Consider the following 72,089-nt stretch of genomic DNA (forward strand, 5'->3'; position numbering starts at 1 on the left):
AGAGCCAGAAACATCGATGAGAGAGAGTCATCGATCAGTTGCCTCTTGCACACCCCCGACTGGGGATATGCCCGCAACCAAGGTACATGCCCTGGACCAGAATTGAACCCAGGACCCTTCAGTCCGCAGGCCGACGCTCTATCCACTGAGCTAAACCGGTTTTGGCCCTACTCTTGCATTTTAACTGACATTCAAATAATGATAGCAGCATGCAAGCAAATGTGTGCATTTGAATGAATGTGCACTGGAGACAATTTCATGTTGTAAATAACCGCTAATGGTAGAAACTGTGTGTTTTGTGCTAGAGATTTTCTTTCCTTATCAGCGGTTATGCTCTCTCTAACTGGCTGCAGTAGGAATACACCCCCTCTCCTTCTATCTTGAGGCTGGAAATCTCAGACCTAAACTCAGTGTCCCAGAAAAGCTCGGGCCCCTCGTCTCCCCTCCACAGCTCTTCATATTCAACTGAGTCAGACTATACCACTGGTTTACTTAGACTGTCGCAAACCCATCTGGGAAGCTGGCATACACTATACCCAGTTGTCTTGTCCTGTCCCCTCTCCCCCTATATTTTGAGCTATTTCACTGCTATTACTCATTCAACAAAGACCTGCTCAAATTTCGCCTCAAAATTTCGCCAATTAAGACAATTGTGGAAAGCAACCGCCTTTATTACTTTTTCCAAAAGATGAAGTAGGAGGAAACAGAATCTGCAAGGTGGAGGGGTAAGAAGGTTTAAAGCAAAAACAGTGGTAAACTGAGCCTAGTACTTCTCAAGGGCATCACTCTGTTAGAGGGCACCCATCAGGCTAAATAGTTACATTAGATAAGACTACACTCTACCCCTCTGCCTGCTGTTGGCTCTGGCACACGTTTACTACCCCCATTATAATCATTAGGACCAACCTTAGGACCTTACCCTGAGAAACTGTATGAGTGGCCTCTGGTGTCAGGCATGGTTCCAAAACCCAACTCCAGCACCAACTGGCTGTGCAACCTTAAATTATTCCGGGTTAATCATGTAAATCGGGCACTACCTCACCAGGTTGTTGACGACATAACCCAAAGAACCAGAGTGCCACAGCACCTCGCGAGCTTCTAGTAGGAAAGTCTTTCCCCTTCACATACTCCCTTGAATTTTAACCCTGGGTTGCCCTCTGCCATCATTTTAGATGGGTCCTACTTAAATCTGTGTAACTTCCTATGTGATCTCTAGAACCCTTCAGTTTCTCTTCCAACCCATCTAGACTTTTCCTCACACGTGCTGCTCTTGCCCCTCTGAAGTCATCACAGGTCTCCCACCCCCCATCACACTATCCAGCTAGACTTCTGCTTTCTCACATACCCTTGTGACTGATTTACCGCCTTACCCTTAGCCAACCAACATCTAGAACTAAGAACCAATTCATGTCCCTCCTCCCCCAAAAGCCATCCCAACTAGTCTTGCTGTTTATTCTTTCAACTGCTCTTGCCCAACTCAGCTTGCTCTTCCGTACCACAGTGCTGAAGAGCTGATCCCAACTGTTTGGCTCTTGTATGTGCTTAGCTGATAAACTGCTTTTGCTTCCTAAAAAGTAATCATACATTTAAGGGGAGCCCTAGCCAGTTTGCTCAGTGGATAGAGCGTAGACCTGTGGGCCGAAGGGTCCGGGGTTTGTCTCAGTTAAGGGCACATGCCCTGGTTGCAGGCTGGATCCCAGATGGGGGGACGTGCAGGAGGCAGCCAATCAATGATTTTTTTTTTTTCATCATTGATGTTTCTCTCTGAAATATGTCCATATCTATATATAGAGACTATGTTCTATTTTCCTATACCAATCTAAAAAAACAGAATCGTAGGCCCCACCTAGAAACACAAAACAGAGATGTTGGAGGGAGCTGAAATGGTGAAGCATTTAAAACATTCTAGGCGATTCTTATAAACACTGCAGTATGAGAAAACGTCTACATTATCACCCATCCAGCACAGACAATCCTGTCAACAAATATTTCTCTTTGCTTATTAAGGACTAATAATGCCTTAATATAGAATTAAACATTTCCTTACACACACACACACACTATATATATATATATATAATTTTTCACCCTGAAAGGGTGGCTTAGTTGATTAGAGCATTATTTCAAAAGGTTGTGGGTTTGATTCCCAGTGAGCCCGCTTACATGGGTTTTGGGTTCTATCCTGGTTGGGGCACACATGGGAGTTAACCAATTCTTGTTTCTCACTTAAAAAAAACAACCAGTGGATCCCTAGTCCGTGTGCTCAATGGTTAGAGCATCAGCCCACACACCAAGGTGTTTTGGGTTTGATTCCCAGTCAAGGGCATATACCCGGGTTGTGGGTTCGCTCCCAGCCCCCCAAGTTGGGATGCATACAGGAGGCAACCAATGTCTCTCACATCAATGTTTCTCTCTCTTCCCTCCCTCCCTTTTAGTCTCTGAAAAGCAATGTAAAAAATGTCCTTGGGTGAGGATCAACAACAATCCATGGAAAATATTCTCAGGTGAGGATTTAAAAAAATGTTTCACACTATAGTTCACACACACACACACACACACACACACACACACACAAAAGAAACACCTTTGTTTTTCAGGTAAGGAGTCAACGCTAAGAGGGTTCATCTTCCAGGATACCAAGCCTGCCTTAGTGCCCATGGGTAACCAGCTGACTTCAGCAGTAGTTGGCCTTTGGTACATTCTAGTATTGCTAGCTGTAAAGGGACAGGAATTGTGGTATCTCTTTTGACACCAGAATTTTTTTTAGTGTCCTACAGATAAGTCTATTTTTTTAATGTATTTTTTTTTAACCAAAGATAGTTCTTGAAATTGCCTTCCCAGTTTTCTCTAGGTTTAGAAAGTTATCTCCCTCCTTCTTGTCCTCTAATAATCATTTTGCATTATTTTCGAAGTAATTCTCCATCTTCAATTCTATAAATAAATGAAAACCAAGCCACACATTTGGAAATCAAGTTTTGTTTTTATATGAACAGAAGAAGACCATCTAGAAATATTTCAGTTTATTTAAATTGTTAAGTAGAATATGAAACCGAATTTGTAGCTAGTACCAGAGAATGGACTTAACTGTTTGGTATTTAATGAGAACAGCTTCTACACAGGATCCCAAGAGACTTACAGAAAAAGGGGCAACGCCCTAATATTAAGCAAATAAAACTCAAACAGATACAAAAATTGACTTACACTCCATTTCCCTTTTTTTTGATATTTAGAAAGTGCAGAGTTAACAAAAGGTAGCCATATCCTTTCTATGTACAATGCCGATTATAATTATGCAAACAACAAAACTGTTAGTCTGTTACCCAAAAATCCCAGTGTTGAGCTCTCAAACCTTAAGTCACTGACTGAATTGAATAAGGATTAAAGGTCAAAAATAAAAAAAGCTACTGCCACATTCTAGATAAAGGAAAGCAACAAACACATCAAAATTAATCTGACAACAGGTTTACCCAAAGCTTTTCAAGAAGCTTAACATCATTTCATTATTCTTAGTGGAAAATTAGGGATTATTTGGCAATGCTGCTTTTACATTAGTAGTAAACAATGATAAAATTCAAGTGAGGGGGGGAAATAACTAAGAACCACCATCAGGTGAGGCATAGAAAATTGTTTTGAGGGCACTCTCTGGAAAATGCATGGGTGTTTGGAGCAGATCTGTCCCTGTGCTGTTTATGAGAGCCAAGAGGGCATTAAAATGCTGTCCACGACACAGAAAAGACTTTTCAATGGAAGCTGCTGTCCTAAACTCAGCCTCTGCTAGAAATGAATCATGCTATTCACAATTATTTCAACAAAGGTATCATCTTAGGATGCTAGCAGCATAGCAAATTAACTTACCCTATCCTACTGATAAGCAATGAAGCAAAACTAGAAAAAAATGAAGTGAAAAAAACCCGACAGGGTTAGAGATAGCTAGAGATCTTATCTCTCCATGAAAAGCCTTTTGTTCTTTTTCTGAGTCCATGGTAATACAAGTTTTCCAAAGGGACGTGAAGAGAGGACTTAAAATTAATAATACACTAAAGTATTTCTAAATCTTAAGGTAAAGATAACTTAACACTGAAAAAGTGTTTCACGAAGGCCAAATCTCAATATATTTGGCAAACATGTTAATAAATTCCACTCCTCCTTCCCACCTTTTAAAAACCACCTTTACTGGGCTACCGAACTGCTAGAGGAGTTGCCAAAATGGAGATTACTCAAATTTAGGTTAAAGATTTATTCTAGGAAAGTGAATAGGCTATACACCTAATTAGAAAGACAAACCACAACACCCTCCAAACACTAGTGCATGCAATTAACTCTTCCATTTCATAAACTTAATAGTTAAGACAGGAAGGGAACAAAGAGGGAAGAAGAGAGGAGCATGAAGCCAAACAGCAAACGAAGGAATCTGGGGCAGCAGTTTTAGGGGAGAGACAAAATGAGGGGAAGACACAACTAACTGACATTTGACTGGTAGGCAGTTAGAATTTTCTTTCCGTTTACTTAGCAAGTTAAATCAGTGCTTTATGTTAAACTTGACAAACCTACTAGTTTGCCCCTTTCATTTTTAAATAACTCATACCATGAGGGGTGGGGGAGCGAGGAGCAAATAAAGGAGCATGCAGGAAGACAAACAAGGAAAAGTGGCCAGGAGAGAAGAACTGAGGAGAATGGGTGGCAGGAATAAAGGCCACTTAAAATGAGATTCAGCAAACCAAAGCTATTACTTCTGCATTATCCTTTGTCCTCAATCGATTACTTTGAAAATTACAGCCAAGCAAACCGCAAATATCTTAATGTTTATGTTGGGATGATAACTCCTGCACATGCTTCCATAGAAACAAAAAAGGAAAAACCAAAGAAGTTCCTTTCCACATAAGGCACAGGACAAAATTAACCCATTTACATATTCAAGGCGAAAATGAGTGTTTTCCTGGCTTTTGTTTGTTTCTTTTGTATTACATGTCTATAGATTATAGGGACTCAAGCACATTATCCGTGACAGAAAATTCCACTGTTGTACAAAATAAAATTGTTAATTCTAATGTTTATTCTTATACATTTTGCAGAATAGAGTTGAAATGATTGCTATAAGTTTTAATGTTGACAAGAATTGGACTATAATACAACTGAAATGCAGTGGTGAGCTGAGTAAGTACATTTAAAAATGAAGTCACAGACATGATTTTTCTATACATTTTTTTTTGTTTGAAGAAAATTATAAAGTCAGCAAGCAGTTACAGATGAAAGAACAAATAGGATAGGTGGATTGGATAGTTAAGATGAGGAACAAAAATATCTGTTTAGAGTTAAAAATGGACAGAGTGGTTTATTTTGCAGCAAGAAGAGAAAACAGGGTGGTGGATGGCAACTGATGGAACAGGAGAACGCTCAGCAGCATTTGCTCTTCCAGCCTGTCACGCCTCCTCCACTGTTGATATCTACATTTTCACTGTTGGGCTCTTTTACAGGGGTCTGGAACAAACACACAAGGAAAGTCACCCATGAGAAAACAGTACCACAGATAAAGCAAGAGTCAACAGAAACACTCTCATAAATGTAACAAAATGCAATTTCAGTCACGAGACCCGTGCAAAGTAAAGACCTGGAAGCTTTCTTTTCAGTCTTCACTTTGCCTGCTTTCTCCAAGCTGTGAACGCTGAGGCCTCCCAGCACTCCTTTATAAAACTTCTGAACTCTTCTCTCTACTAACAAGTTGGCAGAAGGGTTTGTTATCTTCTAGTCTAGAGCCCTGAGTACTTAGGACTTAAAAAGCATTATCATCAAGCATATGCATTAAACCAATGTTAGGTCATGCCTAACTTCAGGAAAGTAAAACAACCCTTTTCTGTGTAGTCACTTGCCTTTAAGACTGGAGCTTGTATTAAGACTGGTAGGACTTTTCTTTTATAAACGCAGGAGAGAAAACACTGCACAGAAAGTGCTTGTCAAAAATCACTACTGTAGCCCAGCCAGAGTGGCTCAGAGGTGGAGCATCAACCTATGAATCAGGTCACAGTTTGATTCTCAGCCAGGACATAGGTACAGAGTTATGGGCTCCATCCTTAGTACAGGGCATGCAGGAAGCAGCCGATCAAGATTCTCTATAATCATTGATGTTTCTCTCTCTCTCTCCCCCTATCCTTTCCTCTCTGAAGTCAATAAAATATATTTTTAAAAATCACTACTGTATATCACATCTAATTTGTTAAGCAAGTTTACGTTTGATGTTTTAACTCATATTGCCAGATTGAAAGTGTATGAAAATAATGAATGCTACCTCATATTTGGGCCTGCCTACATGGGGAAGATATGCTAAACTGAGAGCTGTCTTTATTGGTGCATCCATACTTTTTAACCTTTATATAATAAGGAAGATTTACCTCATGGGGACACAGATTATATCATGACTATATAGCACTAGTCTGTATTTTTTTCTTTAATATGTTTTATTGATTTGAGAGAGAAACATCAATGTGAGAGAGAAACATCGATCAGCTGCCTCCTGTACTCGCCTGACTGGGGATCAAAATCACAAGCTGGTATGTGCCCTGAATGGGAATCAAACTGGCGGCCTTTTGATGAACAGGCCAGCGCCCAACTGAGCCGCACGACCCAGGGCAGCACTAGTTTTTAAAATATGCAAAGATTAATGAGAAGATCAGGGAACACAGTAGGAACAGAAAGAAATAAAAACATCCAGAAAGAGACAAGGGTATTTCAACAAGTTTTGTGGGAAGTTCTGTAAATATTGGAATCTTTTTCACTGTGACTCACCTATCTCTGAAATAGAAAGTACCTTCTACCACGTGGTGATTCTGTCCTATATCCCCCTCCTCTTACTCCCTTGGAGTACTCACTATCCTTCCAGATTTATTTGCCAAACACAACCAAAGATGTGTGAGTGTTCATGCATACATGTGCATTTGGTATCATACATAATTTTGAAAAATAAGATCACACTACATATATTATATCCTAACTTAACTTTCTATTACTCAATATATATTAACTATTAAACGTAATATGCAGGATGCTGGCAAATGTGAAAGGGCACAACTTTTGTTTTGCAGTCATCCTGAATGGCAATAACTGACAACTATACTATGCAGTCTCAATAATCAATCATAGTTAACACATAACATTTCACTCCAAAAAAATTAAGTTGCTTGGTTTCTCAGAAATTTTACTAGATTTTTATTTAATATATCACCTCTATTTTATATATATATGTGTGTGTGTGTGTGTGTGTGTGTGTGTGTGTGTGTGTGTGTGTATAATGATATCTTTGGGTTGGTGTTTAAAAAATATTAATATTTCAAGTAAAAAACCGAAAGGTTACCAGAAACAATGGAACTTTCTCCTATACAATGTCTGTTTCTCCTTTAGGAGTCAGATTTTTTCTAATTTTATTTGTATATAAATATACCACACACTGAATAGAGAATTCAAGACTCATAACCAAATCTAGTCATTATTATTTTTTACATCACAGATTGAAATGATTCCCTAATGAAACTTGGGGGTAGATTTAGTCTGTTTATTCAGTATATAATATATGCATGCCCTTTATTGGCATGTCTGAGAATGACTATACAGAAGAATTGTGATTCTGTAGCAATTAACTTCAAAATACAGTATTGCCGCTTACTTTAAATTTTAAAAAATAATCTATGGAAATGTGAAAGATGTATAAGAGAAATGAACCCAAAAGTAAATAGAAAGCCACCACATAATCAGACAAAAAAAGGGAAAAAAGGAGTAGAAAATTAGGGACTAGAGACTAAGCATATGTGTTCAGAATATTAACCGAACTGACTAGATTCTACAGATTTCTAGATGGCCCTGTTCTTCCACTTCCTTACTTCACTTTGGAGGATTAGTTACTGGTAATGCGTAAAATGTTTTGAAACAGTAACGCCCAAGCCCAATTTTCATATGTAAACTGAGTATTTAACTATGGAATGGGGCGCCCTAGCAGTAGGTAAAAATAGGAGCTTACCTTTCGGAGGATATCTTCAGCTAATGTGAGAAAGGCCTTTTCAATGTTTATATTTGCTTTTGCACTAGTCTCAAAAAATCTAATACCATGCTCCCTTGCAATCTGAAATAGAAGCAAAATGTCATCATAAAATTAACAAGTACCAGACTGCCCACTCATGACTTAGAGGAAATAGTAATATTATGCTAAAGGCAGCAGTTTCAACTAGGCTATATAAAACATTTAAATGGGTTAAGATTAAAACAGTCAAGCTTTTAAAAAATAAACAAAATAAAAGAACCCTCTCTTCACTATAAGAGTTTACTTCAGATATTCTAAAAGTTCAGTTGACTCTAGAACAACTCAGGTCTGAACTATATGGGTCCATTTACACGTGGATATTTTCCAGTAGGTAATACGAGTATGCCCCCCAAAATGTATGCACACACTCTGAGTAATTATAAAGGCTGTGTTTATTAAAATACATCTTATTTTAAAAATTGAGCTATTGGCTATTAAAGTATGTATACATTTTTGGAGACATCCTGTATATTTGGCCTTTCATATCCTTGGGTTTTGAATCTGCAGATGCAGAGGGCCAACTGTATGCATTATCCTATGACATTTTATATAAGGGAGTTGAGCATCCTCAGATTTTGGTTTCCACAGGGGGTCTAGAACCAAGTCCCTGTGGATACTAAGGGACAACAGTAGTCAAGTTTTTATGTGGATTTTCAGCATAGTAGTCCAAGGTCAGCACCCCTAAACCCCATATTATTTAAGGATCAATTATTTTACTCTAGGGGCAAACTTAAGAAAAGTTTCAAGTGACTTAAGCAATATTTAATTTCTGCTTGTCACAGGCTACTCACTGTCATACTGAAACAACTGATAAATTAATGTCCTAAATTTTAAAAATTGAGATCACTAATTTGTCTTTTCCCCTCTCTGTAGTATAAATAAAGCTGAAAATAGTACTGCCACAGAGCTGGTTATGTATTGAAAAAAATTCACTCAAATGATATGCTACTGTTTCCAACAGCATTTAAAAATTGATGTGAGCAGCTCAGGGCACCCTCCAGCAATACCATCTTCACAAATTAAGGACAGCACATTAGTTTCATTCAGAACTTTTTACCTGTTCTCCTTTTCCCTTAGGAACAACTCTTTTATCGTCCATATCACACTTGTTTCCTAGTAACATTCTTTCCACATCTTCATTGGCATGCTGAAATGGAATAAAAAATTTTATTTTCACCCTACCATGAATTATGGCTTAATATTCCCCCCAAATGACTTTTTCTTAATTTACAGTGCCATTTCAATAATCTGAAAGTTTTAAACCAATCACACTGAAACCATCCCAAGCTGAAAACCTACATAAATTCTTAAATTACTTAGGAGAAGAAACAAAGATATATCCTTGTCAAAATATTATTTTCCCACTTTATAAAGCTATCTAGTTTCTAAATATGTTCTCACTAAAAAAGGATCTAGGCAAAAGATCTAAAGCTTAAATCTCTTATGCATAATCTAAATTCAAGCTGGATCATGATTTTTAGATAATGCATACTCTAGTCTATAGAATCATTAATTAAAAATTCTACAGAGCCCTTAAAGTCTCAAAATGCTATACTGCTCAATTAAAAACAAAGGCTCACTCCATCAAAAAGAAATGCTCAATAATAATGACTTCAATAATGATAGTACAGTATATCCTAAAGACCAATTAGAACACTTATTCTTCTCAACCAAGTATACAAATGTGTTTATGAAGGGTTTATGCAATTTCTCCATCTTACCTCATCTATGTTTCTAAGCCATTTGCTGATGTTTTCAAAACTTTTACCATTGGTGATGTCATATACTAGCATAATACCCATTGCTCCTCTGTAGTAGGAGGTTGTGATAGTGTGAAATCGCTCCTGGCCTGCTGTATCCCTGAAATAAACAATAATTTGTGTTGAGCATTTTTACATTCTATATCCAATTAATAAACACCTAATATGCAAATCAACTGAACAGCATAACAACAGGGAGAATGACTGGTCACTATGACATGCACTGACCACCAGGGGGCAGACGCTCAATGCAGGAGCTGTCCCCTGGTGGTCAGTGCGCTCTCATGGGGGAGTGCCACTCAGCCAGAAGCTAGCTGACTGTTGGTGAGCCCAGTGGCGGTGGCGGCAGTGCTAAGGACCCCAAGGGGGGTGTCTGCCTGCCAGGTTAGGCCCACACCCCATGGGGATTGGGCCTAACCCAGCAGGTAGACATCCTCCAAGGGGTCCCGGACTGTGAGAGAGCGCAGGCTGGGCTGAGGAATCCCCAACTTCCACCCCCCCCACCCATGCACGAATGTCCTGCACTGGGCCTCTAGTTATAAAAGGTGAAACAGTAGAATAGTTTGGTTAAGACAGAAATATATGTCACAACACAAAACAGAACCACCACTTATATAATTCTTAAATGGTTAACCATTATGGTTATCCATAAACATATATATAAAACTTGTTGGTCAAAGAAAATTAATGACCTACCTATATTGGATGAAAATGTGGAAGGGAAAACAGTAAAAAGTGACACATAAAACTCTTAAAGTTATTTTTAAATGAACCCCAGTAGCTCTGGCCCATGTGACTCGGTTGGAACGTTGTCCTGCACACGGAAGGGTGATGGGTTTGATTCCGTCAGGGCACACGCTTGGGTTGCGGTGTATACGGAGGCAGCCATTCGAAGCGTCCCCCTTTTTCTCCCTCTCCCTTCCTCTCGCTCTAAAGTAAATTAAAAACAGGTGTGTGTTTGTGTGTGGAGGGGGATTAAAGATTATGTAGGATCTTATCAGCCTCTTCAAGGATTCCTGCTTTCCCTGTGTGAGACAGGAAATCTATTGGCGCATTTGTGCAAAGAAAAGCCTGGGTTTATAAAGAATTATTCTGTCTACTGTGTTGAAAATGGGTGTGTGTGCAAGAAGCAGAGTTAGGAGTAATGGAACAACTATCCAAAAAACTGCCAAAAGAAATGCCATTTAAGAAAAACCAATGGGGGGAGGGGGAACCAGGGAGACAGGAAACCTCTATATTACTGTCAACAATTTAAAAAATATTAAAAATAAAAACCATCTAAGAGACATGCTACCAATTCTTCTAGGTTGTATCCTTAAATCATGTTAAACCAAGTAAGGCGCTACACACACACACACACACGTATTTGCATTTATATATTTAATTACATTCTTAGACTACAATTTTTATCTCCATTACCTTTAACATTTTATCAATTTATTAAGAATCATTATAAAATTTAACTCTACGAAAAATTTATCCTGTATTTGATATAATGCCCCCACCTTATTTTTGTGGGTAACACCCCCTCCCTGTCCCTTTTGTTGCATTGGTTGCCAAGAAGTTTATAGGGCCCTAAGCTGGTTTGGCTCAGTGGATAGAGGGTCAGTCAGCAGACTGAAGGGGTCCTGGGTTCGATTCTAGTCAAGGGCACATGACCAGGTTGTGGGCTTGATCCCCAGTAGGGGGCACTACAGGAAGCAGACAATCAATGATTCTCTCTTATTATTGATGTTTCTATCTCTCACTTCTTCTCCCAAGTCAATAAAAATATATTTTTCAAAAAAGTTTATAGGGAGAGATGCAAATCAAAACAACAATGCGGTACCATCTCACACCTGTCAGAATAGCCAACATCAACAAATCAACAAATGACAAGTGTTGGCGAGGTTGCGGAGAAAAAGGAACCCTCGTGCACTGCTGGTGGGAATGCAGACTGGTGCAACCACTGTAGAGAACAGTATGGAGTTTCCTCAAAAAACTGAAAATGGAACTCCCATTTGACCCAGTAATCCCACTCCTAGGAATATATCCCAAGAAACTAGAAACACCAATCAGAAAGGATATATGCACCCCTATGTTCATAGCAGCACAATCTACAATAGCTAGAATTTGGAAACAGCCCAGGTGCCCATCAGCAGATGATTGGATCCAAAAACTATGGTACATCTACACAATGGAATACTATTCTGCCATAAAAAAGAAGGAATTCTCATCATTTGCAGCAACCTGTATAGAATTGGAGAACATCATGCTGAGTGAAATAAGCCAGTCAATGAAAGAGAAACACCACATGACCTCACTCATTTATGGATATTAAAGAACATTATAAACTGATGAACCAAAAGACAGATATAAAGACAGTAAAGCAACAAGCAGACTGTCAAATTGCAGCGGGGAGGGTAGGGAGATCTGGGGGAGATAAGAGATCAACCGAAGGACTTGTATACACGCATATAAGTACAACCAATGGACACAAAACTCTGGGGAGGGAGGGTATATATGGGAGGGGGGCAATGTTAAAATATGTACACAGATAATAATTTAATTTAAAAAATATTAAAAAAAAAGTTTATAGGTAAATTTTACAAAAGCAAGCATAGTAAACAAACTGTCCTTTAGAGATACTATATTTAAATCTTCCATTTTTCTGAATTATAAATTCTTATTTTATGTTTTATTAATCTTACCTATTTAGCTACAAAGTACCTTTAGTCAGGTGTAATTTATAAATGCTTTCATGAAAAAAACAAAAACTGTGTCTCATCACAGTAGAACTAGTTTAGTTCTTTTCTGTACTGGTAAAAAGTATAAGTTAACTAATTATTCTATAACCCTAGAAAGGGGTTAATATTCCCTACTTAAAAAACCAGGTTGGAAATGTACTTATCCAAGGGAAAGAGTGTAACAGGGCCTGGGCTTCCAGCAGTGCCAAGCATCTGTAGTGTAGGAGGAATAGAAAACTTTCACTTCAATTTTTGTCATAAGTAATAACAATTTAGGGAGACTTAACACTACATTTCACTATGAGCACCACCCCAACACTATGTATTATATGCTTTTTTTCTCCCCTATTCATTCACCTTACACAATTAGCAAATAATACACACACTTCAGTGTGAAATCTATAACTAAATTCTCCACCAAGAAAGAACACTCTGCAAAAGCAACTAAGTCTACATCAACAGCCAAAGGAGAGGAGATTTTATAGTATAACTAGAGGCCCGGTGCACGAAATTTGTGCAGGGGGAGAATTCCTCAGCCCTCACCAATCTAGAAACCCTCAGGGGATGTCCTACTGACGTCTTAGGCCCACTCCCCATGGTTCTCTGCTCTCTGCAGAGTGCTGCTTGCAGGTTGCACTTGCCTGCTGGGCTCACATTGCTGGGGCGATGCCACCAGCGTCCCACCCCAGCTGCTATGGGCACTACCACGGGCACTGCCATCTTTGTTGTAGAGTGATGGTTAATTTGCATATTAATTTTTTTTTTTTTTTTTTTTTTTAAAGATAGGATCCTGGTTATGAACTAATATGAGACAATGAAACATTAATGGCCCCTGAAAAGAAAAATAATCACTATTTAAGTTCAAAGTAACTTTCTGTTTTGATCCATGGCACACTACTCTGTTCTTTAATTTTGTCTCCTCCATCTTCCAAAATCTCTTAAACACAAATATCTCCCCCTCTTTTATATGCTCTCCCTATTAAGATTTTTAAAGCTTTCTATAACCGACTTTCATTTATACATTTCATACTTTGACACTTTTCAACATCACTATCCACCCTACAAGATGATTTGGCTCCTTGACTCCTTGATCTCGAATTTTCCTTTTCCTGGATCTTCATTATACCAGCCCACACCAATTGTTAAGGCAATCTCCAGAACCCTTGCCCCACTACTGCTAGGCTAATTGGTGACCCTTTGCCCAGGGCTAAAAATAGCCACAGCTGCTTATTCATCCTCAAATTATTTTTAGGTTTACCCCACACACATACACCCGGGTCTAAGGACAGCAGATTGGTTCAAATAAAAACAGATGTGAATTATCTGAAGAGCAATTAAACATTGCCTATGTGTGTTCACAATATTTTTGTATGTCACTATAATACAGGTTTTTTATAAAACTACTTAATTTTCTTCTAAGTCTATGTATAATAATCACATTTCTGAAATTGTAAACCAACGACAATAGAATTCTCCTTACATAAAATGACAATACACAGCTAAGAGAATATTTTTTCCCAATGACATATTATAAAAGGAGTGATATGCTCTTAGCAACTAAAATAGCTTATTTCCTTAATTGTTAGTCCTACACACAGGGCCAGGGAAGTTGTGTACTCTAGCTGCTATTATGATAGTTATTTTTAGTCTGGGCACTTACAGCACTGGAACAGGCCAGAGACAACATCAATCTGCTCTGTAAGCCAGAAGTTCCCAATTTAAATTAGAATGTCAAAATTCTCAGATTGAGTTTTATTTTAACAAGATCTGGATTTCCTCATAGATACAATTCTCTATATCCAAAACACCCTGAGCTTAAATTATTATCTTCATTAAAAAAAAAAAAAAAAAAAAAAAAAAAAAAAAGTCTAAAACAAAAAATGTCTAAAGCCTGATTCCAGTCTTGCAAAGCTTACAATCCTATGGGGATAGGAATAAATAAGTAAATAAATATATAATCCTAAATTGTGACAAATGCCAACAAAGTAAATAGGTGGCATGATGAGGAATAGGATAAGGGAGGAAGTAATCTATTATAGATAGAATGATCAGGGTGGTCCTCTCTATAAAGGTGATACTTAATGTGAGCGAGAAATATGAACAGAAATCAATGAAAGTCATTTAGTCAACAAATATCTATTGAGTGCCTACATTTGCCAGGCTCTGTTCTAGGTGGTTATGTAACCATAAATTAGACAGATTGAACCCCACCCTCAAAAAAACTTGTAGTGGGGGGGGGGCAAGACAATAAATAATACATCTTTAAAATATGGTAAATTTTGCCGAAACCGGTTTGGCTCAGTGGATAAGAGCATCTGTCTGCAGACTGAAAGGTCCCAGGTTCGATTCCGGTCAAGGGCATATACTTCGGTTGCGGGCACATCCCCAGTAGGGGGTGTGCAAGAGGCAGCTGATCGATGATTCTCTCTCATCGATGTTTCTAACTCTCTATCCCTCTCTCTTCCTCTCTGTAAAAAGTCAATAAAATATATTTAAAAAAATAAAAAATAAAATAAAATATGGTAAATTTTGCCCTGACCAGTGTGGCTCCATGGTGAGTGTCACTCACACACTGAGGGGTCGTGGGTTCGATTTCTGGTCAAGGGCACGTACCTGGGTTTTGGGTTTGCTCCCCTATCCTGAGTTGGGATGCAAGTGCAGAAGGCAACCAACTGATGTCTCTCTCACATTGCGCGCTCTTTCTTTCTTTCTCTCTCTCTCTCTCTCTCTCTCTCTCTCTCTCTCTGAAAAGCAATGAAAAAAATATCCTCTGGTGAGGATTAAAATAAACAAATAAGTTGAGATCTGAATGAGAGAGGACGGGAGGGCAAAGATCTGATGAAAAGCATTCTGAGCAGAAGGAACAGTTGATATACAAAGACCTGAAATGGAACCATTCTTGGCATTGTCAAGGGAGGAAAAAAGTGGCCACAGTAACTGGAGCAAAGCTGATGAGAGATGAGGTCGGAAGGGACAGTAGCCAGATTATGGGGTTTTCAAATTGTATTTCTGTTGAAACGGGAAGCCTCTGGAACGCAGTGGCACTTCAGAATGTTCAGCCTACTGACAGTCGGAAGGAAGTGGAAAGTTAGGGGGTTGAAGGAGAGCTACAGGGAATGTACAAAAGTCCTAATTGGAAAAGAACTTACCATTTCCATGGACTTAAAAGGAGATCAGCTGGGGCAGAAACTATATATCCAAAGGAGCACAGAATGAAGTCAGAATGGTGGGCAGGACCCACTCTGTAAACTGTATTAAGAAATTTGGATTTGAAATTTGGACTTTCATTTGAAATGAAATGGAAATTTAAAACGGTTATAAATAAGAGAAGGAATGACAACCATGATGACCAGATTTAGACTTGAAATGGCTACTACTCTGGCTGTTCTGTGAAAAAATTACTGGAAGAAGGCAAAAGGGAATTAGGACCTGTTACAATGATTCAAAGAAGTAATACCGTGTTTCCCCAAAAATAAGACATTCTCTGAAAATAAGACCTAGCACATGGAAAGATAAGACATCCCCTGAAAATAAGACCTAGCGCAACTTTGGGAGAAAAAATTAATATAAGGAACTGTCTTATTTTCGGGGAAACAGGGTAGTAGCTTCTACTGGGGTGGGTGACAATGGAAATGGGTGACAATGGAAATGGCAAATATCTATATGGATTCTAGATAAATTTTAAGAGGTTTGCTAAATTGGGTGTTGGGGTTAAAGGGTATGGAATCAAAGATGACTCCAAAGTCTCTGGCACCTTACGAAGGTAAACAGTTAAATCTTCTACAATGGGACACTAACAATTTTTAGTGACTGGGGCAAGCATTTCTGACCACCCCTCCTTAAAAAAAAAAGGGGGGGGGAGGCTAACTTGAAGCAACTATGGCTGTTTTCCTGACAGGACCTGCTATTCCATGAAAAATATAGTGGAACTTTCTAGAGATCTGGGATTTTTAAAGTTGCAGACACTTCTTTATCAGCCAAACAAGCTAATTTTAAGCCTACAGACATGTGCATTACCAGGGTGAGACCCATCCCCCATTCTTATGCAACAGATAAGTCTCCTGGGAAGAAAACAAGAAGGGAAGATCATTTGAATAAAGAAAAAAATAAGACATCAATGAGATATAAATTGTGTCTCAACAGAAATTAAAGGAACATTTCAGAATAAATTATTGCTGTGTTAAATATACACACACACACACAATGTATATATGTGTGTATATATATATCTATATATCTACACACTAGAGGCCTGGTGCACAAAATTCAGTTTGCAGGCTGGCCACGCTCCCTGGCAACCCAAGGGGAGGTCCTGTTATCTGGAATTTATTTATCTTCTACAATTGCAACTTTGTAGCCTGGAGCAGAGCCAAGCCTCCTGACATTTTCAGCCTGTAAGACCTTGGTTAAATTATGTCAAAATGCCTTTTTCATTATCTGTAAAATAAAAACAATCCAAGAGAAAATAAAGCTTATGCTTAAACAGAGATATATAGCAGTTTTATGGTGAATAAACAAATTGTGATACACCAAAAATGGAACACTATCAGAAATAAAAAGTAATGAACTTACTGATACACACAATAAAATCATGGATAATTTTCAAAATAATCATACTGAGTAAAAGAAGCCATATAAGTTCCCCACCAAAAGTTGGAAAAACAAACAAACAAAAGAACACTATATGACTGAATTTATGTACAGTACTGGAAAATGGGAACTCATCCACAGTGACAGAGAGCAGAGGAGTGGCTGCCTGGGGAACAGGGATTGGGAAGGAGGAGAGATTACAGAGGCTGAGAAAACTTTTGATGAGTATGTTCATTACCTTGATTGTGATATGTCTTCACAGATTTACACACATTATAACTTACCAATCCATACATTTGAATATACAGTTTATTATATGTCATATTTCAGAGAGAAATTATATTTAATAGGTTAAAATACACATGTAAAACAATATTAAATGAAAATTACTATTATAATTTTAAAGTCTATGATTCATACTTGTTACAAATTAAAATTTTTTTATTATACTTCTATGGGGGGCTATAAAAATTAAATAAAAATAATGCCTATAAAGTTCCACGTTAAAGGAAATAAATATTTCAGCATAAGTCTGTCAAAGTATCAAAAGGATTATATTAATTTTTTATATTGAGTGTGAGCAAAGTATTATGCTAGAGGCTTTATACAGATTATTTCATGAAATCCTTATAACAATCTTTTGAAAATCCATTTTCCATATGAAGACATAAGAAGTTCATAATGGGTATGTAACTTGCTGAATGAAGTTCATATGGTAAATAGAAAAGGCAAAATACTCCGCTAGATCTCATGGACTCCAAAATCCATGGCAATAATTTTTTTACTTCAATGAAAGGAAGTCACCTGATTGCTGGCTTTAGAAAGGGAAGTCTCACAGAATCTAAACAGGTGACAAGACCTTTAGACTTGGAATTCTACTACATCAAGTGAGTAAATTAGCATCACTTACCATATCTGCAGCTTGATCTTCTTTCCTTGTAATTCAACAGTTTTGATCTTAAAGTCTATTCCTACAAAATAGAAGGGGGGGGGGGAAAGGTAAATTGTATCTGGCTCTGAACTGAGCTATACTAAAATTAACTGGACTAAAACGTATTTTTAAAATATGTTTGTGTATGTTTGGCTCTAGATAGTCACTAAATACTCAATTCTGAGCAAATGTGTCAAATTTTAAACCTCAGTGTTAATATATAAGATCCAAGATGGTAGAAGAAATAGCTATAGAGAAAGAATGAGTTCTTACAATTAGGAAACTTTTAAAAAGTACAATTTAAAATATCTATTGCAAAGGAATAAAACGTTTCTTACGAGGAAAGAATATAGCCTTCCTAGCTTGCAGAGCAAAAGAAAACCATAAGGGATAAAAGGGGTCATTTCATAATGACAAAGGGATCAATTAATTAAGGCATATGCATTTAATAATACAGAGCATCAAAATACACGAAGCAAAAGTACTGCAGGTCCCACAGAATCTGCTATTCAACCAACCAAAATCTCCAGCTTGGCCCCACTATGTTTGCCATACCCAAGATAAAAAGGGCCACTTGTCTATTTATAAACCTCAAATTACAATATTTACAGCCTCAGACCATGCCTACCTACACTTGCCTGATTTTAAGATATACACCTACCTGTTTAAGATATAAACCTCATCCAAGACTCCATGAGTTTCCCTCTCCATCCCACCTTGTCTATCTTCAAACTACTTAGCAGTAGATGAAGGAATTCCTCATTCTTTTCTGCACAAAAATTCTCTTGGTGTGTCTACCTCTATGGCTATTCATTACTGGTTTCTCCTCATCACTCTGACCTTTTCTAAAAATTGCAATGAGCCCTGTCCAGGTCATCCTGATACACCAAGGCTTCGGGCTCCATCTTAGGTGAGGGCACATACAAGAATTAACCAATGAATTCATATGTATCCTCTCTCTCTAAAAACCATTTGTAAATAAAATAAAAATTGCAGTGAACTTCTCTTTTCTATCTGATTCCCTTAATTTCCCCAAATTTCAAGGCTTTAAATTCTACACATACACTGATAATTCTCAAATTTGTATCATAGCCCAGATCTTCTCTTCTCTGAACTTAAAACTTAAGATACCCAACTGCTTATTGGCTCTCTCAAATCCCATCTTCACAAAGATTAGCAAAAGTGCTAAAATAGTCAATAAAGCCCTACACATTTTTACCCCCCCCCCCCCGACCTTTTCACCTTGCCCTCATCACTTTTAATGCCATCTTGCTCTGATCTAGCTAGCTGTATTGGCTTCCTTGTTGTTCCACACATAGAACAGGCAGGTTCCTACCTCAAGGCCTTCGCATATACTAATTCCCCCAACCTGGAATACTCTCCTCTATCATGGCTCCTACCCCTAGCTCCCCTACACTAGCTGTAATATTTCCCCATGTCCCCAACCACATGTCCAATGTCTGTTAATACTTCATCTCTCTTCCTTACTTTTTATCTTTAACGTTCCTCAAATATACTGTATATATTTACTTATTCCAGTTGTTCATTATCTGCCCCCCTTTGCCAAAATAGTAGATTCATAAGAGTAGGGATTTTTGTCACTTTAATTCAGTTAAATTCCCAGTTCTTAGAGCTATATCTGACATATAAGCAGGCATTTAAAAAAATATTTGTTGCCCTAACAGGTTTGGTTCAGTGGATAAAGCATCAGCCTATGGACTGAAAGGTCCAGGTTCGATTCCAGTCAAGGGCATGTACCTTGGTTGTGGGCACATCCCCAGTAGGAGGTGTGCAGGAGGCAGCAAACTGATGTTTCTCTCTCATTGATGTTTCTAACTCTCTATTCCTCTCCCTTCCTCTCTGTAAAAAATTAGTAAAATATATTTTAAAAAATAAATAAAATATTTGTTGAATAAACAGCTAAATGATGTTTTCCAGAGAAAGTAAAAGGGTACCAGAGAAGACATATAGATACTTCACCCTCATGAAAAGAACAGAAAGTAACTTTAAAATTATGCAAGAAAACTTAACAACAAAAAGAATAGTTTAGACTGAAAGACCCACTGCATCCCATCCTATGTAATTAAAGCCTAATATGCAAGTTGACCGAATGGCAGAACAACTGGTGGAAAAACTGGTAGCTATGATGCACACTGACCACCAGGGGACAGACACTCAGCGCAGGAGCTACCCCCAGCCCACAGGCCCCAAGCCAGCCAAGGCAGGTGCCAGTGGGGGTCCCCATATTGCCCTACCAGTTGCCCCACAGATCATCACTGATTGCTGCCAAGGCCTAGGAACCTTACCATGCATGAATTTCATGCACTGGGCCTCTAGTATGAATAAAGTAAAATCTATACCAAGTAATATCATCATGAAATTTCAAGACATGAGGAATAAGAAACTAGGCTAACAAAACAAACTAAATTAAACAATCAAGAATGACAATTCTGAAAGCCTCAAAACTTCTTACCAGCAACACTAGAACCCAAAATGCAAAGGCCATCTGGGTCTTGAGGTTTTATTCAGAAAAATTTTAATTAAGAGTCAATTTCTTTTTTCTTTTTGTTAATCTCATCCGAGAATATTTTTCCACTGATTTTTAGATAGTGGAAGGTCAAGGGAAAGAAACATTGACATGAAAGAGACACATCAATTGGTTGCTTCACATGCACACCCCAACCAGGACCAAGGATCATGCCCTTGATCAGAATTGAACCCTGGATTCTTCAGTCCACAGGCCAACGCTCTATCCACTGAATCAAACTGGCTAGGGCAGAGGTCGGCAAATTCATTAGTCAACAGAGCCAAATATCAACAATGCAACGATTGAAATTTCTTTTGAGAGCCAAAATTTTTAAACTTAAACTTCTAACGTTACTTCTTCAAAATAGACTCACCCAGGCCATGGTATTTTGTCGAAGAGCCACATTCAAGTAGCCAAAGAGCCACATGTGGCTCATGAGCCGCAGTTTGCAGACCACTGGGTTAGGGCAAGAGTTAATTACTTTAATACATGTCTACATACTCTATCAACTACTAAAGAAGAATGGTGAAATATCCAACTATGTAATTGTAGACTGCCTATTTCTCTTTCCAACTCTGTCAGTTTTTGCTTCAAGTATTTTGAAACTCTGTTAAACTATACTAGAGGCCCAGCGCACAAAATTGCACGAGACCCAGACTCGGCGCACCATGGGACCCAGTGTCAAGTTCTGCCGGCGCCACGGGACCCCATCAATGCACTGGTTGTTACAACCCCTGGGTTTTTATTATACAGATAATAAAGGTGTAGTATGCAAATTGTCCTCTTGATGAGGAGTTCAGCCAGGGAGCGGGGCCAGCCAGAGGAAGGGAGGGAGGGAGGCCCCAGCAGCAGTAGGTGGCCGGGGGAAGGGAGGGAGTACTTGGCCGGCAGCCAGCAGCCACGGGACCCTACAGTGCATGAATTGCATGCTCCGGGCCTCTGGTTAAATATATAAATATGACAAATGGACACATTTATCACTGTCAAAAAACCCTTATTCCTTAAAATATAACCCTTGCTCTGAAATATACTTTGTCTAATATTAATATAGCCACTTGAGTGTTTTATTAGTAGCTTATTAGATGTACTACATTTTTTTTTAGTGGTTGTGCTAGGGCTTATAATATACATCTTTAACACCACCATCTACCTTCAAACAATTTTATATTGCTTTTTATATAAATACTAGAACTTTACAGTAGTATACTTCTATTTTCTCCCTCCTATTATTGGGCTTTTAAAAAGCCGTACTTCTACTTGTTATACGTCTAAATTTTACTTTTTAAAACATTAATATTTTGCTTTAAACATTCCATTGTCTTTGAAATAAATTAAAATGTGAGGAAAATTTTTTTTCCTTTTCCACATTTTTACAATTTCTTATCCTCTTCATGCTTTGTGTAAATTTGAGTTTCTATCTGAAATAATTTTCTTCGGCCTGAAAAACTTCCTTGAAAATTTTTAATGCCAGCAAGAAATTCTCCCAGCTTTTGTTCATCTGGAAAATGTCTTTATTTTGCTTTCATTTTGAAAGATATTTTTGTTAGGATTGTTTTCTAACGTGGTAGTTTTTTCCTATAAATGTTACTCCATTATCTTCTGACTAGCACTGTTTCTTTTTCCCCTTTCTCTCCCTGAGAGAAATGTAAACTTAAGAAACTTTTTATTTTAAAATGATTTTACAGAAAACTTGCAAAAATAGCAGAGTTCATGTATACTTTTTATCGATCTTCTCCTAATGTTAACACTTACACAACCATTTATCAGAAACAAGAAAGTAACATTGGTACAATGCACCTTTTCTGAGCACTTCTTTGTTTTCTGGCATTAATGATGTTCCAGGAACATCTTGCATTTCTCCTACCTCAGCTCTAGGAATCAACCAGTTCTTTGAAGAGCCCTGGTTGCTTGCTTTTATTGAAGATTTGTAGAGTCCAAGATCAGGACAGTAAGCACGCTCTTTGCTACCTGAGTGTCATTACTTTGAGGCCTTCCCACAAAACAGATTAATATATTTATGTATACTAATCCATGTACATACACATGTCTACAATTCCATACCTAACTATCTATCTATCTATCTATCTATATCTATATCTATATCTATATCTATATCTATATATATATATATGATAATCAGTTCATACTTACACCTCTGATTGCAATCCAATAGCACAAGAATTCCATCTAGACTTTCTCCTTTTCTTATAACCCTCTTCTTTAACAATTAGAAACCTTGTTCTCAGTATTTAAAATTTGTTTACTTATATATTCAATTCTAGTATACAGTAAATCCACTCTTAATGTAGTCAATAGGTTCTTGGAAACTGGGACTTTGATAGATGCCATTCTCAGAGGGTCTTACCCACTCAGACTTGGACAATTACACACCAATTCACCTAACATGCACATCTTTAGGATGTTGGAGGAAACCAGAGTACAGGAGGAAACCCAGACAGATATTGGGAGAATGTACAACTCCACACAAGATAGTGATCCTGGATTTTGCTTCTCATCAATGTTGTAATGAAACAATGTTGAACAAAACTACATTATTTGAGGACCTGCTACATACATAAAGTAATTTCAGACTTACTAACCAATGCCCTATGAGAAACTAGGTTTGTTAAATACAATACTTGCATACTATTTCTTTTTATCTTCAGTCTTACAGTATCTAACCAAAATACTATTTTCTAAGGTTACTTTGATTATTCCTTCTCTCTCCTCAGTATGGTTGTTATTAATTTGTAATATAGTTTCAATTGCTGACTTACATTTTTTTTTCATGAAAAGTCAAGTTTGTTATTTTTGTCGTGTGTGTGTGTGTGTGTGTGTGTGTGTGTGTGTGTGTGTACATATTTCCCCAACCCCCCTCTGGCTCAAGATTTCTCTTTATAAATGGTTGGATTAGGATATGACCCAATGTATCCTACCTAGGCTCATTAGGTCTATGGAATTATAGCTTTCATCATATTTGGAAAATTTTCAGCTATTGTTTCTTCAAGTATTTCTTCTGCAACCATAGAATCTTAGACTCCAAATGCACATATATTAGACTACTTGATTAGACTACACATCACTGAGGCTCTTTTTTCCCCCAGACTTCCCCAACCCATGCTTCATTTTTAGTAAGTTTCTATTATCCTTTCACTGATCTTTTTTTAAAAAAAATATATTTTATTGATTTTTTACAAAGAGGAGGAGAGAGCGATAGAGAGCTAGAAACGTCGATGAGAGAGAAACATCGACCAGCTGCCTCCTGCACACCCCCGACCGTGGATGTGCCCGCAATCAATGTACATGCCCTTGATCGGAATCGAACCCGGGACCCTTCAGTCCGCAGACTGACGCTCTACCACTGAGACAAACCGGTTTCAGCTTATCTTTTCTTCTGCAGTGCCTAATCTGCTATTAAGCCCATCAGCAGAATTTTTCATTTCAATTGTATTTTTTTTTAATATATTTTATTGATTTTTTACAGAGAGGAAGGGAGAGGGAGAGAGAGTTTGAAACGTCGATGAGAGAAAAACATCGACCAGCTGCCTCTTGCACACCCCCCACCAGGGATGTGCCTGCAACCAATGTACATGCCCTTGACCGGAAACTTGGGACCTTTCAGTCCGCAGACCGACGCTCTACCACTGAGCCAAACCGGCTTTGGCTCAATTGTATTTTTCAATTCTAGAAATTCTAATGTGTCTTTTTTACATCTTGTCTTTCTCTTATGCTCACACTTTCCTTTAATGCAACATCTGTCTTCTAAATTTATCAACCTTGTCATTTCTAGGTCTATTGCCATTTACTGATTTTTCTAGTAGTTAAGGGCTACATTTTTCTATTTCGTCATTATGTCTAATTATTTTGTATTAGATTAACATTTTGTGTATTTTGTCAATGCATAAATTTTTTATTCAAATAAATTTTAAACATCCATTGCTTTTAAAAAATACATTTTTATTGATTTTAGAGAGAGAAGGGAGAGGGAGAAATGGGAACACCAATTAGCTGTCTCCTGCATGCTCCCTACTGGGGATCAAGCTCACAACCTGGGCGTGTACCCTGACCGGGAATGAAATCATCAACCTCTTGGTACACAGGACCATGCTCAACAGAGATACACTGGCCAGGGCAATGTATGGATGTTGTAAATGTTAAGTTTTATTCAGGTAGGCAGCTAACTTAGTTGAGAATCACCATAATCCTTTTGAGATGTGTTTTTTCAGCAGTTTTAGTGTAGGGCTGGAGTAGCCTTTTCTCGAGTTACTTTAGCCCCACTCCTAAGGAATGCCATTTCTGGGGGGGTCTCTCCCAAATGGCCCTGATATTCAACGAAAGCTCTCCACTCTAGCTGGTCAGAACTAAAATATCTTCTAACTCATTATAAACTTTGATACTTTTACCAGCTCTCTGGTAATTGTTCTTCCCCCAATAGCTATTGTTTGTCCAGCCCATGGAGCCCCATGCAGCTTAATATCCAGCCAAAGACTCAAAGAAACTCCTCTGCAGATTTCTAGATTTGTTTGTATAACCCCATCTTCAATGGTAATTAATTCCAGCCTCCCCAGGCTCTCATTTCTATTTCCTTGGCCCAACAGGCCTGCCTTGCTTTGTTTAGATCCTGCCCTGGAATCTAGTTTAGACAGCCAGGGAGATGGAGCTCAATTTGTTTTCCTTCTCTCGGGGATTGCAGTCCTGCCCTGCCTGTTATCAAATTTCTAAAAAAAAGTTGTTTCATGTGTTTTGTCCAGTTACCTAGCTGTTTAAGGCCAAAGGGTAGTCTGGTACCAGTTACTCTATAATATCTAGAAGAGAAAGTTCTCAACAGCTTTACTGTCTTCTAAAGATGAAGCAATCCTTAATCTCTTTTGGAATATGTTCAAAATAATTTGAAAACTCAACGAAAATCATGGACTGCCTACCTTTGCTCAGTCCCTTTGCCTTCTATTATTCCATGGTGTTAAGCAAATTATTTTATTTTACTACTCCAGATCTAGCCACCAGCAACAGTGATACTGAATTATAAATATGTATGTGTGGTAGTCTTCCTTATCTGTGGAGGATATGTTCCAAGACTCTCAATAGATGCCATGGATAGTACTCAGGATAGTACCAAACCCCACATATATGGTGTTTTTCACTGTATTTATGATAAGGTTTAACTTATAAATTAGGCACAGTAAGAAATTAGTAAAAATAGCTAATAATAAAAATAGATTCTAATATATTGTAATAAAATTTATGTGAATGAGGTCACTTGTTTTAGCAGATCCCTTGCTAATGTCTTTATATAGGCTCAATTGCTTTCTGGTACAACAAGCTGCTCTCAATTGGGAATACATTTTCTGTTCATGTCTTCACACACAAATTTAGTGCTTTTTCCATATTAACCAAGCATTTAATCATGCACTTTTTTTTTTTTTAGTTAACAATGCAAAAGCAAAACTAGCACAAATTTTTTTCCTTCTTCACAATTTCAAGGATAGCAGATTTTTTATTAGATCTTAGCAACTTCAGCATACAATTTTTTTTCTTGCCTTATTAAGTCAAGAACTTTCCACCTTTTCACTTAAAGAAGTACGTTCTCCTTGAATTCTCTCTTTAGCATGTCTGAATTGCTAGCATCACTATTCTTGAATTTTGGGCCCATTAAGTAAAATAAGCACCTGTGATTGAGCTGCAGTTGATCCGATAACTAACACAGCTACTAAGTGACTAACTGGGAAGGTCTAGTATACAGTGCTGACACTCTGGACAAAGGGATGATTGATTGCCTTCCTGGGTTGGATGGGGCAGAACAGGGCATTGTGAAATTTCACCATTGCTACTCAGAAAGATGTGTGATTTAAAACTGACCAATTATTTCTGGAATTTTCCATTTAATGTTCTTGAACCAAAGCTGACTGCAGGTAACTGAAACTGCAGAAAGCAAAACTATGGATAAGGAGGGGCTATTGTATTTCACATACATACCTATTCATTCTTCTCTAACTGCTGTTAAAAACTGGCAGTTTCCTAGATTACTAGTCCTTGGAGCAAAAGCCAGTCCTGTCAGGCCAGATGCATGTGAATAAATACCACCTCAGAAATCACCATACTCAACAATAAGGTACTTATTGATTTAAGTAATGGAGGAGGTTGAGAAGGTAGAGACTGAGGGTAAACAGGAAAGAAGAGCAGTTTAAGGTGCTTGATATTTATTAAAAATCTACTGATGAAAATGTAAAGGTTTATTTATGAACTCTCAATCAATTCTAATCCACTGATCTGTATGTCTACCTTTAAACTAGTACCACAATGTCTTGATTACTATAGCTTTCTTGTAAGTTTTGAAATCAGATAGTGTGTCTCTTCAACTTAGTGCTTCTTTTTCAAAATTATTTTGGCTATTCTGGGTCCTCTGAATTTTCATTACTCTTAGGAGCCACTTGGCAACTTCTACAAATAAGTTAGCTAGGATTTTGGTAGGAATTGCACTGAATCTGTAGATCACTTTGGGCAGTACTGCCATCTTGCCTTCTGATCCACAAATACTGGGTATCTTTCCATTTGCTTAAATCTTCTTTAATTTCTTTGAAGAGTGTTTTCAGTATGCAAGTCTTGTACTCTGTGTTAAATTTATTCCTAAATACTGATTCTTTTTGATGCTATTATAAATGAAATTACTGCCTTAACTGTTTTTGTTTTTTTTTTTGTTATTGTTGTTATGTAGTAATTTTAGAGAAACTCCCTTAAATCATAAGGTCATTAAGATTCTTAGAAGTAGTATAGAGAAGACAGCTGGGAAATCTGATAAATTCCACAATACTAGTAGACAATAATATAAAAACAAGAAGAGCAACACCATAAAAATCAAAGAATTAACATGTTTCTCTGTGCACAAAAAGATATGCCTTTTGTCACCCAGCTAGAAAAAGTTAAATTTTCTTGTTCAAAAATTTGATTATCTGTTAGGTTATATACCATACATCAATAAAAAATACAAGTCCAGTGTGGATTCATTTTAAAAATTAAGAAAGGCAGTATGGAGCACAATAATTAAGAGGACACCGGCAAACAGTCTCTGGCTCTGCCGCATACTAGCCGTGTTGCACTGGGTGAAACTTGAACCTCTCTAGAAGTACCTCTGGTTTCCCCAACTACAGTATGAATTATGATTTCCAATATGTTGTGAGGGTCAAATGAGTCCCTGTGCTGACCCCCCAATGAAGCTATTAAATTGGTTCTGAGTACTACTCTAGCTACTCAACTTCAGCCTTCTCCGAGTCTGATGCTTTGCCACTAGTGAGACAAACTGTCCATCCTCCTTGCGGCCTGTTCTTATGTTTTTCTCCTGATTAGACATCTTGACCCAGTCCAAACTGTATCCCAGATAAGAGCAAACAGCATGACTCTTAGATCAGCAACTCTCTTGTGAATCTTCCCCGAATTTGCTCACTTATCTCCAAAACTTTGTCTACTTTCCACCTACCATTCCCTTTAATGGATATTACAACTTGTCACAAAATAAAAATTATTTTATTTTTTAAAATATATTTTTACTGATTTCAGAGAGGAAGGGAGAGGGAGAGATAGAAGCATGAATGATAAGAATCACAGACCGGCTGCCTCCTGTATGGCCCGACTGGGGATGGAGCCCACAACCCAGATATATGCCCTTGGCTGGAATAGAACCTGGGATCATTCAGACTGCAGGCAGACGCTCTATCCACTGAGCCAAACCAGCTAGGGCAATAAAAGTTATTTTAAACTGTTAAAAAATGAATTCATATACTATCTCTAAAGGCCACCAAATTGTCAGACTCTAGGACATTTTGATTAACTGTTTCAAATTTATTAATACATAATGCTAATCTCCACATAATGTCATGACAACCTGTCATTTGGTTCTGATACTTTTTAAAAAAATATATTTTTAATTGATTTCAGAGAGGAAAGGAGGGGGAGTGAGAGGTAGAAACATCAATGATGAGAGAGAATCATTGACCAGCTGCCTCTGCATGTCCCCTCACTGGGGATCGAGCCCACAACCCAGGCATATGTCCTTGACCAGAATCAAACCCGGAACCCTTCAGTCCGCAGGCCAACACTCTATCCATTGAGCCAAACTGGTTAGGGTTGGTTATACAATACTTTTACATAGGAATACTTTGCAATGGTATTTGTTTATTTTGTATTAGATAAAAACACAACTACTTTAAATTTCTGCTAAGTTATTTGGCTTCCACAAACCTTTACCTCTTCCTCACCTCTAGCTTTCAGCTCAGATTTTATTTTGTCTATAAAACAACAACAAGGACCCTTTCAAGCAACCTCTTCTCTAGCTTGTTTATCAGATGACAAAACATCTGCTTAAACAAGTTAAATCTGCAGATTCATTTAGGATACCACCAGCCAAAGCATAAAACCATTTCATTCCAACAGAGTAGTGGAATTTGAACATTGTTGGTATGTCTCTTGCCAAATAGTTCCAATAAAACAGTGTAAACTTAGCTACAAAGAGAGACTGCAAATCCAGTAAAAGATGTAGTGAAAAATGATAGGGGAGAACTACTGAGCCATTGACAATGAGGAATGAATATAGGACTAGAAACAGAAGAATGATAGAACAAATGGACTTAAAAATAAAATTATATTAACAAAATATTAACAGTTCCTTAAAAATGAATGCTTTAAAATATATTTTAATGACTCTATGTTCACATTATATAAGTCAAAATTAAGTTTAAAGGACCTTATTTATACAATTTTGTCAGAAAAAGTATGCCAACCCACACTAGAGTCTCTCTCAGTGCTAAATGGTAACTAAGAATTAAAATTACAGCTGAAACCGGTTTGGCTCAGTGGTAGAGCGTCGGTCTGCGGACCGAAGGGTCCCAGGTTGGATTCCGGTCAGGGGCATGTATGTTGGTTGCGGGCACGTCCTTGGTAGGGGTGTGCAAGAGGCAGCTGTTCGATGTTTCTCTCTCATCGATGTTTCTAGCTTTCTATCCTTCCCTTCCTCTCTGTAAAAAAAAAAAAAAATCAATAAAATAATTTTAAAAAAAAGAATTAAAATTACAACCTAAATTTGTCAAATACAAGATAAAACCTGCTTTCACAAGTTTCATTTAATTTCTCTATAAGTTCTAAACATTTTTGTTTTCCATCATTTGCTAGGAAAATGTTTACTATGTTGAATGAATTTCCTTTAAATGACTTTTCTCAGTACCATTATTTCATATTATCCTATCATTTCACTTTTCATTTATGTCAGTCTCTCCTACTTGATTATAAACTGAATTAGAAACCAGAGAAGTAATGAAAGAAGTATACTACCAAATCTCAAACTTTTTGTTCTAAAGACCCCCACCCCCACATACTCCTAAAATTACTGAGGATCCCAAAAAGTTTTTGTTTATGTGGGTAATACCAATTTATATTTACTATACTAGAGATTAAAACTAAGAAAAAAATTTACTTTAAAATAATAGATGCATAAATAACTTTATATGAAAAAACTAATTTTCTAAAGCAAAAATAAGTTAGTGAATGGCATGATTTTATAGTTTTGTAAATTTAGTGTCCAGCTTAACAGGCAATTGGATTTTCATACCTGCTTCTGCAATCTGTTACAATATGCTATTTTGGTTGAAAGATATGAAAAATGTGGGGGGGAAAAGTCTAGTTGCATACAGATATGTAGTTGGAAAAGGAGGATCATTTTAAGAGCCTATTCAGATAATTCTAAATATTCGCCTGGGACACTATAAAAGTCAATAAGTGATAGCTTCTTAGAGATTAGTTACAATGTGGAATCTGAAACCGTATCAATGAATATTTCATATTACATTAACTCCATCTGTTACTTTATTTTTTGATTGGATCTTTTTATCCATGCATGATTTTATAATATCATGTATTGGGCATTTGGAAAATATTAGTTCACTACCCAGTTCTTCCAAATGTTGACACATCTCATTACACAATACAAAAAAAATCACATTCGTTAATATTACCATGGACATCATCAGGGGAATCTTCTAAGTACTGGAAAGCTGTCAAGCTCGTGGAGGGAGACAAAATTTTCCAATAAGAATGTATTGTCAGATGAAAAATGTTTTAAATATATGAGATCATAGAGAGGTATAACACAAATCAAAAATTCTTAATTTCAAACCACCATTAAAATACAAGGAGGTGCATCAGTGGTCCTAGTCATAATGTACAGTATTCTCTTGAGGAATATGTATTAACTGATATACTAACTGCTATCCAAAAAAAATTAAAAACAAAATATAAAACATAAAACTTCTACAAAAGAGGTATGTTTGCTTAGCTGGCTTTAATTAAACCCTGCCCACACAGTCTGAGAAAAATGACTCAGCAAGACTCAGCCCATATGCTAACAAGAGTTAAGAGATTAACACTATTAAGTTAAACACATATTTCTCTAACATGCCCAATTTACAAATATAGAAAGAGGCTCAGAGGTTAAATGACTTGCTTAAGCTCACAAATTAAATTAACTCTGATTAGAACCCTTCCTCTTGGCTCAATATTTTAATATATTTGGCATTAAAAGACCATTTCCAGGAAAAATTAAAGGCTCATGGTCACTGATAGGTCCTTTTATAGTTTCTCATGCTCCTTAAAGATTAAATCACTCAATGTATACATGAGTTTAAATACATCTTTGATAAATCTTTATCTAGAACAGTGGTCGGCAAACTCATTAGTCAACAGAGCCAAATATAAACAATACAACGATTAAAATTTCTTTTGAGAGCCAAATTTTTTAAACTTAAAACTGTATAGGTAGGTACATTGTTATTAACTTAGTTAGGGTACTCCTAAGCTGGCCTTTGCTAAAAACTCAAGGGGCCAGAACCACATGTGGCTCATGAGCCGCAGTTTGCCAACCACTGAACTAGAAACTTCAACTACAATCCATTCTGCATATTATCTGGGCCAGCCATCTTTTTTTAAATTTAAATGTCACATTCCTCTCAAACGTTTGATGGGATTCAAATCCTTAGCACGGACTACCAGGCTCTGCATGATCTGGCCAACACCTGCTCTTCAACATCTGTTTCTGTTCTCCCTACCTGACTCACACCAGCAACACAGAACTCCTTTCAGTTTTTGAACTCAAAAGCCTACTTTACTCACCAAGGACCTTTTTGTGACTATTTCCTCTGCCTGGGATGTCCTTCCTCTCCTCACTCTTTTCTCCTACCTTACTTCTAATCACATTTCAGATATCGGCATAAATGTCAGTTTCTTAGGAGAGCATTTCCTGATCCACCTTCCCATGCCCTGAAATAGTAGATTAAGAATAAGAACCTCCATTTATTCTGATTTCACATTTCTGGTTTGGTCTTTTTGTTTATTTGATAAATACTTATCATCCCACCAAAGTGCTGCAACTAAGGGGATCACTAAATCTGTTTGACCAGAAGAGTCTTCCTTTGTCATGTTTTCCAACATCCTGTCCACATGTATTAACTGCTTCAGATTTTACACATTAACACAGTTGCTTTAAAGTAAGTGTAGACAATGGAGGTTGGGGGCGGGGGGCTGTTGTATGCATGCATATAAACACAACCAATGAATACAAGACATGAGGGGACTGAGGGAAGGTGAAGGCATATGGGGGGGGGGGAGGTAGGGGAGGCTGGGGGAGGTCAAGGGGGGGAAAAAGGAGACATAGGTACTATTTGTAATCCTTCAAACAATTAAAAAAATGGAAAAATAAATAAATAAATGGGGGGGGCGCAAAAAAAATTAAAGTGGAGACCTTCAACTGGTACTAAAAATTCTGCCAAGGACTTATATTGTTATGTGAGACAAATGTGCAATGTAAACAGTAAAGTAACACATAGTTAAATCTAAAAAGATTACCAGTGATAACCTGTCCCTATTTCTCAATCCTATACAAATGCAAAATACATTTCCCCTTCCAGCACAGCAAGCTGATATCAAGTATAATAAAAAGCAGCCAACTCCTCTGGTCTTAACAGATGCTAGGAAGAGAATGCTTAAAACTGTTGCTTCAACAAGATGCAAAAAAAGTCATCAGGTTACCAGTCAATGGAATAAGTAGAAAACATGGAAAATTGTATGTATACATGAAATGTGCATGAACAGTTCTTTCAGGATATACAGAGTATAAATGCGTTGGCTACAATGATTTTATCGTTATTTTATAGTGTACATTTGTAACTAATCTAGATATTTTGCAATAAGCCTTTTCAACAATTTACTCAGAGAAAGTTTATATTTAAAGTGACAACAGTGACATAAAGAAACAAATCTGAACAACAGCATTTATTCTAAAAGTTAGTATTTACTGTAAGACTGAAGATGAAAACATACAGCTGCAAAAGATGCCTTTACAAAACATCCTAATGCTTAACTTTAATCAAATGAGTGTTCTGAATTGATTTTTCATTTTTTCAATTCTACAATTTTTTGCCCATTAAAAAAAAGAATAATTATTCATCTGTTAGATTCATTACCATAAGAACTTCACAAAAAGATCACAGATTCAAGTGTATAACATGTTTCAAAAAGAAAAACCATCATCCCATTAATAGCATGGTATCTTTTATCCAATTCATGGAATCATTCTGTTGAAAGTAAAACATCTGATACCACTGTACTGTGAATATTATTTATGAATTCAATAAAAAGTATATAACACTAAAGATAATTTTTTTCTTTTACTGATAATGAGAATGCAAATTCTAGTGGTTTAGTATCATAGTAAAAACAGTATTCCTACTAAGCAAAGAAAAATAAAAAATCCTACAGAACAAAAAACATACTTGGAATGACTGCAGAATACACATCCTATAAAATAAGAGCCTAATATGCAAATTGTCCCCTTGACTGGGAGTTCAACAGGAATTCAACCAGTGGACGGGACTGACCCAGGGCAGGGGTTGGCCCTGCCTGATCAGCTCTGATTGGGGCACGCCGGCTGGGCCCCACCCATGCATGAATTCATGCACCGGGCCTCTAGTTATTCATAACTGCATACAAAAAGGTTACAATATGCTACCAACTAAAAGATAAGCTAAAATTTAGAAATAGTGACTGAACTATAAAATTTATTATCAACCCGGTAAGTACCACACACTAGCATGCAAGGCAGTATGCGATTTCTATTGCATGTGTTGCCAATCATATTTTGATAATTTTTGAACCTGTAAAGAACTACTTTGTAAATTCTTATAAATGACTCTTCTAAATTTTGTTTACATTTTTAAATCCATTGGAAGTATTAAAGTCTTCAAATTATTGAAATACCCAAAATGTCTTAAGGTTTTGAGGTCTCTGGTAAATTGCAGTTATTGAAAATAAAAGATTGCATACAGGAAGTACCAAACAAATCAAAGCATCTACAATCTCCAATTTATCAACCCTAAAATACAACTTAGAGGACTGCAGAAAATTCTATTTTTTAAAAAGCAACACAACACTGTTGTGAAAAAAACATTCTTCATAAATTTACAAGAGACATGGCATTAGAGATATAGTGAATAGTTATATGAATGACAAAAAGAATATTCTTCGTGGATCATGATTTTAAGTCAAATACTGTATTGATACTAAAAAAAAAAAAAAAAAAAGTTTGCTCTAACGAATACATTCTTTTTTTTGTATTATTTTATTTTTTGTTAATCTTCACCAGAGGAAAATATCTTCTCAGGGAGGGGAGGAGGGAGGAGGGGGAGGGAGAGAGAAACATCAACAACACACCAGAGGATGGGTAATGAACCCAGAAACCCAGGCACATGCCCTTGATTAGGAATCGAACCAGAGACCTTTTGGTGCTCGGGCCAGTGCTCTAACCACATAGCATATCAGCCAAGGCTACATTCATTTTAAAAAATAATATATTTTATTGTTTTTTTTACAGAGAGGAAGAGAGAGGGATAGAGAGTTAGAAACATCGATGAGAATCATCAATCAGCTGCCTCTTGTAAGCCCTCCCCACCCCCCACTGGAGATGTGCTTGCAACCAAGGTACAAGTCCTTGACCAGAATCAAACCCGAGACCTTTCAGTCTGCAGGCCGACGCTCTATCCACTGAGCCAAATTGGTTTCAGCTACATTCATTTAAAATAATAATAATATTGTCTATTTAAAAATGCATACCGAGGTTTTTGTGTGCATGCTTTGTTTTTTGGTGTTTTTTTTTGGGGGGGGGGGGGAGACGACATAACAATAGTGGGAGAAATGTTGATTTGTTGTTCTACTTATTTATGCATTCATTAGTTGATTACTGGGGATCGAACCTGCAATCTTGGTGTGTCAAGACAATGCTCTAACCTACCTGGTTACATATAATTACACTACCTTGGTGTGTCAAGACAATGCTCTAACTAATCTACCTGGCCAGGGGCACATACTCACTTTTTAAAATAATTTTTGAAAATTGTTTTTGAATAGACAAAAACAGTATTAAATATTTCAATAAAAATCAGCCCTCAAGCCGAAGCCGGTTTGGCTCAGTGGTGGAGCGTCGGTCTGTGGACTGAGGGGTCCCGGGTTCCATTCCGGTCAGGGGCATGTGCATTGGTTGCGGGCACATCCCCGGTGCGGGGTGTGCAGGAGGCAGCTGGTCAATGTTTCTCTCTCATCGATGTTTCTATCTCTCTATCTCTCTCTCCCTTCCTCTCTTTAAAAAACCAATAAAATATATTTTTAAAAAAATCAGCCCTCAAAATAAGGGTTTGTAAATACATACATTTTGACAAATAATGTAACTATCTTTAGCACACTCTTTTACTCTCAATATGTTCCAGTTTGGATGATAAATTAGATGATCACTCCAGTCATCAGGCATACTCAATTTTATTCATGGTTTCCCCATGACCTAGCACAGTGCTTGCTCACAGTGCTTCCTAACTGAACAGCTCATTCCTCAACCTATCCAATAGTTTATACAGATTAGAGACCTGATATAAATGAATTCACAAATGTCACCTACTATAAACTATTTCAGTTAGATATTATCAGTTACTAGTTGCCCAAGTTAGAAACCTAACTGATCCCTTGCTCTCACCAATCTTGTCCCCAACATATAATTACACTAACTCAAATCTATTTCTTTTTAAAAATATATATTTTTTTTATTTCCAAGAAGAAGGGAGAGGGAGTGAGAGACAGAAATTCATTTATCGGCTGCCTCCTGCACACATAGAGCCTTCAACCTGGGCATGTGCCCTGATGAGGAACCAAACCGTTATCTCCCAGTTCATAGGCAGACACTCAACCATCGAGCCACACTGCCTGGGCCAACTCTATTTCTTTAATATGTTAATGCTTACCTTCCTAGCTCAGCCCCTCCTCATCTCTCTCTTGGATTCTACCCAGCATTTTGCAAATCTTCTGCCTCCATGAACTCCCATGTTAATAGTTTAATATGCAGCTCTTCATATTCTGTTTTACACAAAGTATATAAAGCACACATTTTAAACAAAAAGGTCCTATCTTTTATCTGAAATCACTGTCCACTATTTCAAACTTTTGATAACTTAGAAAATCCAAATTCCTTAACAAGACTTTCAAACCTTCTATAATCCAATCCAGCCACAATTTATATCCTGTACATCTTCCACTCTAGCCTCTTTATATCATACTACCCGCAATCTCCAAACATATCATGTACAAACAACTACATTCCTATTCTGTTCCCTCTACCTGAAAATAGTCCTCAAACCCTGCACCTTACTAATCATGCTTTAAGGCTCAGCTTAAATGACCTCTTCTGAGGCCTATACTCCCAATCAGAACTTACCAGGCCCTCCTGTTTCACACATAACATCTTTACATAGCTTTATTATAATTTTACACATTTTACTGAACAGTTAGGTGAGCAACAGGATCACTGAATTGTGAACTCTTTGAAAGAGAAACTTTCATATTTTTTTCTTTTCATCTCTATACAAGCATCATGCCCTTTATACACAATACAGAGGCCCAATGCACGAAATTCGTGCAAGAGGCTCGGCCCTCACAGCCTTTAGGAAGTCTGAAAGGTCGTTCGGCTGTCTGGTCTAATTAGCACATTACACTTTTATTATTATAGGAAACCCAACAAGAGGCCTGGTGCACGAAATTCATGCACGGGTAGGGTCCCTGGACCTGGATGGCAGTCAGGGCCTTCCTTCCCCTGGCTGCCAAATGCTGGGTGGGGCCTCCCTTCCCTCTGTGCCATCCCCTGGTGGTCAGCGCATGTCATAGCGAGTAGTTGAATTCCCCAAACTCCCGAGGCGACAATTTGCATATTAAGCTTTTATTATATAGGATAAGTGCTTACTGAAATAACTAAAATCCCTTGGTATTACCCTGGTTGAAAAGACTTTTCACCACAATCCAGATTTCAACCGCTAACTCCAAAAAAATTTAATCACAAGGAAATATGTACCTCAGTTGTTTTTATTGTCAACAATTTTCTTTCTGTAATACTCTATCAAAAGAGTTAGAATAAGCCATTAAAAGTGTTTCCCAAACCACCACTTTCTAAAGTAGTATTTTTAACTTAAAAAGGTCTGCTGTATTTTCATTTACAACAATTTTTTTAAAATCTGGAAATTACCAGACACATGCTATGAACTAAAATTTAGCACTGTTCTAATGTATTTTAAGCAAATACAGTTAATTTGAGAGAAAACTAAAAGCTCTTTCTCAGTTTGTTTGCCATTGGCAAAATTATCACATGCCCAGCAAGAGTCATATTCTCCGTATTTAAGTATTAACAGTACCCAGATAAATGTCCTTGGAACTTCACAAACGAATTTTTTTTTTCTTTCCAAAAAACAGAACCAATCTTTCTGAGGTCTGAAAATGAAATAATTTACTTCAGATTCTGAGTATTTACTCAAAAACTGAATACCAACAAATGCCAAAAATGGAAAATAATAGGTCATAAGAGTTAATATGTAATAGGTGATAAATAATTTAATATGTATTATGCCATAATAGGTACAAAAAAAGCATTTCTGACAAAAAATTAACACAAATACCATATAGGTACAGAAAGGTGTAGATTTCAAAATCTACAAAACAACATATGATTATAGAATTTCAAGCCAGCATGGGACAACACTGTTTTCAGGAAGATGTGTTTTAAACAGTCAAAAACAAATTAACAAAGATTCTGAATTATTTACTCTTGAAATTAAGTTAGGCTATAATGCTTTCCTTAAAATTAATATTTAAGCCATGGAGTGACTCAATTGGTTGAGTGTCATCCTGTGAATGGAAAAGTTGCCAGTTCAATTCCTGGTCAGGGAACATACAGGAGGCAACTATCTCACCTCTCCCTCCCTCACCTTCTCGTTTGCTCTCTCTAAACATGTCTTCCAGTGAGGATTAAAAAAAAAATACAGATAAATAAAAAGCCCACTATTCTTCAGCAGGCATATTAAGTTTAGAGCATGGCTGACCTCCTGAAAGTCCATCTTAAAGGTTAGGAATAAGCCAGTTTCACAAGGTGCTATTTATGGCTCTGACATTTACACATCTGTGCAAACCCTTTTGAATCAATTTAAAATAAAGAGATTACTTATTTAAAGGTATTCTTCAATATGGAAAAATCCTTATATTTATCTTCAAAACTGATCCAGTCACATTTCAAAGGAATTATCCTCTCACAATCTTAATACTTGAGGATTGGTGTACTTTATCCAGGCTCTTATTTTGTATGAGTAGCTCACAGCTCCTTTCAAGGCACACAAATTTGTGCACTGGACCCCTAGTCTATAATAATAAAAGGTTAATGTGCTAATTATACCGGATGTCCTTCTGGATGAAATGGGGGGGGGGAGGGGGAAGGCAAGGCAGAGGCAGCCGTGGCAGCAGCAGAGACTGAGACCCTTGACAAATCTCATGCACCAGACCTCTGGTCTATACTAATAAAAGGGTAATATGCAAATTGGTCAGGATGCCCTCATAGTAATGACCAAACAGCAGGCTGCGTGGGGCGATCAGAGGAGGGAGGGTGGAAGGGGGCAGTGAGGGGTGACCAGACCAGCGGGGTGGGGGCAGTTAGGGGATACCAGGCCAGTAGAGGGGGGCAGTTGGGAGCAACCATGCCGGGGGGTAGGGGGGCAGTTGGAGGTGGGGATCAGGCCTAAACCGGCAGTCAGACATCCCCCAGGGTGGTCCCAGACTGCAGAGGGTACAGGATGGACTGAGGGGAACCTCCCCCCCCCCCCCATCCATGCACGAATTTCATGCACCAGGCCTCTAGTATAGTTATAAAAGAATACCCAGGCCCAGCTAGTGTGGCTCAGTGGTTGAGCATCAACCTATGAACCAGTAGGTCAAAGACAGAAGCCTGGGTTGTGGGCCAGATTCCTAGTGTGGGATGTACAGAATTAATGATTCTCTCTCAGCATTGATGTTTCTATTTCTCTCTCCCTCTTCCTTCCTCTCTGAAATGAGTAAAAATATGTTTTAAAAAAAATACCCAGGATCCTTGTCCCTTGGAACTGTTTGGTATCTTGACTACGATGGTGACTTACACTGTGATAAAATTGTAGAGAATTTAACACACACACACACACACACACACACACACACACACACACACATAAAAATGGGGAAATCTGAATAAAAATAGTGCACTACAACAAATGTCAATATCTTGGTTGTAATTAGTTTCACAAAATGTTACCATTGGAAGAAACTAGGCAAAGTGTACAATGGAGCCCTCTGTATTATTTTTTACAACTGCATATGAATATACAATTGCCTTAAATAAAAATTTCATTTAAAAAAATTCTGCATAAGCATTGCTATTGATATGAAAAAAAAGACAAATCAACACTGTCCTCTGTCTGATTTTGATGTGTTGTATTTTTTTGAGTCTCCAGAATAACATTTTTTCCATTTTCTAATGTTTTACAACCTTGGATGCTTTGTTTCTGGGTCATACTGGAAACTTAATGTTCCAATACCAGTTGCTGTATTCCTCAAAAACATATTATTTTTCATCTCTGGAAAAAAGAATAAATATCAAGCAACCACTTTTGCATGTAATCCTATATGGCACTGTCATCAAAAAAAATTTTCCTTTTGGATTTCCCTTCAAATGAGTTTTCTTCACCAAATTTTTATTCTAATAATCTTTTCAAATTCCTTTTCTTATAATCCATATTGCTTACTCCATTAATTTCCAACATTTATCTATTTAAAGGAAGCAAATTCATGACCTTTACAAGACTTGTATCAGTTTTATGGATTTAGACAATGTTCTGTTAACCGCAACACCCTCTGAAGCTCCTTTAAACTTTCTTTATGACCTATCGATATCTCCATAAGCAGTTTTCCCATGCAGATCTCACTAGCCAATCAAACAATTTGTATTTTGTGCTAAATAACAATTGTAAATTAACACCACAAGGCTCTGCTTCTCTATTCACCATACATGCTACCACAGAAAAAACTGGGCAGCCTTGTACTTTTAAAACTTAAAACAGAACACCATTATTTTTTCTATCATTCTTTCCACTTTACAAATCAAATAGCAATATCAATATTTCCTTTGCCACATCTTGTACACCATGATACACTACAATTCTTGAGAAGAAAATAATTATCCCCAACATTATCAGCTCAGCTCTGCTATGTTATGCTCTAAATTTGCAAAGAATGAGTAACCTGAACAAATGGCTTGATATTTGATGCTGACTTGTTACTTTTCCACTTCCGTCAAAAAACAAACAAAAAAACACACAAAAAACAACACAGAACAAAAATACTGCAACTCTACTTTTCAAATAGAAATTAATGAGTAGCAGAATCATCCTATCAATTTTTCCATATGCGTAAAGTAATGAAATTCTTAGAATGAGAAACAGGGCTATGAATAGGACCGTATATAGATTCCAGTAAAAAGTTTTTCATATAATATTTTAGAAAATTACTTCACCTGCCTGTTTACTGACTCTTAAGATTCATTATAGGGAGCTTTCCTGCATTAATATTCTGTGATTCTAACATTCCATGGAGTTCTATGTAAGTACACGTAAAAAACACACAAACTTCCTTCAAAATCTAAAGATGCAGACCAGAGAGTGACATTAAGCATGGGAAAATACCATTGGATCCTCTGGGCTCCATGACCACTGGTTAACACTAGTTATTACATGGGATAGTGAGGAGCTAGCTGTTTGTAATCAAATGCTCTTTAGAGTTGGATTAAGTGTTTAATAGTTTTTGGGTTTTTTTGTTTTGTTTTGTTTTTTGGTAGTAAAATATACATAACAAAACTCACCATGTTAAGCATTTTAAGTGTATTAATAGAATTCAGTGGTGTTAAGTATATTCACATTGTTGTGCAACAAATCTCCAGAACTTTTTCATCTCTCAAAGCTGAAACTCTATAACCATTCCTTATTTCACCTCCCTTGTCCTCGGGGACTATCATTTTACCTTCCACCAGTCTACTTTCTGTTTCTATGAATTTGACTTTAGATGCCTGTAAATGGCATTTTAACAATTTTAAGTGTACAATTCAGTGACATTAAATATACTCATATTGGTATGCAACCACCATCACTACCCATCTCCATAACCTTTCCATCTTTCCAAAATGAAATCTGTACCCAATAAGCAATAATTCCCCATTAACTAAAACTATGTATCCATTAAGCAATAAAAAACTCCACATGACCCAGTTTCCAGGCCCTGGTAATTACTTTCTACTTTATAAATTTGTCCATTCTATGTATCTCATATAAGTGACTGCACATAATATGTGTCCCTTTGTATTTGAACTGTTTCACTTAGCACAGTGTTTTCAAACACTGTGGTAGCATATACTGGAATTTCATTTCTTTTTTTTTTTGCTGAATAATATTCCACCTTATGTAAAGACTACATTTCATGTACCCATTAATCCCTTGGACATTTGAATTATTTCTACATTTTGGCTACTGTGAATAATGCTGTTCAACAGATAATAACAAATGTTGATGATGTTGATGATGACATGAAGATATTGAAACCTGGGTACAGAACTAATGAGAATGTACAACTGTGGAAAACAATATGATGATTTCTCAAAAAAATTAAAAATATAACTATAATATGATCCAGCAATTCCATTCATAGGTATATATACCTAAAATAACTGAAAGCAAGCACTTGAACAGGTAACTGTATGAGGAAATTCATTTTTTTATAAGTCAGTCATCCTAAGTGGTGTGAAATATAATCTCATAGTGGTACTGACTTACATTTCTTTAATGATTACTGATGTAGAACATCTATTCATGTGCTTCTTGGTAACTTATATATCTTCTTTGAGAAAATGTCTGAATAGTTTTTAATCAATCCTAAAAATATGTGTCTGAATGAAAGAAATTCCTTAGGCACTCTGGCATTCCTGCAGCATGAGCCACTTGCTGCCTGAGTATCACAGCAAAGCACAGACATGCTTAATATGACAAAGGTTTTACTCATTTCTCTAAAAAGTAGCTTCTCCATATAAAATGGACTCAGTTCAATTTAACCAACCAGTTCTTAAATGCAGATTAGTGAAACCACCCTACTCTTCTAAAACTTAGCAAAAACACCCAGAAAGACAACAAAAAGGATGCATTTATTATACTTTTCCTAGGAGCAAGAGGCTTTACCAATTTAATTTCTTATACAAAGCCCAGAGACTCCATTTCCTATGAAAAACATACCCTTTGGAAAAAGTAGTAACAACCCGGCCAGTACGGCTCAGTGGTTGAGTGTCAACCTATGAACTAGAAGGTCCCGATTCAATTCCTGATCAGGGCACATGCCTGAATTCCAGGTTCGATCCCCAGTAGGGGGCATGCAGGAGTCAGCTAATCAATAAATTCTCTTATCACTGATGTCTCTTTTTTATTACTTTCTCTCCCTCCTCTTTGAAATCAATAATAATATGTAAATTTAAAAAGGTAATAATCTAGAGGTGTAAGGAGGATTAACAATACCAAAAGGTATACATTCAATAAACAGCCCACCAAAAATTTCTATTTTGGGACAAGTCTATGTAATTGCCATCATCACTAAAGGGTAATGCTTTCCTGAGCTTTACTGCCAAGAGGGTCAGATCATCCACTGAAATCTGCTCATTCAAAACCAGTAACTCTATTTAGCAAATACTTCTCAATCTTTGAATTTCCAAGACCAGTTTTACCCTAAAATTACTCTATCGTGTTTCCCCGAAAATAAGACATCCTCCGAAAATAAGACCTAGCGCATGGAAAGATAAGACATCCCCTGAAAATAAGACCTAGCACAACTTTGGGAGAAAAAATTAATATAAGACACTGTCTTATTTTCAGGGAAATAGGGTATTAGCCAAACAGCTGATATTCTTAAGTAAAATCTGATCCCAACCTACTTCACATATATAATACTCAGGAAGTAGGTAGACAGGAAAATATTAAAATAAAACCAGCCCCAATTCTGTGTTAGTGAATCCTGACTGTACTACCTGTCTGCCTGTTTTCCACCATTATTTATCACGCACCCATGAAATGCAAGGACTCTTCTAGGTGCTTAACATCTGTCAGAAAAAAAAAAAGAAAAAAAAAAGACAAAGATCTCTGCCCTTGTGGAGTTTCTACTGTCCTTCTATTCACTTTGAAACTAGTGAGTGTGGAACATACCAGTAATTTGTTTTTGCAACCATCTGCAATAAATCTTACTATGAGTATCATACATAATTTCTAATATAGATGTGTGGGAAACTGAAAATATACAGAAAAATTTAAATACAGTGGTTTTTGTGGGCACTGTAAGCAAGCACCATAAGCCTATAAAAATTATTTCTTCCAAGAATCAATAACCAATAAGTAATTGATATAGCCATGCCTGAATAAATGATGGCTTTCCTTATATCAATAATTTGGCCACTCTGAACCTGCCAGATAACAACGTCTATTCAAACCTCAGGAGGTTTGCACAATTAGGCGACAACTCAAGTTTCACTATCTCTATATATAAAAGCGTAAACCACTGTTTGACCACTAGCTATGACGTGCACTGACCATTAGGGGGCAGACGCTCAATGCACAGGCATGGAAACAGACTGATGAATCTCAGAGGGAAGGGGGAAGAGATTAACCAAAGATCTTATATGCATACTAGAGGCCTGTGCATGGATTTGTGCACCGGCGGGGTCCCTCAGCTTGGCCTGCGTGGATCAGGCTGAAACTGGCAGTCTGACATCTCCCAAGAGGTCCTGGATTGCAAGAAGGCAAAGGCCAGGCTGAGGGACCTCACTGGTGCATGAATCCATGCACCAGGCCTCTAGTCATTTATAATTAAGAGATTTTTATTTTATTTTATTTTTTTTTAGTATTTCTAGTTATCTGCACATTAGGCAATTGGTTAGTTTAGACAAACTATATAGACATGCACTGTCCAATATGGTAGCCAAGTGCCACACTTAAAATGTGCCTAAATTAAAATGAGCTGTAAGTATAACATACACACTAGAGAAAAAGAATGTAAAATATGTCAACCATCTTTAATATTGACTACAAAATAAAACATTTTGAATAAAGTAAGCAAAAATATATTATTAAATTCTTCTTTCAGGTTTTTTTTTTGGTTCATCTTCACCTAAGAATATTTTTTCTATTGATTTTTAGAGAAAGTGGAAGGGAAGGATAAGGGGAAGGAGGGAGGGAGGAAAAAGAAGAGAGGAACATCTATGTGAGAGACACAAATCAATTGGTTGACTCCCACATGCTTCACTCCCCAAAGGCTTAAACCTGCAACCCTGGCGTGTGCCCTTGACTGGGAACAGAGACCACGCCCCGAGCTCTAACCACCAGCCAGGGCATCTTTTATTTTTTTAATGCGGCCACTAAAAAATATTATCTTTATCGCTCACATTTTATTTCTTTTGGATACAGCACTGGTTTAAGACAATAGTAGACTTCTAAACCTGTACACAGAGCTAATACATGAATTGTACTCAGAATTTTATATTTATTTATTCATTTCTCAACTTACACTGTTCAACAAACCATATAACAAAATATCAAACATATCATACATTTTATATCAAAATGTGAAAGTCTCAGAATCTAAAGTGAAATTGTTTAGCTGAGCACTTACAAATATGAGGGTGGCCGTTTGTGTAGGACATTCAATCCAGAAAATACTTTTATTCTGCCACCCCTGAGCAGCAGAAGGGTCACATATTCTATTTATAGCTAATATGTACCGTGCCCTTAAGAGTGCCTGGCACTGTGCTAGGGGCTTTACTCACACTGACCCATAAAATCCTTATAACTATCCTATGCGATAGACACTATCATTAACACTAAAGAAGAAACTGAAAGAGATTAAGTAACTTGCCAAAGTCCCATTAACCTGCCAACAGTTCCAATCCAGTAGGCTTTATCCAAAACCATCACACATTTTCCCACGCAAAAGGACAACACAAAAGCCTTATGTCACTATCTTACAGGATTATGTTTTAGTGGAGTGTGCACCCATTACAAAGGAGAGGAGCAGATGGAGGTAATGATTGTGTCCTGCTCTCCACCCAACCCTTTCAATGGCAGGTTAAAGGTGATCCCATGAATTAAATCCTTGATCTCACTACAGGTTTCTTCTCCACTCCCTTTCCCAGAAAGGCTCTATCCCACCCTCTAGTCCAATTCCTATCTGTCATTCAGGCTTCGTTTTATTTTATTTTAAAGAAAACGAGGAATTGAGAGAGAGCTAGACCGACTGACATTGATTTGTTGTTCTACCTGTTTATGCATTCACTGGTTGTCTCTTGCATGTGTCCTGACCAGGAATCGAACCTGAAACCTTGGCTTTTAGGGATGCTCTAACCAACTGAGCTTCCCAGCCAGGCGGCTTCATTTTACCACCATCTCCATGCATGCCAACACAGACTTCCCGCGGTTGAGGCTAGTCACCCCTCCTTCCTATGCTTACCCCTAATGTAGCACTTGGCACCCCCCAATGTGGATTCCTCACTAGGTTGCTCCCAAAGGGGTCTCTTATCATCACTTATCACTAGTGCCTAAAACAGTGCCGAGCATTAGGTACTCGGTAAATGTTTGCTTAACTATCTAATCACCTAACTCAGCTACAACTGAAGTGGAATATTAAAAGTAAACTTAGTGGTAGGAAGTGCTAACCCACAGGCATATAGACAAGTTCTAAGTTTCACGAAATTTAGGAGAGGTCAAGAGAACAGTAAAATACTCAGGAAACAAGTATTAGGCTGTCACTCCCCGTCCAAAAAAGGGGGAGTAGAATAATATATCTTAAATGATCACTTGCTCAATTCATGTCAATACAACTTATTTTATGAGAATGAATTAAGTAGTTGATATATATGTCATAAGAGATCCAAATCAACGACTTCAATAATGATATACATTGTATGATATCAGCTTAAGTTTTACAATTTCCAGAGTTCAAAGAAGACTGCAGTTAAAATCATCTCAATATAAATCTAGTTACACTAAAGCGCGCGCGTGTACACACACACACACACACACACACACTAAAGAGTTTCATTGCACTGTCCCAAGACCGAGTGCTGGCCTTCAAGTGACAGAGGCAACCAAGTGTCCTTTAAGGTATTTATTGGGGGTGGGCTTCACATACGATTCCTGTAACACAATCTGTGGGAACGCCACTAACTTTCCGAACCTAAGTCAAAAGGGACTTTCCTAGAGCCTTCCCTTTTCTTTTTCCTAAATGGGAAACCGATTCTATAATAAAAAGGTCCATCTTCAGAATTACAGTGAAGTAATTCCGAAACATGAGGTGAAAGTACATTTAGAAGCCCTAGGGTTAGGACTGGCACAATACTTTCCTGCAAGTTCTAGCATAAAGTAAAACAGAAAGTTTGGGGCGGGGGGGGGGGGGGGGGAGGAAGAGAAGAAAAAAACAAGACAAAAACTGAGCATCTCCCTTGAGACTGCCGCTTCTGTGGCCGCCCCTGAAGGCACTGTGGAGGCACCCAGGCCACGGTCCCACCCCAAGCACAAGCCTGACACATCAATGAATTAGTCAACGGAGGCCCAACTCTCTTTCCCCCTCTCATTGGCTTTAAGGATTGCTCACCCCAACAACCCTCAGGCTGACTCTAAGTGGTGACCATATGGAATCTCCTCTTTACCCTGAAGTATGTAAATCAGGCCTTTACCAAGGGACTGGCTACGACGGCTTCCATCCCCACCACTACAATAAAGCCCCTTCCCGATACCGACACCTAAGGAAGGCCGACATAAATATGGGGGAAAAGACAGTCCAGCCGCTTAAAGAAACAGTAACCGTGCATGCTGCCTATTTTGTAACAACAAACAGGCACTGGAGCAGAATGGGAGACTCGAAAGCAGAAGACCGGAGAGAAAAGCCTGGGAAGACCCCGCGCCAGTGAGGAGCTCGGTGCAGACTGAAACAGTAACTTGGGTTTTGTGTTGTGTTTTTTTTTTTTTTCGCCTAGGATCGGCATCACTGAAACAAAGGCGTGTATATTCTGGGAAGCAAGATGTCTGGAGTGAAAAAGACACGGTTTTGCAGCTGCACAGGCCACACACACACACACACACACACACACACACACCACCCTCCCGCTGGGTCTTACCTATGGTGGAAATGAAGGTGGTGTTGAAGGCATCGTCCGAGAAACGAAAAAGGACGCAGGTCTTGCCCACTCCCGAGTCCCCGATCAGGAGCAGCTTGAAAAGCAGGTCGTACGTCTTCTTCGCCATTGGGAGGAGCGGCTCGGGCGCTCGCCGCGGGCGGCCCCAAGGGATCGGTCCCTCTCACCAGGGCCAACTCCTCCTCGCCCGGGTGTGTTCTTCAGGCCGGAGGACCGGGGAGGCGTGGGAACAAGGAGGGTTCGAGAGGGCGACCTACGAACGGCCTCGTCGAGGAAGCACCGGCGGCGGCGGCGGTGGTGGCGGCGGCGATCGGTGCTTCCGAGGGCGGCGACCGCGGCTCCGCAGCCTCTCCCAGCCGCGCTGCTCTGCCCGGTTCCGGGGAGTCGGTCGGGACAAAATGGCCTCCCCTCCCCCCCCTCAGGGCTGCTCGGCCGGGACCGCTCCCACGGGCGAGCCAGCGAGCTCGGCCGTCGTCGAGGGAGCGCGGGGCGCGTGGAAGACAGTCTCTCTCCCGAGCCGAAACTCCGCGCTAGGACTCGGCGATGGCAGCCAAAGGAGGACCCCGAGCAGAGAGCTCAAGCTACATAGCCACAGGAAGCCCAGCCGCCCCGGCCAGAGCCACCTTTCCCCCGTGCCCTCTCACGCCGGCGTGCGTGCGCGCTGCCTGACTCACGCAAGGACGTAGGCCCGCCCTGCGGAGGTCCGCCTCTGCGCATGCGCGCCGGGGTGTGTATGGGAGTGGAGCAGCCGGGGGAGGGGGGGCGGAGCGCTGAGTCTCCAAGCCTCAGCCTCAGGCCGGATAGAGACGAAAGGGGCGGGGCGAGAGAGGGCGAGGCCACGGGTGCGCTCCCCGTGGCGGCCCGATAGGGTGCGCGTGCGCGGCGGAACGAGCGTGCCCTTCGGGGGTGGCGCTGCGTAGCAACTGCGCAGGCGCGGTAGGCTGGAGTAGCCCTTTAAACACACCCCCCCCCCCCTTCTCCCTCCCGGGGTCGCCCTGCCCGCTGCGTTGAGAATGCTCCGGGCTGTGTGTCACCGGGTGTCGAGCTGCCCTGGGTGCAGCGACCAAGGACTTGGTGGCCCTGGGATTCCTGTAGAGCTGAACCTGCTACACGCAGCGCCTAGGTCACTTCATACTTTGCTCACATGCGACGCATCCTGGCGTGCGCCTTCCGTCGTGGGCTAGTCGTGACACGGGAACCATGCAAGCTACCTCCCGTTTTACTGAAGGAGCAAAGAGTTGGCGTTCCAGGGGTTGGAAATGGAAAAGCCCGCCGCGCTGCTGCTCTGGCTGGCATGATGTCATCGGCCTTCCAGGGTGAGGAGTGGAAGGCTGAGGAGCACCCGGGCGCTGGGAGAACCTGCCCACCACGTGGAACCTTCGGTGCGGTGCTGTCCACGGAGCACTTGCTCCGGGCCTGGGCGCCCATTTAGAGTGCGGAGAGCCCAAGAGCGCTGTACTGAGAAGGCAGGTCCCCCGCCTCCCGCCAAAACCCAACCACCGGTGTCCAAAACTGAAGGATAGGGAAGCCAACCCCCCCTACAACCCTACACTGTCTCTTCTTGCACTTTCCTTTCAGGCGCCTTACATCCTTCCTCTCTCCCGTCAGTCTTATTTATAACTACTACCCTTTCCTCTTCTTCCTTTCTGTAATTTTAAATATTCATACTCCAGCCCAGCCCGGCATGGCTCAGGGGTGGAGCCTGGTCCTATGAACCAGGAGGTCAGGGCTGGATTCCTGGTCAGGGCACATGCCCCGAATTATGGGCTTGATCGCTTGTGGGGCGTGCAGGAGGCAGCCAATCAATGATTCTCTTATCATTGATGTTTCTCTCTCTCTCCCTCTCTCTTTCTCTCTGAAATCAATCAATTACTTAATATTCACACTCCTGCCCCATCAGTATCACTGTGCTTCATGGCTCCAAAGCACACCTAGGTTGGCAGAGTAGTTGGTCCTGGACTGGTTCAACCTGACACAGGAGAAAACAGACATCTGAAAAGCAAGAAAGTATTGAGAACTACATTTTTAAAAATATATATATTTTATTAATTTTTTTACAGACAGGAATAGAGAATTAGAAACATTGATGAGAGAGAAACATCGATCAGCTGCCTCCAGCACACTCCCTACTGGGGATGTGCCTGCAACCAAGGTGCATGTCCTTGACCGGAATCGAACCTGGGACCCTTCAGTCCACAGGCAGAAGCTCCATCCACTGAACCAAACATGTTAGGGTGAGAACTACATTATAACACCCTAACCACCACCAAGATGTTTGTGTATTTAATATGTAATTAAAATTAGACTTTCAGGCAATTATTCATATTTCAGTCACCCATTCTTTAGACTTGTTTTACGTTCTTCCTTCAAAATTGCCCCTTAAGCTTCATTACTAAAGATGCTTGTCTTCTCTAGTACATCTTGTTCTTCAGTTTGTTTCTGTGCTCGCTCTTTTTAGTCTTGTCATTTAAACATGATTCTTTCAATTGGGAATGTCTTATTATGATAAGGCCAACGATTCTAAAATAGGCTAGCTATGGGAATCACAAAATGAGCGATGGTCAGTGCTTCACAGTTTTGTTATCAACTCAGAATCAACCCTGAGTACCTCAGGAATATCTTCTTAGCTTGATTCTTTCAAAATAAGTTCTATTGACTCAAGCCTCAGTGTTGTAATGCATTTTAGAATTGTTACGGTTTTTAAATGTAGAGAGCCTAATTAATTTCCCTATATAAATTTTGGGGGTAATGGGCAGCTAAAAACGAAAAAAAAATTTTTTTAAGTATTCTTTATACCATGTTTTTAGCCGTTTCATTCATTAGAATCTTTTCTCCATTGACTCCAAACTTTAAGAATTAATTATCTCCCCGTTGGCGGGGCTCAGTGATTGAGCATCAATGTATGAACCAGGAGATAACGATGTGATTCTCAGTTTGGGCACATGCCCGTATTGTGGGCTCAGTTGATGCAGGAGACAGCTGATCAATGAATGATTCACTCTCTTCATTGATGTTTCTATCTCTCTCCCTCTCTCTTCCTCTCTGAAACCAATAAAAACCTATTTTAAAAACGAATTATACTTCTTAATACAATTGATTTATTATTGGGTTAGGATCTTAGAATTTTAGGGCTGTCATATTTTTTAAGTCATAATTTAACCTGTGCTTGTAATTTACAGATGAGTCTAAGGCTCAGAGAGGTTAGGGACTTGTCAGAAATCACACTGTTAGTGGCAGAACCCACACTATATGGGCAAGGGGAAGGAGAAGCAAACCTCCACAGGACACCATATTGCATGAAAGGGAAATTTGGGACGCTCTGCCAGTACTTAATGTTTGGCTTCCCTGAAGTTAAAGGTTTTGCTGGAGTGAGGCCTAAGCTTCGAGCCATATCTACCACGAAGGCAGCTGGAGTGATCAAGCATAGAAGACCCCCTGATTCTTGAAAAATAAAATACAATAAAAGGATAAAATGGGGGTCTATGTAGACCTAAAAGGCAAACCTAGAGATGTGAAGTAATATTTGAAAAAGTTTCATACTAAATGAAAGAAAGTGCCAATTTAGTACTAGCTTAGGTTTTATGCCTTTTTCAAATTGCTCTGTAAAAAATCTAGTCCGAATATTTGCAAAGTCAAGAAAGAAAATTGGTATATTTATATGTTTATACTATTAATTAAGGTGTTATTTCTATGTTTTTCTAGAAAACGCACACAGCTGGCCAGCTCTTCAGGATCAACTCTCAGGACCTGCTTTATAAGAAATCTCTGCCTTAAGAGGTATTGACTCTGGATCATCTTTATCCCTCTTCCTGTGTATATTTTTCAGTCTCCTTTTACCTGATTTCTTCCTCTTTAATCTCTCCGCCCCTTGCTCTCTCTGTTATTTAAAAAAAAAAAAAAAAAATATATATATATATATATATATATATATATATATATATATAAAATTGATTTTTTTTATTTTTTTTTATTTTTTTTTTATTTTTTTTTTTTACAGAGAGAAAAGGACATGGATAGAAAGTTAGAAACATCGATGAGAGAGAAACAGCTGCCTCCTGCACACCCCCCCACTGGGGATGTTCCCGCAACCAATGTACATGCCCTTGACAGGACTTAAACCTGGGACCTTTCAGTCCGCAGACCAACGCTCTATCCACTGAGCCCAACCGGTTTTGGCTCTCTGTTCTTCTTAAGAATGGATCTTCCCTTGAATGGTGGCCTCACTGCTATGTCATCACCTTGCTGTAAAATCTCAGAGACTTTGCCTATTTATATACTGCCTATTTGCTATGTCCGTATTCCCAAGCTTCTCCCAGGGACTTCCATGAGATACTAACTACTGATTGCCAAGAGGCTGCAACTTTTCTCATCACCATAGCCTGCCAATATCCTGCTCTGTCTGCATATCTTGATTTAGTCCTACCTCCTGTTAGAGAATTATTGCCCCCTGAGCCTTCCCAGCCCACCTGATGTGTTTGTTCTAGTCTCCTCCAGGGATACGTCAGTGTTGGCCTACTCAGCTGGCACTTACAGGGCTCCAGGCCCTAACCAACTTCCTCTCCTAGCTTTCACACACTAGTCTCCAGACAAGATGAACTAGTCCTCCTTTTCACAGTTGCTATATATCTGCTGGATTTCATGCTTAATTTAATGTGGTTCTCTCTATACAAAATGCATTCTCCTCACCCCAGCTACATCTCTTCAGCCTTCAGCTTAACTGTTCTCACCAACACTCTTGTGAGAAGGAACTCGTTTCTCCTTTGAACTCCCATAGCACTTTTAAATATCAATGTTTCTCCCTTTTATTTCACAAGTAATGTATATTTACTCTTAGATACTTAGAACCCGCCAATAAGGAAAACAAAAAATTTTAATTATTAGAACGTCTATCCCCAACCAAAGAGTCAGTTACCAGGAGGACGGGAGGGAGGGTGAGAGGGTGCAAAGGGGAAGGTAAATATAGTCAATAATATGTGACAAGTTCACACAGTGACAAATGATTACTAGAACTAATCGGGTGATCACATTGTAAGGTTTAAAAATGTAGAATCACTATTTTATATACCTGAAACTAATATAATCAATATAAGATTGTATATCAACTATACTTAAATTAAAAAAATAAATTAAAAAAACAGAAAATACTTCTACCCCCAGAGATGACCACTATTAGCATTTTGGTGAATAGCTCTGTGGATATTCTTCTTCCTATAGCTCTCTATTTAGACAAATCTTATGACACATTTTTTATGTTTTATGGAAGATACTTGTGTACATATCTTATTTTCTCAAGTTGGAATCTTCTTGAGGGCTGTGATTATTGTATATATCACTTGGTACACTACCTTAAATATACTAGAAAATCAAATCATGCTTATTGAAGGAAAAAGAAAATGAAACTCAGAAAGAGATTCACTGTTTATTTCCTAGAAAACAATTACTAATTTGGAGAAATGTTCAAAATGTTGGGAATAAATTGAAGATTCAAAAGTAATGGAAAGATAAAACTCTTGGAGGAATGTTTTACTTATTTATTTATTCACTTTTTAAGAAAATATATGAAGAACTTACCTAACTCCATCATAAAGTTTGTTTCTGTGAACAAGAAATAGTATTAAGGCTAATAGAGAAATTGTGATATAGTGGAATGAACACTAAACTGGGAGGCAGAAAACGTACTCACAAACCTGTTCTGTTACTAACTCTGTGACAATGGATGATTCATTTAACCTGACTAAGCATATTTTTTTCTTAATATGTCAAAAGAACATGGTACTTCATGAGGTTGATTCAAAAATTAAACAAGATAATACAATTAATGTGCTTTATGTAGCATAAACACATATGCAAATAATGTGATTAGCAGTATCATTAAGAGGTAAGAGTGATGAGCCCTAACTGGTTTGGTGGACTAGAGGGTCCCAGGTTCGATTCCTGGGTCACATGCTCGGGTTATGGGCTTGATTCCCAATAGGGGGCATGCAGAAGGCAACCATCAATGATTCTCTCTCATCATTGATGTTTCTATCTCTCCCTCTCCCTTCCTCTCTGAAATCAATAAAAATATATTTATTTTTTTTAAAAAGGAAGGTGCCCTAACCAGTTTGGCTCAGTGGATAGAGCGTTGGCCTGTGGACTCAAGAGTCCCCAGGTTCAATTCTGATCAAGGGCATGTACCTTGGTTACAGGCACATCCCCAGTAGTGGGTGTGCAGGAGGCAGCCGATGTTTCTCTCTCATCAATGTTTCTAACTCTCTATCCCTCTCCCTTCCTCTCTGTAAAAAAAAATCAGTAAAATATATATTTTTAAAAAAGGAGGTAAGTGATGAATTGCACCATAAGGAAAAAAAAAGCAGAAAAATTACAAGTGAGAATACTTATAAGTGATCAAAGCAGCAAGCCATACTGGAAGAAAAATGGTGTCAAAGAAAGTTGAGCTAAGAACAGGAAAAGGTAAGAAGGAGAAATGAAAGATTAAAACTGGAAGAAGCAAGAATTGGAACTGACTTGAGTTGCCAAAATTTAAAGGTATCATCAAAAGGAGTAATGAGTCAGGCTGGCATGGCTCAGTGGTTGAGCATTGACCTATGAACCAGGAGGTTGAAGTTTGATTCCCAGCCTGACCATATGCCCGGGTTGTAAGCTGGATTCTCAGTGTGGGGCATGCAGGAGGCAGCCAATCGATGATTCTCTCTCATCATTCATATTTCTATATCTCTCTCCCTCTCCCTTCCTCTCTGAAATCAATAAAAAATATGTGTGTGTGTGTGTGTGTGTGTGTGTGTGTGTGTGTGTGTATATATATATATATATATATATATATATATATATATTTTTTTTTTTTTTTTTTTAAGGAGTAATGAGATCAAAAGAAAGAAATTCAGTGGCTAAAGGCACAGAACCTCACAAACACACACACTAAAAACTTCATACCATCAACTCCATCAGATCAATCCCCACTCACCTGTATTGGAGCAATTGATGCAGCACAGTGGTTAAAATCATGGGCCTGGAGTGGACTAAACCAAGGGTTCTACATCTGTCTCTTGTGAAATAGAGACCTTGAGTAAGTTACCTAACCTCTCTGAACCTGTTTTCTATTCTGCAAAATGGAAACAAGATGGAAATTGCTATAGGGTTGAGCAAGGATTAAAGAAAGACGCTGTTTTTGGCCATTAGTTAATGTTCAGATATGTTATTACCAGCACAAGAATTGAGAAAACTTTTTTCATTTGAGGATCAGGGGAGTCCTGGAAAAGTGAGGAAAGAGGGCTGCTTAAGGAGAAACTTGGAACCCACATGGAACAGAAATTAATTCAACGTTAGCTGTTTCTCTAGAAAACTGTACCTTCAAATGTCAAGATCTAGAGACAGACCCATCATACCTAAAAAGGCAATGACAAGAGGAAAATGCTTTCACTCTGTGAACCCAGGAAATAGGAAGCTACATTTATGACATACAGACTCATGGCATGATATAATGGAGTCACAGTTGAATCCCTTTCTATCTTGAATCCCTGTTCTAGTCCATTTTAACTGGTCATCTTATACAATTACTACTCACTTGCACTTCAGTTTCCTCTTCTGGAAAGTGAGGTTATCAGTAACTACCAAAGCAAACTCTGGTGAAAATTAAAGTATTTCATGCAAAGAGCCTGGCAGTGGGACTAGCAGTTCCTTGAACATTGGTTCTCTTCCCCTCATAAGATGTAAATCATCTAAGGGACTTCTGTTGTATCTCTTATAACATCTAGCCTCATGTTTTGCATGTAATAGGGGCTCAATAAATATTAATTAGAACCAGTTACATCTGCATTAGAAGAAATCCTGGAGGCCATCTAAACTAATTTTCTGCTCCATGCATAAATGCTCTAACCAACCACAGGCCTGCCCAGCCTCTGTGACTACTGCTTGTGAGCCTCCTGATGCCAAGAGACTGACTTCTGCCCAGCCAGCGTGGCTCAGTGGTTGAGCATCAACCTATGAACCAGGAGGTCATAGTTTGATTCCCAGTCAGGGCATATGCCCAAGCTGTGGGCTCAATTCCCAATGTGGGGTGTGCAGGATGATTCTCTCTCATTATTGATGTTTCTATCTCTCTTCATCTTCCTTCCTCTCTGAAATAATATATATATATATATATATATATATATATATATATATATATATATATATTTTTTTTTTTTTTTTAAGAACTGACTTTTGATGGGATGGTGTTCCTATACTGCTCAGGAGGCTTCCCTGTCACATCACCCATTTGCTTTAATTCTGTCCTTTGAAGCAACATAGAATAAACATTTTCCCACATTCATGTGATAGCTCTTCAACTATTTGGAGATAGCACTGGTATTTTCCTCTACATTGCTCCAAGTTAACTTCCTTCATATAAGACAGCACACCATTCTGGTTTGCAGATGACCCTCTCGGAATGTGGCATTCATAATTGAGCACTGTGCTAGAATTGAGAACATAACCCTGTGGAAATGCCCGGATCAGGCTAACATTAGTAGGTTATAGAAATAAGGGCCGATTGGGATACTCCCTAAGACTGAGGCGATGTAACACCTGATTGAGAAGAAACCACCTTCCAGATCAAGCTTACCTGGTAACCATTCTTTAAGTTACTAAAACTTTCCAATAAGTTATGATAAAAATTACATCTCAAGTATACAAATTAAAAATAGACAAAAGAAAGGATCGTCAACTCACGGAAGTATAAGAAAAATATATGAAGAAATACTCAAACACACTTGTAATTAGATAGATTTAAATTAAAACAACATTAAGATAGTATTTTCTGCCCATCAGAGTATAAAAAATTAGAAAGATGGATATACCAAGTGTTGGTGAGGATGTAGAGAGATAAGAGCTCTCATGCATAAATGGTAGGAGTACAATCTGGTTCAGCTATTCTGCAAAGTAACCGGCCAATATTTAATAAATGATGTGCATGCCTGTGATCCAACAATGCCATTCCTGGGTGTGTCCAAGAGAAATTCTCATCGTGGCTTTGGTTGTGGCAGCTAGATGTTGAAATCAATCTAAGCATCTGTTACTAGGGACATAAATAAATAAAATGTGGTGGATGCATATTGGTTAGTCCAAATCCCAAAGGGTTGGCTTGGGTTTGAAAATTGGCTAATAGAGGAAGGAATAACTCAGACCCAAGTCAAGGTTGTTATCACTTCAGTTTTCTAATAAATTAGCAAACAAGCAAAGCACAGAACAATGTCTTCCTAGTTCCTCACAGAAACAGGACAAATTCTGGTGGTCAGTTCAGGCCATTTAGAGGGAAGAAACTGCTCCAGTGAGTTCAGAGTCAAGACTAAGTGTTTGTAAGATGAGGCTTGGGGAGGGTTTGGGTCAGCATTCTAGCATCTACCATCTACTGTGTAAAAACATCCTCTATTGTACAGAGAATTGAGCCTATAGCATCCCTGTCCTTGGCTTAGCCCACATGCTATAAAATACTGTATAACAGTAATAAGCTAGTAACCAATTGTACATGCAGCAACATGGAGAATGAAACAAAATTTTAAAAAACCAAATGATTTATTGTACAATGCCATTCATGTAAATTAAAAACATACAAAACTGTACTTTATGAGGGTTCATATATATTTAATAAAATACATTAAGTACATTAGCACAGGAACCTATGAAGAGGGAGGGCAATGAGAAAGGGGGGAGGAAAAATATGAAATGAGATAAAATGAGCAGGACCTTATACAGATGAAAAATGTCAGTGTTTAGCCCTAAACTGGTTTGGCTCAGTGGATAGATCGTCGGCCTGTGGACTCAAGGGTTCCAGGTTCGATTCCAGTCAAGGGCATGTAGCTTGGTTGCGGGCTCATCCCCAGTAGGGAGTGTGCAGGATGCAGCTGATCGATGTTTCTCTCTCATCAATATTTCTAACTCTCTATCCCTCTCCCTTCCTCTCTGTAAAAAAATCAATAAAATATATTTTTAAAAACATGTCAGTGGTTAGTGTGCTAAGAAACGAGGATGATTAATTCAGTGCTCTTTCTACCTCCCAGATCTAAATTTTTAAAAGTGAGGAAGGGATTAAATAGTACATGGAGATAGAGGAAATTGATATTGATATGCCTTACATATGTCAGATTAATAGCAAAGTGAAAAAAAAAACTAAATATTTTATTTGGTTTGATAAAAAGAATACAGATTCTAACTGTCTGCTTTTATGCCTGATTGCCACATAACATAACATAGTTATGCAAATTTAAAAATTTGTGACAGATTTGTTTGATCACATTGATTTGATTATGAAAGCTCAGACTTCATGGAATTGTCTGTTCACGAAGCTTGGTGCTCAGCTCTCAGCTGTCACCTGTCAGCCTTTGCCCAGCCCTGTCTGGTTCCAGCTCTTTGGACTAAGCAACCTAGTTATTTGCAGGCTGCCCCACCTCTTTCCTGGAGCCCGAAAGAGGGCAGAAGCTCAGGGTGTCAAAAGCCTTCATGCTGCATACAAATTGAATTAGACACTGTCAAGATTAATACCTTAGTGCAGCCATCTCTGTCGTCCAAAATACCTCCAAGAGGAAGCCAGGTCCTTGCCTGTGTAGCCCTTGCATCCAGGGTTGAACTGCCTTTTGTCCTGCCGCAGGGCATTGGCGTCCCTGACGGCCACGTGAGATCCTGATTCTCTGCCTTGTTCCTACCAGTGCCCGTCTCCCACCCCTCACCCATGTTCACTCACTTCCTTGGGGAATGAACATTTTCCAGATCTTGGGCTGCCCAGCATTGAACTTCCTTCCTTTGACTAGGAACCTCTTCACCACAAGTTTTCAGTACGCAGAGCCCTCCTCCCACTGGATTCCCTTCCTCAGCACCCACCTCCCATGGTACCCCTCAATACACATCTAGGCTGTGGAGACATGAGCTGGGCTCTACCAGTCTGATGCATCAGCCTAAAACCTTAACACAGGGGCTAAGGACACCATGGAGGAGGCAGCCTGGGGCATGTACTGTGCGGGTAGTAGGGTATAGCAGCACCACTTGGTTTCCAGGGATGGAATAAGATGATGCCTCAGATCTCCTCCAAAATCATTGGAAGGAGGGGAGATAAGTAGGATGTAGATGAAACAGGATTGGCCATGGGTTGATAATTATATAAGCTAGATAATGGGTATATGGGAATTTATTATACTATTGTGTCTAATTTGCAGGTATTTGAAAATGTCCATAATTAGAAATGTGTTTTGTCTTCTTTTAAGTTGGGAAACTTGATCAAAGTCATACAAGAAATAAGTAATAGGTTGGGTTTAGATTCCAGACCTTCCTGACTTCAATGCCGCTCTCTTAACCTCTACACCACATGTGTCAAACACAAGGCCCGCGGGCCAAATCCAGCCCGCCAGGCCTTGCAATGTGGCCCGCACCGCGCTGTCATCACTGCACTCCGCTGTCAGTTTATGACATTGTCAGTTTATGACTGTTCAGTAAACCATTCGGCCCGCGATTTAGGCTGGATTTTAGATTTTGGCCCCTTCTCTGATTGAGTTCGACACCCCTACTCTACACAAATCCTTCCCAAGGTACCTAAAAAGACCAAGAGGAACAGATTAGTGATTTTTCAAAGCATTCAAAGGGGATTCAGAGGTCTCTTAATGAATTTCTTCTCCTGTTTTCCAGGCACATCATGGCAAGGATCAATAGAGTATGGCCAGATATTAATTCCCCATGCCTAGAGCTCATTTTAAAGATGCCCTCATTTTCTCTGCCTGCTTCTGAGTAGGTAGGTGCAGAAGCAGCCTATGAGAGTCTTTGGCAGCCAAAGTTTTCTAAAAACACCCAGGCAACAGCTGTCCTTGTGCTGTCACCTGACTTGCCAGGCCCTGAATCAGCACCACTCCCCACCCAGCCCCCACTGCTCAGCCAGCTCCGACTTGCCCTTTCAAGGCTGGTCTGAACCAGTTGGGCCAGCCCAACCCCTCCCTGTCTCAGCATCTTCCTCAGTCGGTTGGTCTGGTCGGTCAGTGGCTTCTTACTCCCTTACTCTCACCTGAGTTCCTACCCTTGCACTGCCCTTGTCTTCCAAAACAGCAATCTCATGCCTGGAACTTCAGCTCTGAAGGGAGCTGAAAACCACCTCCGTGCTATTGGGAAGATGTAGAAGTGGCTCTGGAATCTGTCCCTGGGTAGAAAGGATGAGCTGTGTACCAGCGTCTCCTGCCATCTGTCAAGGAAAATCTTCCTTTTCTGGGTGGCTCTGGGATTTGCTTTAGGAGAAAAGCAGAAGAAAATATAAAGACACTGACGAAACCGGTTTGGCTCAGTGGATAGAGCTTCGGCCTGCGGACTGAAAGGTCCCAGGTTTGATTCCGGTGAAGGGCATGTACCTTGGTTGCGGGCACATCCCCAGTGGGGGGTGTGCAGGAGGCAGCTGGTCGATGCTTCTCTCTCATCGATGTTTCTAACTCTCTATCCCTCTCCCTTCCTCTCTGTAAAAAATCAATAAAATATTTAAAAAAGAAAATATAAAGACACCATTCACCTTCCTATAGAGGAGGATTCCACCTTTAGACTCAAGTCCAAAAGCAACCAGGGCTGGGGCAGTATGGAGACCCAATTCTTTTTCTTTTGTTTTTTTGTATTGTTTTGTGATTCCTCACCTGAGGATATTTTTTCCATTGATTTTTTGGGAGAGTGGAAAAGAGAAAGACAGAGGGAAACATCAGTGTGAAAGAAACACGTTGATAGGTTGCCTCATGCATGAGCTCTGACCATGGGCCAGGCCAGGGAGGAGCTTGCAACCAAGGTACATGCCCTTGACCAGAATTGAAACCTGGATCCTTTGGTTTGCAGGCTGATGCTCTATCTGCTGAGCCAAACTGGCTAGGGCAAGACCCAATTCTTGATCTATGTTTCTGTGGAAAACTCAACATCATACCCTTTTCTTGGTCTAGATATGAAGCTACACTAAGTGCTTAGACATATTCCCTAAGTGCTGGTGCACATGACCCTGACATCAGGACTGGAGAACAGACATATACCCCATTGCGAAGAAACTAAGGTTAGCCTTCTCCCCCTTCTCCTCCGTTCCTCAGGTCTCTAAGCCAGCCTTCCCTGAATCCTGGTCCTACCAGTTAGACATGTGTTACCTTAAGGCAGTCACTAACTGTTATGAGCCTCCATTTTTAATCATCTGTAAAGTAAGAATAAAATACCTACTGGCAAGTTAGCTGTAAGGATCATACAAAGTAGTATATGGATAGCACTTAGTAGGTCCACAACATCCATCAGCTCCCTTCACCTTGCCTTGGGTTTAGCTCCTGCTCAAATTGGACTGTTTCAAAGCTTTTAGGCCTGAGAACAAGGGCTTCCCCAGTTCTGGTGTGTTGATTCTGGGCCTTCATACCTGCTTCCCCCATTGACTCCCACATGGGCTAGTTATTGTCTGCTCATCAGCCAGCCCAGATCACACTACACCATTGTCCTGACTTCATCATTCTACACTCTGAATTCATCCCCTTGGCTACCACCACACAGTTGCACCTGATTCTTTCTGTGTATTCTCTAACTAACTTGTTAGCTTCCTCTCCCCTTTCTTGAGCTTTCAAAACTCCTGAATATGAATATCTCAGGGCCCCTTCTCCCAGCACCATTTTCTGTGCATAGCCATTGTCTAAGGATTCACTGCCTGAGTCTCCTGTAGCCAAATAAACAGCTAGCTACTCCCTTCTCCCCAAATAGCTCCCTGGCCAAGGGAAGAGTGTCACAGCTCTCTTACCAGGACCAGGGCCTTGTGTAAGCATGCCAGCTTTTTAGTCCCTGTGAAAATCGGGTTGGGAGCCACAATCAGGACAGTACTCCAGGAATGATTTGACCTGATATGGCAGAAAAGACCACTGCTTCTCATGGTGTGCATATGTCCTGGAGTTCTTGTGACCTAAGTACATATTAGCACTTGGGCAACTATGTCCTAACGTTGCTCTTTTAGGTTTGTGGCCAACTAGAAATTGTAGACCTTTATTCACAAACTGTAGGTATCTCCCAGATATTATTTTGTTCTGTGACAGCTGATTTAATAAGCTCAACTTGAATATGACATCTATTTATCTCTACTAAAATATCACTTTGTTATCAAGATTACAATTTTTGTTTTTTATCAGATAAAGTGTAAGGGGAAAAGTGTCAGAGGGCAACTTTTAGAATGGTTCAATTCCCAGTCAGGGCACAGGCTCAATCCCCAGTGGGGGGCATGCAGGAAGTAGCTGATAGTTATTTTCTCTCATCGTTGATGTTTCTCTCTCCCTTCCCCTTCCTCTCTGAAATAAAAAATACATTTTAAAAGAATGAAAGAAGCTTAATGACATATCAACCAATTGCAATGTGATAGTTTTGTTTGTATCCTGATTTAAACAAACAAACAAACAAAAAACTGTACAAAATATATATTTATGAGACAATTGGAAATTTGGAAATGGATATTTGATGATGCTAAGAAATTATTGAAGTTTCTTTTTGGGTGTGATAATAGTGTTAGAGTTTGTTTTTAGCTTGTAGGATGCCTGAGATTTGCTTCAAAACAAAATGAGGGAAGGGAGGTTCATGGGGGTGTAGAAGAAACAAGATTGGCTGTGAGTTGAAAATTGCTGAAGCTGGATGATTGGCACATGGGGTTTCTTATATATAACGTCCACATTTGTGAATGTTTGAAACTATCCAAAACTAAAACTATTTTGTATCTTGCCTCTGTCATCCAGCATATTAACTGCTCTTAGCCCTGTACTCTCTCCCCATCTAATAAATATGATTTCTGTACCTATCTCTAACTAGTTAATAAACAGGTCAACCAGGTCAGAGCTAAGAGCAGATCTCTATGGGTCACCACCACTAGGTTGACCCACCAGTCAGTCCTCTTTGGAAATGGCTGATCAGTGAACCATAACTCCACCTACCTCAGTTCTCCAGTCTTTGTTTACAAGGATACCATGAAAGACTTGTCTAGTACCTTGCAAAAATAAAAATGCCAAATTTCAAGCATTATCATTTCCTGCCACTTTTGCAATCTATTTGTTAAGAGTTGAATCCATTTGTTCTAAGTGAATTAAAATCGGTTCCAAGTAGTCATCTTTCTTTTCCAAAACACCCAAAGGTCACATGCTTTAAAAAATCCAATTTGGACATGTATAGCATCAACAATAACTCACTATAATTTGTCCCTTACCGTAATACCAGCCCAGTCACACACCCCTGGCCAGACACATGAGCTAGTCCATGACAGTCAAAGTCTACTCCTGGATTTTTGTTGGGAAAGGCTTTTTCTTTCCCTGCTAAATTGGAAGGTTGTAATCCTGTAGACATTGGTGGCCATCTTGTCACCACTTGGATGGAGTCTGCCTGAGAACGAGGCCAACACAGAGGAAAGTAGAGCTGAGAAATGGAAAGAAAGGGATCCTGGAATTACATCATTTGAGCGTCCAGATTTAGCTACACCTAATGCCAATAACCCCTATAATTTTTGGCTATGTGAACCAATACATTCTATTATTTTCTTAATCCAGTTTAAGCTGAATTTCTGTCACTTGCAAAAGAAGTCCTGACTAACACAGTGTGTGTATGTAATTGGCTGAGCAATGCATAATTTAAAATGTTCTATTTTATATAATAATTTTTGTATTATCATATTGCATATACATTATTTTTATAACAACTTTATTGAGATATAATTCAGACATCCAAAATTCACTTAAGTATACAATCTAGTGGTGTTTTGTATAGTCACAGAATTGTGCAACTATTACCACCATCTTATTTTAGAATATTTTCATGTACCCAAAAGAAACTGTATCCATTACCATCACTCCCCAAACTTCATTCCCCCACCTTCCTTTAACCCCTAGTAACCAACCACTAATCCACTTTCTGTCTCTGAATTTGCCTATTCTGGACATTTTATACAAATGGAAGCATACAATATGTGGTCTTTTGTGATTGCCTTCTTTCACTTAGCATAATGTTTTCAAGGTTTTGCATGTTTTGGTATGAATTTGTACCTCATTCCTTTTATGAATGGACAATATTTCATTCTATAGCTTTATCATATTTTGTTTATATATGCATGAATGGTGTACATTTATGTTGTTTCTACTTTTTGTTATTATAAATTATGCTGCTGTGAACACATATACCAGTTGTTTTGTGGACATATGTTCCAGTTATCTTTGTTACATACCTAGGAATAGAATTGCTGAGCTATATAGTAACTTCATGTTTAACTTTTTGAGGATCTGTCAAACTATTTTCCAAAGTAGCTATACCATTTTAAATTCCTACTAGCAGTGTTTAAGAGTTTTAGTTTCTTCACATTCTCAGCAACACATGTTATTGTCTGTCTTTTTTATTTTAGCTATCCTAGTAGTTTTAATTTGCATTTTCCTAATATTGATAATCCTGAGCATCTTTCATGTGCTTATTGTCTTTTGTGTATCTTCTATTGAGAAATGTATGTTCAAATCCTTTACCTGGTTTTGAATTGAGTTGTCTTTTTAATTTGTAAGAGTTATTTATGTATTCTGGATACAAGTCCCTTATCAGATATATGATTTGCAAATATTTCCTCCAATTCTGTGTGGTTTCTTTTCAGTTTCTTGATGGTGTCCACTGAAGCACAAAAGTTTTAGATTTTGACAGAGTCTAATTTACCTTTTTTATTTCTCTCTCACTTGTGTTTTTGGGATCATCTCTAAAAAACCACTGCCTAATCCAAGGTTAAGAAGAACTACTCCTGTTTTGCCTTTTAAGAGCTTTATGGTTTTTAGCTCCTACATTTAGGTTTATAATCCATTTTGGTTAATCTTTTAATATGGTATGAGGGAGGGGTTCAACTTCATTTTTTATTTATTTATTTATTTATTTATTTATTTATTTGCATCTGGCACCATTTGTTGCATTCTTTCCCCTACTGATACAACTATATTTTTATAAACATGTTTTTACTTAGAACAATATTAATGTGAATTTATATTCTCTGAGCACACCCAATTGTTTTTGTCAGCAGTGTTGCATACTGGAGATTGAGGAGGAGGGTGATTAAACATTTGACTGTAGAATATGATGAGTATGTGTAAAATGATGCCAACATGTTGGTATGCATCATAATAATCCGGGAAACATTTCTCTTTCTCTTTCTCTCTCTCTCTCTCTCTCTCTCTCTCTCTCTCTCTCTCTCTCTCTCTCTCCCTCTCTCCTCTCCAACCCCCCACACACACACACACACACTCTCTAACTAAATATATAAGTAAAAGAATTTCCTGGTGATAGTCTATATCTTCCATATATAGAATCATAGACCACTAAGCTTTGGAGAGCCCATATGGTCACATAATTCACCCCCTTATTTTTACAGTGATAATATAACCAGAGGATGATTGGATTATCAGCTTATACCCTGTACCCATCAAGGCCAGGCTGAGCACTTTGTTTGCATCCCCCCAATACATTCAAATGCAGCAGTATTTATGACTAATGAGATTTTACTGTAGGCCTCATGGGAAGATGGAGAAGAGAGTTACATCACAGATCATAAAGCAATACTTAATTAGATCCCTCCATCTGACTAGGCTTAACATAGAGTTATACCTGTTTTTCCTCCAAAAGTTTTCTCCCTTGCTCCCATATTGCCAGGTCTCTTCATTCTTCCTGCTACTTCTGACATTCCCTCTTTTACCCCCCAAACCATTCAAGCTATATAGCAAACTCAACAAAACAAAAACACAATAGCTACCTGAACAGCAACTGACCTTTTCCCTCAAGCATGTTCTTTGGGAAAGTGGGGAGGTGTGTCAGTTCATGTGATAATAAATATTTCCTGAAGGCTGATTAAGAACAAAACAGTGGGCTAAGTATCTCACAAAATGACTTACTTATTGTGATGAAACTCATTACTGGCAAATCTGAAATGGAATTTTAATTATAAAGGTCAAAGCACAACTTCTGAGCAACTCACTTTCATAATCTTCAGTTTCTTTGGCTTAACAGCTGTGTGGGATACATGGAAAAGTTATAGTATTTCATCTTCTAAACATAGGGAAATGGAGGTACAGTGACACTGAGAGACTTTTCAACTCAGACAAGTGGAAGGTTTTGATCTGGGGATCTAGGATTGTTTACCTTTAGCAGTGTATGTGAAATTGTGCCCAAATTGTTCCCATTTTCCATTGGGAAGTCACAATGGAAAATATAACCAATAATGGACACAATGTGATGTGACTTGATGTCAAGCCTAAAGGACTGAAGCACTATGACCCATAGGGAGCACAGAGAGGGGAGAATGAGAGAGGACAGACTGTCAGTGTCTCTCCCACAGTGACAGGAAAGAGAAGGCAGCATTGGGCAAGGCAGGATCCTGTTTGGCAAGGGACGTCTGTTCCCGTGTGGGAAAGCATGACTCATCAGGGTGCCACAGCTCAGTGACACAGTCTCTTAAGATCTTCCAAGTCCCCTTAGTCCAACTCTGTATTTACCAAACAGCTCTCAAATCTGCTTGTGGCTTCTGAAGTACGCCTTCCCACAGGGTAGAAAATGTGCTGACTGGGCTTTCTTCGGGCCTATTGTCAATTATATTCTGCTGGATGAATGAATAATGCTGCATCCGGCCTCTCTTTCATGGGTTTGGTTTAGAGTGAGCTTATTCATTCAACATCAATTCAACAAATATTTACTGAGTGCCATCTATGTGCCAGGCATCGGTCCGAGCCCTTGTGGTGCGAGTCAGATTAAGATCCCTGTGTTCATGGAGTGCCCACACTAATGAGAGGTGACAATAACAACAAAAATCAATAGGTAATTTCAGCCGAAACCGGTTTGGCTCAGTGGTAGAGCATCGGTCTGCGGACTGAAAGGTCCCGGGTTCGATTCCAGTCAAGGGCATGTACATTGGTTGCGGGCACATCCCTAGTAGGGGGTGTGCAAGAGGCAGCTGGTCGATGTTTCTCTCTCATCGACGTTTATAGCTCTCTATCCCTCTCTCCTCCTCTCCGTAAAAAAAAAAAAAAAAAAAAAAAATCAATAGGTAATTTCAAATTGTGATATTTCGCACCTAAGGTTTCTGAATTCCTTTCTACAGGCTCAGCTGTATCCCAGGTTCCCCTCTCACCTTCACCAGGAAGACTTAAGCGTTAGCCCAGTCTCAAAGGATTCAGCATCAAATTTCCCCTCTAGTCTGACCCAGACTCTGAGAGAATGTGTTTCAGTTTCTACACTTACCACCAGTCTGTTCTCTGGACCTCAGCCTCATTTCTGAGGCCAGGACTTGATAACCTCACCCACTTATTCATTTAACACAACTCTTAACACCATGCCTCTTTTTAGGGGCTGGGAATTCAGAAATGAGTAAGACATATTCCCTGCCCTCCACTCTAGTTCACAGTCCAAGGGAGGATGCACACATTCATGGTTCCTGTGCTTCATCAATGTCTGGGAGAGAGGAAAGTGCAGGGTGCTGTGTGTACAGAAGAGGAACCCCTAAGTCATACTGGAGAGAGGGGTAGTCAGGGGGAGTGCCCCTGCGGAGGCAATATTTAAACTGAGGTGGTTGTTTCTTACAGAAATGACAAACGTTGGAACTTCAGAAAATACAGAAACAAAGGGCAATTAAAGCCACCCTTAAAGATACCACTGATAACTATTTCGTGGTGTGAACCCTCTAGTCTCTTTGCTATTTGAGCTTAGATTTGAAGGGCAATGAAGATAGGGAGGAAAAAATATTTGGTAAAGGCAATTGTCCTTAAGTTGACTTTAAAAACTGAATGTGATAGATAAAGGCTCGAATATATATTTTTGTTGTTCTTGTTATTGTCGTTCACTGAAATATCACTGGCATCTAGCCAGTACATGGCAGCATAGTTGCTCAACATGTATTTATTTAAAAAAAAAAAAAGAAGAAGAAGAAGAAAAGAAAAAAAAAAAGGCCCAGCTGGCATGGTTCAGTGGTTGAGCATCAATCTATGAATGGGGTGGTTATAGTTCAATTCTCAGTCAGGACACACGCCCTGGTTGTGGGCTTGAAGGGGGCCACACCAGACCAAGGTCTCCTGTCATTTATTGGCTCCAATGTGGAGTACAAAGACTGACATCTGTGCTGTATGGGAGAGAAGATGTCAGAGGGAAGAAGGAGACTTCTGGGTGGTCAGGTATGAAGGGCAGTGAAGGCTCTCTCTGCTGCCTTTCCCCGACCCCGTCCCAGGTCCTGCTGGTACTGTGTAGAGAAGTTGGCATGGAGACCTGAGACATTTCTGATATAATGTCTCACTTGGGAAGGTATGGAAAGATAGGAGATTTGACAACTCTACCTCTTGCCTTTTCTCAGGTGACTGGTAGGAGTTTCTCCTTAGAAAGAAGAGCGGTTTTAGGGATCCTTACTCAGGGCCACCAGGAACACTGAAGGAGGCAGCATACACTACCAACTTGAGTGAAAATAGGTAAGCATGCTAGGCCTCCTGGCTGGAGCAGCACCCCTCTACGGAAACCCCCACTAGCAAAACAGCTATGCACAGACTTGAGAGCAAATGCTTGCACGCACTCACACCCAGTGCACAGCCATGCCTGTCTCAAAGGCCCTGTGGTGTAATTGAGGTCTGTCTGTTACCACCTATTCCACTCGGAGGCCCAACTTCTCACACGCCCCCACACGCCCCCTCCCCCAACTCTAAACTTGACGTAGTTCACCTAGGAGGCTGGGGGAAGGGTGAGGTGGCAGTGGGCTGTGTGGGAGAGCAAGGGTGTGAGTATGCCTGGGTCTAACCATAGATGTTCTTAGAATGCTGCCTGAGTCAACCAAGGAGCCGAGCCAGCATATGCCACCGTAAGGCGGTGCAAAAAAATATACTGACAATGGTTTTTCCTTAAGGATGGAGACATTTTTCCTAATGTGCAGAAGCTAGTGGAAGCCTGGGCCTTGTGCTACATGCCCCACCCCTCTTTTTACATCTGAATAGGTTGTGTACCTTCTGCTGTCTCTTGGGGTTCAAGAAGACCAATTCTGAAAGGCCAATTCTCATGTTTCCAAATCTCAGCTAGCACGTTAAAGGCTATGAAATGCTTTGAAGACATAAAATACTAGTCAGGGATTGCAAACTCACGCATGCTGGAAGCAGAGAGGAGACAAGCGGTTAATCTATGTGTGTAAAGTGAGCCTTTATTTTATTTGGTCATCTTTATTGAGGTGTAACTTAGACACAATAAAATTTACCACCTATTAGTACACAATTCAATGAGTTTTACAAATGCAGCCACTGCCACAATCATGATACAGAGTATCTCTATTACACCAAATATTTCCCTCATGGCCCTTAAGCAGTCAATTTTCCCCCTCCAACTTCTGGCTCCTGGCAACTACTGATCTACTTTTTTTATCACTGTTGCTTTTCCTTTTCCAGAATTTTATATAAATGGAACCATACATTACAGAGTCTTGTTTCTGGCTTCTTTCTCTTAGCACAATGCTTGTAAAATTCATCCATATTGTATATAGTCTGTTCCCTTCAATTGCTGAGTAGTGTTCCATTGCATGGGCATACCATAGATTGTTTATCTCTTCAGTGAGGACAGTCCGAGAGGTGGGTAGACTGTCCAATTCTGTTCTTTATTTATTGTAGTATCTTTAGGTAGTTCCTTTTGTATTAAACCCAGGTTTTTATGACTGTTTTCTGCAGGCAAGAGTTGTGCAGTATAGTCTTTAACACATCCAAAAGCAGAATTTCAGTTTCATATTTCTGAAAGTCTATTTCAACTTAATTTTTGAAAGGTATTTTGTTTTTGTTGGCAGTTTTTCTTTCAGTGTTTTAAAGATGTTTCTCCACATTTTTTATGGTTTGCATTGTGTCCAACATGTTTGCTAGCATCCTTATCTTTGTTCCTCTGCACATAATCTGTTTTGTTTGTTTTTCCTTCTGGCTGCTTTTAACATTTTCTTATCGTTAGTTTTCTTCAGCAATTTGATTATGAGGTGCCTTGGTGAAGTTTTCTTTATGCTTTTCTGTTTGGGGCTTGTTGAGCTTCTTTGACGTGTGAGTTTATAGTTTTTATCAAATTTGGAAAATTTTTCAACCAATATTTTTTCAAGTATTTTTTTTTCTGGCTTCTGCTTCACCCCACCCCCTTTCTGGGACTCCAGGTACATGTATGTAAGGCTTAGGGGCTGTATCAGCTAACTAATGTTCTGTGCATTTGTTGTTTTTTAATCTTCACCCAAAGATGTATTTTTTATTGATTTTTTTTTTTTTAAGAGAGAGAAACATAGATGGAAGAGAGAAACATCAGTTGGCTGCTCCTATACATGCCCTGACTGGGGATCAAACCCACATCTTGGGTATGTGCCCTGACCAAACTCACCACCTTTGGGTATATGGATTGATGCTCCAGCCAACTGAGCCACACTGGCTAAGGTTATTGTAATTTCTAACACTATAGTGTCTGTTTTTGAACTTTATATAAATAAAATCATGTAGTGTGTACTCTTTTATGTCTGGCTTCTTTCACTCAGCATTGTGTTTGTCAGAATTATCCATTTTATTGTGAAGCAATAATTCATTTCTTTTTTAAAAAAAATATATTTTATTGATATTTTTACGGAGAGGAAGGGAGAAGAAGAGAGAGTTAGAAACATGGATGAGAGAGGAACATCAATCAGCTGCCTCCTGCACACCCCCTACTGGGGATGTGCCCGCAACCAAGGTACATGCCCTTGACTGGAATCGAACCTGGGACCCGTGAGTCCGCAGGTTGACACTCTATCCACTGAGTCAAACTGGTTAGGGCATTAATTCATTTCTTTTAATTGCTGTATAGCATTACATTTTATGAATATACCATATTATTCATCTGTTTTGCTGTTGATAGCATTTGACTTGTTTCCAGTGTGGGGCTATTATGAATAGTGTTGCTATGATCATGTTTGATCAGTTTTTTTGTGTTATCTGTTTGTATTTCTAGGAATAGAACTGCTGAATCATAGGCTAGGCTTCTCTCCTACTTGAATAGATGTCACTAAGCAGCTTCCCACGGTCGTTATTCCAATTTACATTCCCACTGGCATTGTATCTGAGTTCCAGTTGTTCCATATCTTCACCAACACTTGCTGTTATGTCTTTTTCATTTTATCCATTTGATAAATTTTACTTATATTGCCTTTCATAAAACCCCACAGGCATAATAAAACTACTAGGCAGAAGGAGCTAACAGTGTGCTGGTTTGAGACGCTTGTATTAAGGTTTTTTTTCTCAATGGCACTTCCAAAAGCATTCCGTTGTTAGCTATGTGTTCCTCAACACTGTTTGAGAGTTTGAAAGCTAACTGTTGGATGGTTCACCAGATGAAGAGATGAATGGAAGAAAGGCAAACAAGGGTGTTCTTGGCAGAGGGTGCAATATATGGGAAGGAAGAAAGTCATAAAACATCTTGGCTCAGGGCTGCCTGGTACAGTTGTACATGATTCTCGGAGGCGCTGTTCACTCCTTTGTCCGTGGGAATGGCACCTCTAGGAACTGTGTGGTGCACTACCCATGAATCTGTACAGCAGTCATGCCTGTCATGGTCAGGGGTGATTAGAAATTTGGTGTGATCGGAAGGCAAGGTGAGTAGGGTAGAGGAACAAGAGAAGCCAACTCCAGACTTGGAGCAATATAACTGACTCAGCCTTTGTTAGAAGCTTACTATAAAACCCCACCCCACCCCCACCCTGCTAGATGAGGGATTGTACAAGCTTCCTCCTCTGGGATCCCTCAGCCCTCTGAGCCAAAAGGGCTGCCACTGAACTGGGGCCGAGGTGAAACCCAAGTCAGGAAGGAGAAATGCTGAGCATGCTCCAGCTCGTCTTGCTACACAACTTTGGTCTCAACAAGTTGAGAAAGCAACACCCTGTCCTTCCTCTGTCTTGGGCCTCCTCTCTTGCCTGCGGCCTCAGCACACGCCTCTGCCTGGGAAAACTGGGTAAACCTGGATGGAAAGCTGTGCCCCATCTGTCTCCACAGGGCCACTAGGGTTGGTTCCTGAAGACACAAGAAAATGAAAGGAAAATCCTAGGGTCCCCATATGTCTTTGCCGTGGCCTGCCAGAGTGAAGGGTACCCCTCTGAAGGAAAGAGACTCTTCGGGTTGATGCTGTTTGTCTCTAAGCCCTTATTACATTTTGTGTGTATGTGTGTCTTGTATGCTTGTTTAGGGAATTAAATGGTTGAGGTGGGGCTCGCCCATTGGGCCATAAGGAACTATCCATTGTCTGAAAGGGAAGAAGGCCTCTTCTGGGTTCATGTTCAAGTTCTGCCTCCCTTCCAGTTACTTCGTTAAAACGTACGTACACACACACACACACACACACACACACACACACACACACGAAAAATATGTATTCCTGAAAGTAGAAATTGGGGCCGGTGGAAGAGTTGGGCATGGCAGAGTGAGAATCTGTTGGCTCTGGTTACAAAGGGAGTAGCTCTGGGGAAATAAGTGGTAAGTTGGCACCTCCTCAAGGAAGAGACAAAAGCCAGGACAAGGAACCTGGGAAAGGTGCCCATGGTTTCACCAGAACTTTGGAACTAAGTATATATCATGAGACCAGATGTCAACTGGAGATTTGTGGCCCTGGGACCAAGTTAACTATGATATGAGTAGAAACCTTTCCAACCTAGTTAGGTCAAACTTTTGGATCAACCAAAAAGAATATCCTGCACACTTAAAATGTGTTCGCTGTAGCTTGTGCCTTATAAGGAGTAGAGAACCGTCTGCTACACTGTAATATTCCTAAACAACAAATAAACAAGATAATGAACGACCGTGTCTAAGTAATTACTAAGTGATGCAGGAGAACTAAATGCTGAGGCTTTAAGTGCTGGAAAAAGGCAGT

At 39.2% G+C, this 72,089-nt stretch overlaps 1 protein-coding gene and 1 long non-coding RNA gene across 3 annotated transcripts; one reads left to right on the plus strand and one right to left on the minus strand.

Moving 5' to 3' along the window:
- Nucleotides 1-3,005: 3,005 nt before the first annotated feature.
- RAB10 (RAB10, member RAS oncogene family) lies at nucleotides 3,006-47,924 on the minus strand. The gene is made up of 6 exons (XM_084901417.1): nucleotides 47,208-47,924; nucleotides 18,052-18,112; nucleotides 9,787-9,925; nucleotides 9,123-9,212; nucleotides 8,006-8,107; nucleotides 3,006-5,478 (listed from the first exon to the last, which is right to left on the minus strand). The coding sequence occupies exons 1-6, from the start codon at nucleotides 47,332-47,334 to the stop codon at nucleotides 5,395-5,397; spliced, it is 603 nt and encodes a 200-aa protein (XP_084757543.1). The 5' UTR covers nucleotides 47,335-47,924; the 3' UTR covers nucleotides 3,006-5,394.
- On the plus strand, nucleotides 46,492-54,214 carry LOC311631374. Of its 2 annotated transcripts, none has more exons than XR_014796564.1 (3): nucleotides 46,492-47,023; nucleotides 50,928-51,002; nucleotides 54,080-54,214. It is a non-coding gene; the product is annotated as an uncharacterized lncRNA (long non-coding RNA). The 2 variants fall into 2 exon arrangements; XR_014796565.1 differs by lacking the exon at nucleotides 54,080-54,214 and adding an exon at nucleotides 51,223-52,121.
- The last annotated feature ends 17,875 nt before the right edge of the window (nucleotides 54,215-72,089 follow it).

Source organism: Pipistrellus hanaki, assembly GCF_964339955.1.
Source record: "Pipistrellus hanaki genome assembly, chromosome: 12".
NCBI lineage: Eukaryota > Metazoa > Chordata > Mammalia > Chiroptera > Vespertilionidae > Pipistrellus > Pipistrellus hanaki.

Excerpts from the sequence above, each read along its gene's own strand:
- RAB10 (XM_084901417.1), bottom strand. The coding sequence starts at position 47,334 with ATGGCGAAGAAGACGTACGACCTGCTTTTCAAGCTGCTCCTGATCGGG. Across the intron at positions 18,113-47,207 it reads CACCTTCATTTCCACCATAG|GAATAGACTTTAAGATCAAA; the intron begins GTAAGACCCAGC and ends TCTATTTTGTAG. Across the intron at positions 9,213-9,786 it reads GGCTTAGAAACATAGATGAG|CATGCCAATGAAGATGTGGA; the intron begins GTAAGATGGAGA and ends ATTCCATTTCAG.